The sequence below is a fragment of the Euphorbia lathyris genome, chromosome 2 (assembly GCF_963576675.1).
Source record: "Euphorbia lathyris chromosome 2, ddEupLath1.1, whole genome shotgun sequence".
Lineage (NCBI taxonomy): Eukaryota > Viridiplantae > Streptophyta > Magnoliopsida > Malpighiales > Euphorbiaceae > Euphorbia > Euphorbia lathyris.
Window position 1 is genome coordinate 142198074 of NC_088911.1, and position 72089 is coordinate 142270162.

Genomic DNA, 72089 nt, shown 5'->3' on the forward strand with positions numbered 1-72089 from the left:
TTTAACGAAGAAGTCATATGCTTTGATCACTCATCTCTCTTTCTTTCTCCAAAGCAGAATAGTATGTACGAAAGACATTGTTTCAGGTTTGAAAATGTCTGGTTGTATGAGGTTGATTGTCGGGATAGAGTTACTTGTGGTTGGCAGGGAGATAGAGACTTACCACTCCCGGAATGATTAAAGTAGTGTGGCTCCTCTCTGTTACAATGGGGCGATGAACTTAGGAACCAGTTCAAACAGAAAATTGAAGAGTGTAAAGTGCTGATTCGTATAACTAAGCGAATAAATGATGTCGATTCGGTGCAGGCTTACAAATCAGCAAAGAATGAACTAGAAATGTTGCTGATTCAAAAGGAAAGTTACTGGGGTCAGCGAGCAAAACAATTGTGGCTTAGGGGTGGTGACCAAAATCCTTTCATAAAGCTGCAACTGCGCGTAGAAAAAAGAATGTTCTTACTAAACTGAAGGGGTCAGATAGGGATTGGCATGATTGGGAGGGGGGCTAGATCAGATTCTACTAAACTATTATAATGATATCTTTGCAGCTAGCCCGTGTTTGACTGATCCTATTTTAGCTAATATCTCTTGTAAGTTAAATGCCGAAGATAATGATGAGTTATTAAGGCCGTTTGTCCCGGAGGAGGTTAAAGCTGTGATTTTTTCTATGCACCCGGACAAGAGTCTTGGGCTGGACGGTTTTAATCCAGGTTTCTACCAGAAATTCTGGGGTGTTGTTGGTCCAAAGGTAACTGATTTGTGTCTTCATTGGCTTAATACTAGTATATTCCCTACTGAAATTAATGAAACAACGCTGGTACTAATTCCAAAAAAAATCCAATCTTGAATATGCGCCTGATCTGCGTCCCATTGCTTTATGTAATGTGATTTACAAAGTTCTTTCGAAAGTTCTGGCAATTAGGCTCAAAATGGTACTTCCTAGAATCATTTCAGAACAACAAAGTGCCTTTATCCCAGGAAGGATGATATCTGACAATGTGTTGCTAGCTTTTGAGGTAAATCACTATCTTAACAGGAAAACACAAGGAAAAATAGGTTATGTCTCGTTAAAATTAGATATGGCTAAAGCTTATGACAGAGTGGAATGGAAATTTCTTAAGGAAATTATGCTCAAATTGGGTTTTGCCCCATAATGGATCCAGTTGTTGATGCAGTGTGTCTCCAAAGCAAAGTACAATATCATCAATGGGTCTCATGAAGTTGGTCCAATTATACCACAAAGAGGTCTAAGACAAGGAGATCCAATTTCACCATATTTGTTCTTAATCTGTGCTGAAGGGCTATCTGCTTCATTATCTGCTCTTGAAGCAAGGGGTAGCATTCATGGATGTGCGGTAGTAACACAGGCTCCGACAATAACTCACTTGTTTTTTGCTGACGATAGTTACTTACTTTTCATGGCAAACATGGAGGAATGTAATGCAATCAAACAGTGTCTTCAATATTATGAGCAAGCTTTGGGGTAGAAAATAAATCTTTCAAAATCTTCCTTCCATTTCAGTAGAAATGTATCGACAGAGACTTGCTCACTTATTGGTGCATGTCTGGGTGTGGGAGTTGTTTCTAACTCGGGCAAATATCTTGGTCTCCCGTCGCTTATAGGCAGAAACAAAAGAGAAGTGTTCGAGTACCTGGAGATTATGATCAGAAAACGAATTAACAGATGGAAAGTCAGGTTTTTATCAAAAGCCGGGAAGGAAGTTCTTATCAAGTCTGTGTTACAATCACTTCCTTCCTATGTTATGAGTTTGTTTCTTGTTCCAAGGACACTATGTGAGGATCTGGAAAAGTTGCTTAATTCGTTCTGGTGGGGGTCAGAAGAAGGTAATGGGAAAAAGATTCATTGGAAGTCTTGGGTGAAGCTTTGTGAGCCTAAAAATCAAGGTGACATGGGCTTTAAAAATTTCCATAGATTTAACAATGCACTCTTAGCAAAGCAGGCCCGACGTATGTTGGTAAGACCATCCTCTCTGGTAGCTAAAGTTTTTAAGGCTCATTACTTCCCACATTCTTCAATTCTTGAAGATGTGGTTAGTGCTAATCCAAGTTATATTTGGCGTAGTATCCTTGCTAGTCTCTCACTGTTGAAATCGCAAATTCGTATTCTTATCGGCTCAGGGGAGGAGGTGAATGTATGACTAATCCCTGGTTACCTGATGAAGTTAACCCTTATGTTGATAGTATTACGCCACCTGGTGATGAATCGATTACAGTGGCTATGTTATGATCTGATAGGAATGGCGAGTGGGATCAATCGATTTTGCAGAGTTTATTTTCGGTAAGGGATAGATTACTCATTTCTAAGATCACTCTTAGTCAGAGAGACACGGGACCTACTCGGTTAAAAGTGGCTATAGCTTCCTGCAAAATAATATTGTTAGTAATCAAGTGGTTGGGTTAGGTGGGGTTCTGAACATCATTTGGAGGATTAAAGTCCCTCCTAAATTTCGACATCTGATGTGGAGAGCAAACACTATGTGTCTGCCAACAAGATCCGAACTAGTAAAGAAACGAATCAATACCCCAACACTTTGTCCATGATGCAATATCCATGAAAAAACTATCCTACATGCGCTTGTCACTTGTCTGGAAGCAAGACAGGTTTGGATGTTGTCAAAGGTAGGAGATCTGAGCTCTCGGGTTAGCAGTTTCTGTGATTTCTGGGCTTTTATTATAAACAACCATGATAATGTATCTGTTGAGATTGCTGCTATGCTATCCTGAGCAATTTGGAATGATAGAAATAGACTGGTGTGGGAAGAGAATCGACAGCCTCATGCTATTTCTTATAACAATGCAACGGTGTTCCTGAACAATTGGCAGCAGACCCAGATGGTGCCTGGTGGAGAAGCAGTCAGTTCGAAGTGGTTGTGCCTGGCATAAGATAGCTTGAAGCTCAATGTTGACGACGCTGCACTATTCCAGGATACAGGTAATGCTGGTTTTGGTTTTGTGTTAAGGAATCATGAGGGGTGTTTCATAGCTGCTGGAAATGGTGTGATTAATAACTGTCAGGACCCGCTATTGGCAGAAGGAATGAGTTGTCGTGAAGCCCTTAGTTGGTTGAAGACGGAAGGTGTTCCGAATGTTCATCTGGAAATGGATTCTCAACTCTTAGTTCTTGCAATTTCTGGAACTACAGAACTAGTTTCCCCTTTTGGCATTATTATTGATGACTGTAAAGCTTTGATTACCGAGTTAAGCATTTTATCTGTTTCTTTCATTAGGAGGTCAGCGAATAAGGTTGCTCATATGCTTGCAAGAGCGTCTAATTCTGTGACTGATCATGGGTTATGGAAACATAATCCCCCAGTTCATTTATAGTGACTTAAGTGCTGATGTTAAATAATAAAGTTTCTTTTGATTTTAAGAAAAAAAAGTAGAAAAAGTTTTAGATCGGATTTAGATTCTCATAAGTTGTATTTAATATACTCAATCATTAATTACAATATCAAAATTTTAATTTTTCACTTTGTTTAGCAGAATCCTAAGCGATCCAATTTGTTCAAAGTGCTGTGGCTTTTCATCATAAAACGACGTCGGAAATCTTGAGTTGGTTTGATCTGGGCCCAGATGATGGCTACTTGGGCCTCAAAAGATTATAAACGAGGCTTTATTTCCTATATGGGGCCATAATCCCTTTAGCTTCTTCGTACCCAACATGGCCCAAAGTTGCTACTTTTCTTTTTGTGTAATTATTATATAGGCCCTGTTTGGTAAAGAGCGTTTTGGGATAAAAAGAGCGGTTTTGACCAACTTTAAAGGTTTGACCACTGAAACCGCTAATTGGAGTGTTTGGTGGAGAGAGGTTTCGAAGAGAGTTTTGGGATGAAAACGCTAATTTAGAAAAAGCTCTTAAAATGAGCTTTTTCAATTAGCGTTTTGCAATATTAAAATTAATGGACTTCTTTGACCCTAATAGATAAACTCCCTCTTCTCCTGCGCCAAAATTAATGCCCTTATTCTTCTTTTTGCACAAACCGCTATTATCAATCAGCTAATTTTTACCAAACAGGTCTACACAAATAGCTAATCAAATCAGCTAGTCAAATCAGCTAATAGAATCAGCTAACGGCTAATGTAATCAGCTAACAGCTAATTCCCAAACATGGTCTCTTTTTCATGGATTAATGCATAAGCATTTTTAATTTAACTCGAGCTTTCATATTCAAGACAAAATTATAATAACACGAGAAAAAGAAGTTTAAGACAGATTAAAAAATAAAAAAAATAAAAATAACCTCCTTAGAACCTATACACTATTTCATGCCATGATTTAACTTACATGTTATATTTTGAAAAATGCTATGTAAGATCCTCGAATTCACCCAGTGTTTGTTTTTTTGGGGTTAAGCGAGTCATTACTACCGAAAAAGGATCAAAGGAGGACGTGATTCGATATCCTCACTCAAATGTTTATGTTACCAGAGAGGTTATGAAGAAAAAGATAATGAAGTTACAAGATTGCGAGAATGAGATATCTTAGCTACACAATTTTATCCTTTATTTATAATGCTCCATAGGAATTTTTAGAACATATCGATTTTTGTGTCTCGTTGATGTTCGAGGCACGTGTAGGGATAAAGTTAGAAGTGTACCACCTAACAGGACTACACAAATTTAGCGTGTGCTAACTCTAAGCCATATAAATAGGGATGATTGCTTTTAGAGTTACTGTGTCTATCCAATTGGTCCATATATCTGGGACGGTAACCTTTTATCATTGCTTTTCATTAGAACATATCATTAGCACACACATTGTATCGAATTATTTCCCTATTATAAATATCTGAAATGGTTGAGATTATAATTAGACATATCCACGGGCTCGCATACTCACACGGTCTGTCGAGGCCCGTATCCCTTGGGCCGGGTTCAGACAATATAAATTAAGTTTAGGTCCAGACCCGCTAGAGCCCGTCTATTTTTTGGACGAGCTTGTGATTGATTAAAATAGCACGGACCAGCCCAGCTCGTCCCGTCTATTAATATTAACTAATAAATTATACATTTATATATTAAATATTTACTTTTAAATATAAATTTTATTTTTTATAATTAAAACTTATATATATACCAATCGTTGGTTGGTGCAGTGGTAGCATGGGGCTGCCCTTGGTAGGGAGGTCTCAGGATCGATCCCCCACAACAGCGATTGGGAGGGGTTTAAATACCGTAATCCTTGGACCAGCCCCGAATCCGGATTAGTCGGCCCAATGTGGTTCGGAGTACCGGATGGTTTAACAAAAAAAAAACTTATATATATATATATATAGGTGAGTTATAGACTGCGTTTAAAATTTGATTTTTAAACTCGAATTCAACCAACCCAACCCAACCCGGCCATAACCAGATCTAATTATAATATGACATCTAAGTCAAAATCAATTTGAGAGGATTCTATCAACCCAAGTTTCTTTTGGAATTACTACATGACTCATCCAATTGAGATTCACTACCACACTTTTGGATTATTAGACGGTCCCTGACTACGAAGGATAGGGATTGGGAGACTTGGTTTGTCCATATCTAACGAGAGAGTAATAGAACTATTGACTGAACGACAAGTTTTGCAGGAATTTATTTATAGGTTATCATGAGTGTGATATGATCATAATGACATACCGTACATTCTTCTTGAAGATTAAAAAGACTTAATGCTTGGTAGAATTGTTTCTGTTTAATCTCTTTTCTTTTGGTTTTTTTCTTTTTCTTGTTTTGCTTTGTGATGCTTCTCTTAATACCAAAAAAAGTTTAATTTGTGAATTTATTAAAAAAAAATGTTTTCCTTATTTTCTCTATAAAAATAAACGATGTCGTTTTGGATAATAAATCATGAAAACCGAACAGAATCCTAAGTGACCCGCTTTGTTCAAAATGCTGTGGCCTTTCTTCACCAAACGACGTCATCGATCTTGTGTTGATTTGATCTGGGCCCAGACGATGTTTACATGGGCCTCAAAAGATTAATACGGCCCAAAGTTTCTTAGTACCCAACATGGCCCAAAGTTGCTACTTCCTTTTATTTTATTTACTTTTGTAATTATTATATTTATTTCTTAGATTTTATAATAATTGAAAATTCATAATCATTTTGAATTTAACTTGAGTCTTGAGATTCAAAACAAAAAAATTGCAATAATAGAATAGTAGGAGAAAAAGAACTTTAAGATTGAGATTAAAAGAAAAGAAAACACAAACTTTATGATTAATATGGATATTAGCAACCCAACCATGAAAGAAAAAGGGCTTTAGTCAATTAGCATATGCTATGAAAAATGCATAGTTATGTCAAATTTTATTCCGAATTTTATTAAGTAAGTTATCAATAACTAATTATTTTGAAGAAATTTAATTCTAATTTGATACTTTTCGCTTTTTTATATTCCTAAAAGGATCATTTTGGACCTATTTGATCTTAAACTAAACATCAAAACCACAACCCTAAACATCTCAAATTAATGGTTCAAAATAGGATCTGAAAACCCCAAACCTTAGTTCACATTTTTTATTATTCCTAACTAGACGTTTTTTTTAAGGCTTAATACATATCCAGCCTCCTAAAGTTGTCCGTTTTATTCATTTAACCCCCTCAACTCAAGGGACATCCTTTTAACCCCTTTAACTTACCAAAAACACTACTATTGACCATCATAATCCTACGTGGCATTCACTTGGTCAATGATTGAGCTTCACGGATTGAAGGAGCGTGAAAGCCCTGAATTAATCAATTTCAACAGTAAAAAACAAAAGAAAACCCATATTTAATACTCAATTAATCAAAAAATCCGTAAACTCCATTCTCTTCTTCCTCGACTCTTCTTTTCCTCTGAATTCCATTCTTCAGCAGCTCTTCTTCGCGTGAAAGCAGTTCTTCTCATTTCACTTCAGCAGCTCTTCTTCACATCGCGTTCTGTAATCGAAATCGAGTTTCACGGATTTTCATCTTCGTCTTCAGCGTTTCTTTTCTTCTTCACAGATTCCATTTTTCTGGGTTTTTTTTGTGTGTTCTGTAATCGAAATCAAGTTCGATTTTCATCCGGTCAGCTGTTATTGAAAGCGAAATCTGTTCATTCGGTCATTGGGCTTAGTGAAATCAAAATCTTCTTTTCTTATGGAAATCGAAATCTGTTAAAATCTGTTAAGATCTTTGGAAAGGTAAAAACAAAAACTAAAAATAAAATTGAGATATAAAAATGAGAAGAAGTGAAGGAGAAGAGAAATTAAACCTGGAATTTGTGATTGAATCATTAGGAAACAGAAGTTCTTTGAATTCCTGGAAAATGAAAGCATAACACAAAGAGAAAGAGAAGAAAGGAGAAGGTAAGGGAGAGAAGAGGGTTCTTTTGTCTTTTCACTATAATTATTAGAGGGTATTTTAGACTTTTTCTTTACACTGCTGACATGTCAAAATTTGTTGCCACGTGTCGAGCGCGTGTTGTATACGAAAATGAGTGCAGCTCAACATTTGAAAAAAGGGGGCCAATAGTAGTGTTTTTGGTAAGTTAAGGGGGTTAAAAGGATGTCCCTTGAGTTGAGGGGGTTAAATGAATAAAATGGACAACTTTAGGGGGTTGGATATGCATTAAGCCTTTTTTTAAATGTTTTTTGGGTATCAATTGAATTTGAATCTCTCAAAGTGAGATTGTTATTATATTTTCAACCGTTAATTAGGTCAAGAAGTAAAATTAATGGTTGAAACCTGTTAATTAGGTCAAAAGAAAAAAAAACAACTCATAAAAAATTACGTTAGAAGGACATATAAATCACTAAATCATATTTTTAAGACCCTAGACGACAAAATTAGGTAAAAAGAGGGTGGGACCACATCAAAGCTCTGAGTTTTGATCGTTAGCCCGTTTACAATGAAAATAGGGTCCCAAGACCCCAAAACTCTAACCCTAATTTGATACATTTCGTTTTTTTTATATTCCTAAAAGGGTCATTTGGGACCTATTTGATCTCAAATTAAATATTCAAAACCCTAACCTTAAACATCTCAAATTAATGGTTCAAAATAGGGTCTGAAAACCCCAAGCCTTAATTCATTTTTTTTAGGTTTAATATCTTCCCAGTCCCCTCAAGTCGTCCCAATACTGCAAGTGACCTCCCGAACTTAGAGTTGTGACAACTAACCCCATCAACTTGCTTATTTGGAACAAATAACCGTTCAAATTGTTCAATAGGAACAAATAACTCCTCAAGTTGCTTATTTAGAATAAATAACTCCTCAACCCAAAAAACATTCAACATAATATTATATCAAAAATAAAAGATTTCAAAGTATCGGTAGCTATATCTAACTAATCTGCAGATATATTAACTAAAGGGCAAAAAAAACTCTCAAAATATATATTTAAGGGGTTATTTGTTTCAAATAAACAAGTTAGGGGGTTAATTGTTAGAAGTCTAAATTTGGGGGGATCAGTTGCAGTATAGGGACAACTTGAAGAGGCTGGAAAGATATTAAACCTTTTTTTTTATTATTCCTAGTCGGACGTCTTTTTTTTTTTTAAAAATTATCAGTATCAATTGAATTTGGATCTTCTAAAAGTGAGATTATTATTACATTGCAACCATTAATTAGGTGAACTAAAATTAATGGTTGAAATCTGATTCCCTTCTAGGTAACCATAAAAGCCACTCATTGATTCTTTCCATAATAGTATCAGACCACCCTCTTGATCCACACAGTCCACTATAAAAATGTTGTGGGAGCCAAGAATTTTACAAACTTTACAAACTTTTTCTGAAAAAAGTTGATCAATGGCTTGTGGACTTTGAGCAAGTCTAGTAGAACATCTAACTGTTCATGAATTGCACAGTTCACAATAATTTAAGCGGCAGAAATTTGACTCGAACTATGAAAAGAGATTTAGAAAAGAGAGTAATTGACATTAACGAAAAGAGAAAGTTAAGATTTAGAAATTTACTTCTTAATGGAGAAGACAAAGAACACTCCATATAAAGAGACGTTTAATTTATTATTTAAGCATTTCATTCCAAAATTCTTGAAGTCGCTGCGAAATTAATAATAGATTAGTAACTTTATAAAATTTTATTTCAACTCTAATAAATGTAAGATCAAAACTAATAGAAATCGTTATTAATTACAATTCTATAAAAATTAGTGCATTTTAGTTATAATATTCATCTTTAAAAAGAAAGACCAATAAAAAATCATCGTATTTTTTTTCATTGAAATTTGATAATAATTTAATCTATTCCAGAGTAGAAGAATTAAAACAATGATTTACTTTCCTATTTAGCCATTTTGATTAATTTTATTTCTTTCTAATTTTTTTAACTAATTATAATTATGATTATAGATATATATATTAGGGTTAATTACAACTAACTACTTTCTGGGTAGAACGATTTTTAGACTGATACATGTGGTATTTTTTTTTCAAACACAATTTTATGGGTAAAATTTTACATTTGCATTCACTTTATTAGAATTTGATCAATAACGACCTCAAAATGAAAATTTTCAAGAGTTAAATTATATTTCAAACAACTTTAACTTTTTAGATTTGATAATTTAGGTAATGATATAATGTTCATAAGTTTTAATTATAATGATATTTTAATTATAATTTTCATAAGTTTTTTATGAGAGAGAAAATATAACAGAACTCAGGAGAGAATCTCCACCACATGATTCCATCAAAAGTAAAAAGACTAGTGTGTCTGCCGCCCGATTTTCTTCTCTATAAATATGGAATACAATTATCTCCATTACCAAACATGCTAACCTAAACATGCTAACCAAGTCCGATGTAGCAACCAAGGGACCTTAGAGGAACGCATTAACCACATACGTTGAATCAGATTCAATCTATAATTTTGTCCAACTCTTTTCCCAATCCAAATCGACCGTATACCGTGAATATTATATCTTTTAATTCAACAATGTGAGCAGAAGTAGGAGAGATAGAAAATGCAAAAACCACAAGCAAAGCCCCGAGACATTCTAAAAAGTGAGCTTGTTACATTTCAACCATGAATTAAGTCAAAAACTAAAATTAATGGTTGAAATTTATTAATTAGGTCAAAAAAATGAATAATAATCCATAAGAAAAAACGTACTAAATCGTATTTTCGAGGTCCTAAACGACCGAATTTGGCCGAATTTGGCCAAAAGAGAGTGGGGGCACACATCAAAGCTGTGGGTTTTGAACATTAGCCTGTTTCTAATTGAAAGAGTCCCAAAAACCTAAAAATCTGAAACCGTGACATTTTTTTGATCTCAAATTACAAATTCAAGTGCTCAATCAAATTTCATTTTGGATTAAATTGATCCTATTATATATCTAAGGGATCAATAAAGAATAAATTGACCAGGGCCCAAATATATACAAAAATTAGTTTTTTTTTGTGTGTTTTTTTTTTTTGCATTATTAAGTGAATTTGGGTGCTCTAAAAGTGAGTTTATTACAGTTCAACCATGAATTAGGTCAAAACCCTAAAATTAATAGTTGAATAAGAAAAAACGTTAAAAGGGTGTTTTCGGGGCCCTACACGACCGAATTCGTCCAAAAGAGGGTGGAGCCACTTTAACCAAATTCAAGCGCCCAATAAATCAGTTTAAGCAAATTCATAGGGCTAAACAAACATTCTAGGCATAACACCCATTTTGGCCTCTAAACTAAAAGTTCAAAGTTAATTAGAACCCTAAACTACTAAAATCAGCAATTGAGTCCCTAAACTAGTCGAAAATCATCAATTCAACCCAAACCAACAGTGAACTTCTCGTTGCCAATACAAGATATTAGAATTGGTAAGAGATTTGCTATTTGCGACAGAATCTACATACCAAAAATCTTCAATCTATTAACTTAGCACCTACTTATGTAATGGAATGATGCAATCATACTGACCTTTTCACAGCAGCATTCAAATCAAATCAGGTTCTTCTTTATAATTGAATGTTTCATTAAATCTAAATTTGTTTTCAACAAATCTACCTGAACATAAATTAAAAGAAATTGAGATTCATTAAGAAGGATCAACATGACACTTCCAATCCAACAACATAGCAGCCATCAATTTAGCAAATTGGCCAACAAGTTGACCAACTGCACCTGATTAAGCATAACAACAACAACAACAAAGCCTTAGTCCCGAAATGATTCGGAGACCTGATTAAGCATAGTTTGAGCAAATTTAGCAAATTGGCCGACAAGTTGACCAACTGCACCTGATTAAGCATAGTTTGAGCAGTAAGAAATTAATAGATTGAAGATTAAGCATAGTTTGAGTAGTAAAAAGTTAATAGATCGAAGATTTTTGTAAGCAGATTTCGTCGCAAATAACAAAGCTTCTATCAAATCTAATATATTGTATTGCCAAAGAAAAGTTTACATTTAATTTGGATTGAATTGCTGATTTTTACTTAGTTTAGGGACTTTGCTGATCTTTGTAGTTTAGGGTTCTAATTTAATTTGGACTTGTAAAAGTTGATATTCCAAAATGGATGTTATGCCAACATTCTATAAGTACAATCAGTTTTTTGGATCACGTTTAGAAGGCCCTTGATATTTTTCTTATGCGGTTACGGACTAAATTACAGAATGTTGCATGATATGGATGAACAATTGGAAAGGAAATAAACAATTGGAACTCATAAATCTTATTCTGCATTGGAAGGAAATAAAGAATTGCAATGAAAATTCAACCAAAAATGAGGTTTAAAAACATTCTAGTAAGTAACCATACCATACCATGTCTATCTATCAATATAAAGATGTTAAAACATTAATATGCATAAAGGGCGGCCCGGTGCACTACACGTCCCCACCTCTCAGTCACACGACAACAACATTTACCGTTGCGCCAAGGCTCGCCCTCAAAACATTAATATGCATACTTTAATTTAAAAAAAAAAAAAAGATATTCTCCTACAAAATATATATAAAATCTGGAATCTGAAGTTAATATTCAGTCCACAACCTTAAGTATGTCTGATAAATAGATCAAAAAGTGGGGCAAAGGAGGGCATACCAGGAAAGAGGGGCTGAAATCCAAGTAGAACTCCAGTTGGTCTGTATTGCTGGATAAGATATATTCCCTGAACCCAATCTATAACAACCCCACTCTTCTATCTTTGAACCCTTCACTCGTTTATCAGTATGCGCTGTAAAATCACTCCACTCATGTCGCCCGTGAAGACAAATGTATTCGTTAGTGAAAAATATGCAATTCCCCATCTCAACTGATCCCATTTCTTTTGCAGAAGCAGACCTTGAGCACTTGTGACCTACAAACAATACCCTATCACCCAAATCATCCACACTAATCCATGCCAATTTGCACAAATCCAGCCTATATACCTTAAATTTATAAGTTGTGAAACTATTCTCCGCATATACATCTTCCACTCCATTGAAAAGCCGAGCAATAAATAATACCTCTCCACAAGACTCCACCAAGTAACTGATCCAATAACCCCCGCTTAATGAACCATCATCAGGCTTCCCAAGTTGGTAATGTTTGCTTCTCGTATCAGCAGCAGTACCATCCCTCCTAAGTGCACATAATGCAGACTTCACTTCAATCTGTCGTATATTACAACACCGACCCTCCAAAATGTAGAAATATCCGTTACAAAACACACCCTCGTCGATCCACGCATAAGCCCTCCTCCTTTCATATTGACACCAATCTTTGCATCCTTGAGTCCAAAAGGCAAGATCCGTTCCCATGCTGCCTATGAGCATATAGACAGTGGAGGGGTCATAAGGGGATCCTGAAGCCACCAATTGAGAGTAGAAGAATCTTCTAATAGTATTAGGTAAAGTAACCTCATTTCCTAAAAATGGGTTCAAGAGAGAGATTTGATGCTTCTTATTCCCAGTATTTGATGGCGTAACCATGACTAACCAATGCTCAAAGGATCCCCATATATATCTACCGCAAGAGTTGGGCATTTCCAAATAAATAACTTTTCTTTCTAATATGCTGAAGCAAGTTCTTATCTTGGTATGATTTTCTCCGGACATCACCAGCCATGGTAATGCAGATGAAGGTCGTTTGTTAGAGAATAGTTCCGCCGCAGCACATCTAAAAGACACACAAACATTGCTGAAAGACACAGAATCACTTAAACTCAGCCTCTCTACAATCTTCATAAGGAGAACATCAGGAAGTCCAGTCCAATCCACTTCATTTTCGTTACCATCAAAACTCTTAAGCCGCTTCTCCCTAAGCTTGATGCACATGTCCATCGCTGCTCTGTTATTTTACTTCAGAATCTGTTCAATCACATGAAGAACAGTATGAAAATGACAGTTGCTAGCAAATAAAACAAGAGATTCTGAAACCATTCGGGTTCAGCATATAAATTTACAAATCACACTATTAATATCAAAACAGAGGATTAAAATTTGAAGCTGAAGCTTGCCTATCAGAGGTAGTAAAATAACATAGTAGATCAATGGTCAAGGATCCACAAGAACAAAACTTGTCAAAATGCATAAGGAAGGTTGCAGCAATTTCGATACGAATGAAATTAACTAATTTGTGAATTTAAAAATTCCAATTCAATTAATTTTCGACACAACCAATTCAAAAATTCCCAATTTGCGAAAACCCTAATCCATTTATTGTAATGAAATTAACTAACCTCTCGACTAAGAATGAAGTATCAATAATGAGAATGGAAAAGAAGATCAGAGAAGGAAGAGGAGGATGCTCACCGAGGAGTCGCCGCCGCCGTTCGAAAAGCTTCCGCCATCAGCTGCCGTTAACCACCATTGAAGCAACCGCCATCCATTGAAGAAATCACCGCGTCGGAAGGAAGAAAATGTCAGAGTCGGTTGAAGTCGGTTGAAGTATAGGTTACTGCCGGTGTCCGAGCAAGGGGCTGCCGATCTCTAGGTTTTGGGTTTTGAGGAAGTTCTAGAAAGATAAAGCAAAAAGGTAGAAGAAGAGAAAGAGAATATCTGGCTTATTAAGTTAGGGTAAATTACAACCAGTGGCCACTGAACTTTACCCATTTAACAATATAGCCACTAAACTTCAATTATTAACAGTATGGTCACTGAACTTTACACGTGTTAACACCTTTGGCCACTCAACGCCTCAAAACGATGTTGACGGCCTAAAATTAAAAAATTCAAAGCGTTAATAATATTCTAAGGAACTTTAATTCTTGAAAATTTTTGTTTTGAGGTCATTTACGTGTTGTTTTGTTAGGAGAGAAATTGAATGTTTAGAAAGAGAAAGCTCCAAAAAATGTGATTTTAAAAAATAAAAAATGCAGTTTCACTGGAAATATCGTTCTGAACAACTTTAATTCCTGAATATTTTCATTTAGAAATTTTAGCGGTCATTTTGAGGAGTTAGTTAAAATTAAATGGCCACCGATGTTAAAAAAATGTAAAGTTCATTGACCATACCATTAAGAATTGAAGTTCAGTAGCCATCATATTAAAATTGGTAAAATTCAGTGGTCATGGATGTAAATTACCTTATTAAGTTATATACTGGGCTTTTTATATCACTACAAAATCATATCATCAAACTTAATTTTTAATATGTCATTTTTTTCTATATATACCAAATGAATTAAGTTATTAGTATTACACCTAATTTAAAAAGTTTAAACCCAATTCATAAATCTCGAACTCTTCGCGGTATATTCTACACCCCTAATTTATAAACTTTAATTTTTAAAAATAATAAGTTTATTTTTTTTGGTAGGAATAAGTTTATTAGTTTAACATAATTCAAAACTATGACTTGACATAGTTTATAAATAGTTTTTCAAAAATAAATTTTTGGGCTTAATACATCATTTGCCCTCTGAACTTATCTAGAAAGCTTGATTGACCCTCTGAATTTTAAAAATGTTCTAATTGCCCCTCAAGTTACATAAAATGTCCAGTTCGCCCATGAACTTGCGCAAAATGTAATCAATTGATCAATCGGTTGGAAAAAAAAGTAAGTTAAATGCGAAAAACATATTGCATGAGTCTTAAAAAAAGTAAAATGATCAAAATTGGGGTATACGGTTCTAATCATAGAGAAAACAAATTGTATAGTTGAGCAAACAATAACTTCAGTTTTAATCTATTTTTTAATTATGTAATAACATTCTAAAATGTGTGGAATACATCTTCCGTATTTAACTTACTTTTATGTGATCGAGTGATCAATTAATTAGATTTTACATAAATTCAAGGAGCTAATTGAATATTTTATACAAGTTAAGAGGACTATCAGGAATGCTTTGAAAATTCAAGGAACCAATCAAGCTTTTTGGATAAATTCAGGGAGCAAATGATGTATTAAGCCGAATTTCTGTGTAAAGTTCCCTTATGTTTTCTTGATCCCAACCTTCGAGTCCACAAGGCCCAATCCCCCAGTGTGAGGTAAAACTTCTCTACTATATTAGGTTCGTATTAAGCCAAATTCTCTCTACTTCCACTATTATATATAGTGCAGAACTATATGATTTGTATTCATTGGTTTTAATAGCTTGAAACAATCTCACAACACCTATTTTAGTTATAAGATATGGATATTATTAACAGATTTCACAAAATTTTGGGAGATTCAAACACAAAAAATCAACTGAATTACAGAGGAATCACACATATATGGCTCTGATTCAACGATTGGTAAATTTGGAACTAACATCAACAGATCGTCCTGTATTCACATCCTCAATGTATTGAGTTCCTATATTATAAGATTAGGTAGATGAAAGAAGCTAATAGTTCGTTTTTCTCTCTTTCAGACACAGCCTTCTTAGAAAAATGTCTACTGAAAGATGGAGACATATGTGACGATTTCAACAGGAGTTCACTTTCAATGGTTGTTAGTAAACCTAATGAAGCATTTGAAAACAAATGCTCTGAAGCAATTGTCTCACTGGCTTCGAAATTGGACTTATGAACTATAAACTTAGGAATGAGAGTGATGAGTTAATCTTTTTTAACTCATCACTCTCATTCCTGAGGTCATACTTCATGAGCCTCATTCCCAAGCCGGTGAGACAATTTTTTTAGAGCATTTGCTTTCAAATGTTTCATTAGATTTACTATCTACCACTGAAAGTGAACTCCTGTTGAAATGGTCGCATACGTCTCCATCTTTCAGTAAACACTTTTCTAAGAAGGTTGTGTCTGAAAGAAAGAAAACCGAACTATTAGCTCCTTTATTATCTACCGAATCTTATAATCTGGGAAATAAAGAGCCTGAAGATGTGAATACAGGACGATCTCTTAATGTTAGTTCCAAATTTGCCAATGAGATCAATCTTTGAATCAGATCCATATGTGTGAGATTCATCTGTAATTTAGTTGATTTTTTGTGTTTGAATCTCCCAGAATTTTGTGAAATCTGTCAATAATATTCATATCTTGTAACTAAAATAGGTGTTGTGAGATTGTTTCAAGCTGTCAAAACCAATGTATCATAAATTTTGACTGAATGTGACATTGGATTAAAAATGTTTTTAACGTCATAAAATTTCAATCTAGTAAATTTCTAAATGAATCATCATATATTTAGAAACCAGACGAATCAATGAGTGATTTACCAGAAATCTTCTATTCAATTCTGGATCAACTTCTGAGATAGAGCCAAGATACTAAAATTTCTTACGTTTTCACAACCATGATCAGACAACTTACGTATCATACCTGCAATGAATATGAAAATTATATTCTATACAATTACTACTACTTATTCAATAAATTCGATTGATTGATACGGGTGGATTTTCTGCTACGATAAATAGACGAAACAATAGCCGGTCCAATAGCTGCTTCAGCGGCTGCGATAGCTATAACAAAAATTGAAAAAATATTTCCTTTTAGTTGGCGACTATAAAAAAAATCAGAAAATGTTACGAAATTTATATTAACAGCATTCAGTATGAGTTCAAGACACATAAGGGCTCTAACCATATTTCGACTCGTGATCAATCCATAGATACCGATAGAAAATAAACAGGCACTCAAAATAAGTACATGTTCGAGCATCATTGACTAACTCCTTATCAATTTCGATTTATTTCAATATGAACAACAATTCCACCTCAGATTGACTAGAATTAAGAATATCATACATACAGAACCAAAAAATCGAAAATCTATGGATAATAGATGAAATAAAAGAATTTATACATAACATAAATAATCTTTAAATAGAATTGAAGGAAAATAGATGTAATAACATAGAAAACAGTTTTAATTTTGATTACTAATTCGAAAAATTTCTTACTGGCGAGCCACAACAATCGCACCTTTCAAAGCAACTAAAAGAATTATTGAAATGAACTCAAATGGAAGAAAAAAATCTGTTGCTAAATGAATTCCAATTTGTTGACCATTAGTTATCAAATCTTGTTCTATAATCTGATTTGTTGTTGTAGTCCAAATAATTCCGTACCATGACGTATCTGGAATAATAGTAATTAGTGAAACAAAAATACTTGTACAAACTAAGGAAGTAACCCCATTTCCAACAGTCCAAAGATTAAAATCTTTATAATATTCTGAACCATTCATGAACATTACGGCAAATATATATATCCAATTAGAAAAGCTAATGGATAAAAAATGTTGTTATTACTGTCTCCAATTTGTTCGGAATTGATTTTGAGAAACTTAACTGAGCAATCATACAGGGAAACTCAATATAATCTATATGGACTGTCATTCTATTTCATTTTGACTACTGAGCAATCCATACATTACTGAACTTCAAAACATATAATATAAAAGTCATTCGACTTTGCTTTTACTAACATTATTATGACACTTTGTAAAAGTAAAAGGCCTCAAAATAGAAAACTACAAGAATTAAAGTTAACCCTTTTACCCAATCATTTAATAGGTTAGAGTTTGACCCTCTTATGGATTGGGTTATAAATAGGTTGAGTCATCTAACCCATATAATAAAAAGATTGGGTAGGTTTTTTAGAGGGTCAATTCATTAACCCATGTAATAAAAAGAATGGGTAGGTTTTTTAGAGGGTCAATCCATTAACCCATGTAATAAAAAGATTGGGTAGGTTTTTTAGAGAGTCAACCCATTAACCCATTAATTTCATACTCAGTCTTGAGACAATCACGAAATACACAGCGCTCTGCTCCCAACTAAAACCATGGCCGATTCCATGTTCTCCCAAACGCCGATTCCGCAGATTCATTCTATCGTCAACCTCCTTCTGCTTTTTCTTCTCAGCAGTTTGATTGCTTTTTCTCCTGGCTCTTCCCTGCTTGATTCATTGATTCCGCCGCTCTTTCCCTTTTCTAGGTATTTGCTTCCTTCGCTCTTAAATAATTAGTTTCAATGTGCATTTTATACTTTTGTGTATGATTTTTCTGTTTTTTACTGTAATTCATGTTGGCTGTGGTTATTTGTTTATTAATTTTACTTTTAGTATTTTAATGCCTAATGGATCTTAACTTTCCCATTTGTGGCTTTTGTCTCCTGCTAGATAGTGTCAAAAATTAATGGTTTTAAGGTATTATTCCATGAAAATTAGTTTTTTTACCTGCAAAAACCCTTATCCAGCTTAGCTGTTTGGAACCAAATTTTTATTAGTTTCTAATAAATTTTTATTTTTTTCGTTATGGAAGAAAAAGATATGGGGATACTAGAACTTAATAAGGAGATTTTGGAATTTCAACTAGATTCCGATAAAGTGACGTCAACTGAAGAGGCTAGTTTTTTTTTTTTTTTTTTTTTTTGTACTTAATGAATTTAAATTGGTCAAGTTGAAGTTTAATTATACGAATTAACAATCAGATGTTATATTGTATTTTAGTTAATTGGGTTAAATGAGTCGATCCATATAACTCGTTTCATGTTTTTTCCTATTTTATTTACGCTTCTTACATTTTTACACGTTTTTTCCATTTTAATATTTTTATTTTTTTTCAATTTTTAATAAGATTTAGTTAATTGAGTCAACCCATATAACCTATTTAATAAATGGATTGGATCATTTCAACCCATATATAAAAGGGTTATCTCAACCCATTTATTAAATGGGTTGGGTAAACACAATTATTAAATAGGTTGGATCAATCTTTTTAGCCATTTTGACACCTCTAATCCTGGTGAGGGGGTTACAGATTATGGCCCTGTTTGGTAAAGAGCGTTTTGGGATAAAAAGAGCAGTTTTGACCAACTTTAGAGGTTTGACAACTGAAACCGCTAATTGGAGTGTTTGGTGGAGAGAGGTTTGGAAGAGAGTTTTGGGATGAAAACGCTAATTTAGAAAAAGCTCTTAAAAGGAGCATTTTCAATTAGCGTTTTGCAATATTAAAATTAATGGACTTCTTTAACCCTAATAGATAGACTTCCTCTTTTCCTGCGCCAAAATTAATGCCCTTATTCGTCTTTTTGCACAAACCGCTATTATCAATCAGCTAATTTTTACCAAACAGGTCTACACAAACAGCTAACAGCTAATGTAATCAGCTAATTCCCAAACAGGGCCTATAACGGGGAAGGGGAATCCCACCCCATTTACATCATCTTTCTACTTCAAGTCTGTATATGATACAATAATACGATACACTCCACTAGAGCAAGCTTCTTGCAAATCCAATCTGGCACAAGCTTTTGAAGTTTCTCCATTTATAATTATCTTGTACACAAGTTCCTTCTTTCTAATTGGATATGGTATTGCAAATCTATATTGATTTGTATTAATTGGTTTTGACAACTTGAAACAATCTCACAACACCTACATTAGTTATAAGATATGAATATTATTGACAGATCTCACAAAATTCTGAGAGATTAAAACACAAAAAATCAACTGAATTACAGAGGAATCACACACATATGGCTCTGATTCAACGATTGGTCTCATTGGCAAATTTGGAACTAACATCAACAGATTGTCCTGCATTCACATCCTCAATGTCTTGATTTCCCAGATTATAAGATTAGGTAGATGATAAAGAAGCTAATAGTTCGTTTTTCTCTCTTTCAGACACAACCTTCTTAGAAAAGTGTCTACTGAAAAATGGAGACATATATGACGATTTCAACAGGAGTTCACTTTCAATGGTTGTTAGTAAATCTAATGAAGCATTTGAAAACAAATGCTCTGAAGCAATTTCTCACTAGCTTGGAAATGGGGCTTATGAACTATAAACTCAGGAATGAGAGTGATGAGTTAATCTTTTTTAACTCATCACTCTCATTCCTGAGGTCATACTTCATGAGCCTCATTCCCAAGCAAGTGAGACAATTGTTTTAGAGCATTTGCTTTCAAATGTTTCATTAGATTTACTATCTACAACTGAAAGTGAACTTCTGAGACTGAAGATATGAATATAGAATGATCTCTTGATGTTAGTTCCAAATTTGCCAATGAGACCAATCTTTGAATCAGATCCATATGTGTGTGATTCCTCTATAATTTAGTTGATTTTTTGTGTTTGAATCTCCCAGAATTTTGTGAGATCTGTCAATAATATTCATATCTTGTAACTAAAATAGGTGTTGTGAGATTGTTTCAAACTGTCAAAACCAATGAATACAAATCATATAGTTCTGCAATACCATATCCAATTAGAAAAGCTAATGGATAAAAAAATGTTGTTATTACTGTCTCCAATTTGTTCGGAATTGATTTTGAGAAACTTAACTGAGTTTTTGTTTGCAATCACATAGGGAAACTCAATATAATCTATATGGACTGTCATTCTATTTCATTTTGACTATTGAGCAATCCATACATTACTGAACTTCAAAACATATAATATAAAAGTCATTCGACTTTGTTTTTACTAACATTATTATGGCACTTTGTAAAAGTAAAAGGCCTCAAAATAGAAAACTACAAGAATTAAAGTTGTTTAGAACTATATTTACCATTGAACCACATTTTTGATTTTCCGAAGTCACCATTTTTAGAGTTTTTTCTCTCTCATAACCAAACACCTGCCTAAATGACCTTAAAACAAAAATTTAAAGAATAAAAAAGGTCGACAAATCACACAGTAAAAAGATACAGTCCTCTAAATTGTTTGAGTCAATAAAATGTGATATGATATCTTTGGCATCATTTTTCCAATGATTAAGGTTTGCGATTTGTTTTGCAGTAATGGAATGAAACATTTCCCCCGATTCTACCTTGCTAAGAATTCGAAAGAGCTAATCAATTTGATCTTGTGTTAATTCTTCTATGTCTTTAACTACCTCCCACATTGTTTGCAGTAGTAATCTCTTATCGATCTTAGCATCATGATCTAGAGAGGTGGATTTAAATCTCTCTTGCAAAAATTTGGATAAGTCATCATCCTGTTATGAAGTTTGACAAATTTAATAGTAGAAAGATACAGGTCTTGATGTCGTCGAAATCAATAAATTAATATAAGATATCTCTAGCAGCATTTTTTTAGCAATAGAGGAGAACCAAAGCTTGATGTTGTTGGAAGAGGAGCATGCATAATCAATTCTTCTAATTAGCTTTATTTCTAATTCTTCTAAGCATGCATAAAATTACCAGTATTAACAAAAGTCATGTTCTCCGATGAATTAAGGTCTTATTGGTGTCCATCTTTACTTCAGGGGTGAAAGCAAATGATTTTACTTGGATGAAAATATAAAGACTGGATTGCTATCGATAATGACTATTAGAACACTGTCTATTCCCGAGGGTTGTTAGTCCTATGATTAACTTGTTAGGCAGAGATTGAAGGAAATCTTCTTCTACATAAATTATTGATTTTATTTGTATAAAATTGAAACTTTTACTAGTAAAATAAGAGAGCAACAAGGGACATGTGTAGCTTAAGAGTTTGGACTTCCTGATTTACTCCTCATAAAGATTATACCTGCGTTTGGGGTAGATGCCACGATCTCTACCCAAGTGACTCGTTGGTTTGAGAATGAGACTTGAGGAGAACCAAAGCTTGATGTGCAATTTCTCCCAGAAAGTTCTGAGTGCATGATAGTTGAACAGCTTGGATTTATCTATTATTATAGTGTGGGAAATTCTGTAACGGTTGAGTATGGAACAAAATCTATTACGTCGATGATTCGACTGGATGTGATTGTAGAAAATACTTACCTAAAGTGATCAACGACTACAATAAGGTACTTCCTCTGATATAATGTCTTGAGGAAAGGACCCACTATATCAATGCCCCCATGTTGCAAATGGCCAAACTAGATGAATGACCTTCCTAATTGCAACAGGAGTGTTGATGTTAGGTAAATACACCTTGCACGATTTGCATTTATTACTAGCACGTATTTCCTTTGATGGCCCCCACAACCTCCGTGGATTTTCTTCAATATATCACAACACTATAAATGGTCTTTTGCAATACTCAGCAAGTGTTGGTTAAAGGCATAATCTTTAACAACACTTTTTCATATTTGTCGCAACATTTACCATACGTATTTGGAGCAACACTTTTCATATCCTAAAGCTATTTAAATAAAAGTGTTGCCTAACAATAAATGAGATAACAATATTGTTGAAAAAAATTAAGCAACATTGTTTTATGCAATATATTTTTTCAAAGCAACCTTCCCTTACACAATGGCAACACAATAACATTTTTTTGTATGTGTGATGCAACTCTTTTATATACATTTGCAATACTTTTTTATGTAACATATTATGAACGAAGCAAGTATGGCCATAAGATAAAAAAAATGAGACCCAGATAAAACTCTGCCCAAAAATCCAACTACAACGAATCACCAGTATTGGCTTATTAATCTTTTTTTCCAATGAAAGTTGGGACGCGAAGGCAGGTCAAACATCCCAACGAGGTTGGCACCCCTGACACAGCCCTCAACCCGAATATTATTAAAAAAAAAAGAAAATAGATTACAAAGGGAGAAGAAAAAAAATAGAAACAATGAAAGAAAAAAGATGCAAAGCTAAAGAAAACGAATGTGAGCTACGTTACAAACATCATCAATAAAAAGACTCTGACAAGAGTCCGGAGCTAAGTTCTACCATAACCTCGACTCTGCATCCTGACCGATGCTAGCAAGACGATCTGCTGCTTGGTTTCCTTCCCTAAAAATATGAGTAGCATTCCAATTCATACAGGAAAGCTTCTGAAGACAGTGAATGTTATCCCGAGGAAGGACCGAACACTGAATGCTATCCGATTTATTCCGAGGAAGGACCGAACACTGAATGCTATCCCAGCTATCAATAAAAGCCTCATTAACGAGGGCTCTATCTAATTTACACTCAACATGGTCATCTCCCAGCCTACCATTCGACCAGGTGAAATAAAGTCCAGAACTCTCCACTTCCGTGTAACCACCCATATTAATGAATTCTCTAAAATCCCTGCAGCTTCTTTGAGATGGGGGTCTACCTGTTTTCTCATGCGCCCCTCTAACCGCGTTGAAATCACCAATCACAAGCCTCTTTTCGCTCCCTTCCATACCAATAATAGATTCCCAAAGTAGACGACGCCTTATAGCACAATTACTTCCATAAACAAACGAGATATGATACTCCTGAGAGCCCAAACTGTAGCAACAAGTGATGTGTTGCCCATGATTTACAACGGATTGCAAACAATTACTGAAGCCAATTTTACAGAAGATCCATAGTGAGTTACAATCATTACGTAAGATAAGTTATAGACCAAGAGACTGCCAGAAAAGATTCGGAGTTCTATCAAATTCAACCATAGGTTCCGACAAGCAAACCAAATCAGGATGATTTGTTCTGCATAAAAGCTTAAGAGTTCGTTGGGTACCCGAGTTTTGGATCCCCCTACAATTCCAGTGCAGACAAATCATGTGTAATTGACAGACGATCTAACCCGACCCTTCAATAGGGAGTCGATAGATTTAGCCTTGGATTTCTTTCTGGAAGTAATCCAGTCACTTCCCTCAGCCGCAAATTCATTATCAGCACAGTTATCACAGTTATCTCTGATTTTGGTTCTAAGAAGATGATGTTCCCATTCAAAAGATTCAGGAAGGAAGTTTACCTCTTCTTGCGTGCTCGGCCGGCTAATCTCGAATTCCCCAGGTTCTATGTCAGCTCTTTCATCTATCAATTCCTCATAACCAGGTTTCACACTCCGAGCTTCATTCCCCAGTTACTCGAACTTGTGCATAACCATTGATAGGGGTATTTTACCCCTATCTTTTAGCGTGATTTACGGGATGATTTCGGGTAAAATAAATAAGTTTAATTGCAAAAATAAAGTGTTTTGATAAAATAAAGAAATAAAAATACATTTTGAATTATCAGTTAATTTTCCGTGTTTTTGTTTAGTTTGGGTAATAAAAACGTCAAGCTAACTCGGCTTGCAAGATTTGTATTTCAGGTACAATAAAGGAGCAGAAAATCTACCCCACACGCAGGGCGTGCTCTCCACGACGCAGGGCGTGAAACATGGTGTCAGAAATGATTGCCTTATCCGAAGACACCATGTGGAACTGAGCAGACGCGGGGCGCATGACACTTCACGCGGGGCGTATGACACATGTCAGAAATGATTGGCCTAATCCTGAAAGTCAGACTGCATGGTCTCCTGGAGTCAACTCTTGATACGCGGGACGTCTCACCTAACACGCGGGGCGTGTATGGTAGTTCTTCAACGTCCAAAATCCAGAGGCTCAGACACGCGGGACGCCTTCCAGGATACGCAGGGCGTAAAGGGTGTGATTTAATCAACTCAAAAGTAGGAGTTCAAACACGCAGGACGTATGGTACCATACGCGGGGCGTGTTCGAGTCAGCAAGATTGGGAACTGGTCCACCTGCAAGATAATCATGTCAAAAAGGTTGTGTTGGGTGAGTTTTCTCCGTAAATTGTGTTCTCGTGTGAGAAATTGATAGCGCTGCATTTTCCTTTTAGATTTTTGAAGAATTTTCCCTAGACACCAAGTGTACAGTACAAGTTGTTCCTTGATCCTGTTGATAGGTCTGTGTTTATGTTTAGTGAAGCCTCAAACACAATATGTGCTTATGAGCGGAATTTATTTGGTTAACTATGTGCTTATTAGCTCAGCTGTGTTGATAGGTCTGTGTTTATGTTTAGTGAAGCCTCAAACACAATAACATGTTCAATAGTACTGGCCTCATGTGGATGGGATGCCATTAGAGCCTGATAGAACTTGTTATAATATTCAAATAAGGACAACTTCTACTCAGTTGTGGTTAACTTTTGGTTTAAATTTGAAGGTGGCCTCTATTTTGGTAAATACAGGAATGAAAAGATAGTGCCATTTAGACATATGGCTTTGCTGAAACATAAATTGTATAGCTTCTTAATCTGTATCTTAAGGTGTGGCTTCCTATAGTTAGTTGTTCATGATGCGTATATACAATTTGAATGCATAAATTGTAGTTTTTGTATCCCTAGTTCTCATATCAACTATACTGAAAAATTGGTCACATTTAAGATTTATCCTTGTCGGAGATTAATATAAGATATATGATTGGACCTTAACTATAAGTTCGAGCTTTTAGTTCAATCGGTTTCATGACATGGTATCAGAGCCGCTAGGATCAAACGGTCGAGGGTTCGAGTCCCGGCAACCTCATTAATTTGTGGAATTAAAAATACATGGCGGGATGAGCCTGTGTTGTGCACGCTGCAAGCCCAAGGGGCATTTGCGTGTAATATATGATTGGACCTTAACTATAAGTTCGAGCTTTTAGTTCAATCGGTTTCATGACAATCCTGACAATAGATATAATTTCAACAATAGCAAACAATAGATAGTTCATAGATTAAGCCTGAACTTCATAGATTCAACTGAGATTTTTCAGAGTGAGCTTGTTCTGTCTTAAAGCTGTCGTTCCTTTTCGATGAATGATTGCCTTCTTTTTTCTTGTAATGTGGTGGTATAGAATATTTGTGTTTTAAAGGCTTATAATAGTGGCAAGATGGTTAGGAAGAGCGACATAATATTATGAAGCATGAATTGGGTTGGTAAAAACATTTTAGTTTCTTACATATTTCCATATGTCATAATGTATTTAATGATATCTGTTATATGAAATTGGATGAAGTTCTAAGACATTAGGATTCAAATATTTTTGGCTATATGATATTTGGTGCTTATCTATGTGTTATGGGTTTGAATGAGAATTAGGCTTCCTTAGGGATCCTTAAATTAGGCACTACCTTTCATGTTGGCTTCCGGATTCCTATCCTTAGCTTTTGGTCAAGTTGCTTGGAGATCGCTTCTCTCTTTCTTGATATCTTGTCGATACAACTGATTGCCTTAAATTCAAGTGCAAATTAAGCTCGAACTTCAGAAATTTGGACAACATAATATCTAAAGTGATGTTCCCAGGTTAGAAATGAAGATTCTATAGAGTGAGTGAGCTTCTCCTCGTTTTTTTTTTTTTGTCTCCTGGAAAATTGAGTATCTCCTCCTTGTTTTTTTGTGTGTAAGGGTTGATAGATTATAAAGAAGAGCAAGTTAAAAAAGGAAGAAAATAGAGAATGTTTGGCAAAGCAATCATGTGATGTGATGAATGGAGTGCAAAAGACATTTATGAGAGTATATGTTATTCCTCATATTCTCAACTTGTTAGTTGCTTAATTTCTTCTCTCTTTGTTAATATCTGGTTGTTGTTAAAACTAATTTACTTATTTTATAGAGTCAATCAAGCCAATATATATTTATGGCCTCTAAGAATTAATTGTTTAGGATAACATGGTAAAATGAAATGATATTTTCTCTCCTGTTTTCCTATCTCTTTACTTTTCTTATCCCTCTCCCACTCCCTGTCAGATCACTAAACCGACTGTTTTTCTCACCCGAGATTAAAATCTCATTTATCCTCATCTTCCTGGGACAAGGTTTTCTTTAATGTTGATTGAAAAACGAGCTAAAAAAGGCCTGCCCTTTTTAGAGAGAGAGAGAGAGAGAGAGAGAGAAATGGTAGTTATAGCCTCAATAGATTGAATAATCTAAAGACATAAGGCTGCAGATCCTTATGCATGCAAGGAGAGAAATGGTAATTTCTTTAAGTGTTTTCAGCTTTTGCTTAGTGAAGTTTGAGACTGAATTATAGGGAATATGGATACGTATACTTTGTTGGTATTGTTAATATGTGTAGGCTATATTTTATATGAACAATGTAAGTTTGGAGCTGAAATTAGGGAGAGATGGGGATGAGAAGTTGTTGGTTGTGGAGGGAATGGTGGCGGAGAGGGTTGCTCCCGAGTTTGCAGAACCAGTCGACATTAGGGCAGGGAGTTTTGTTGAGAGAGAAAAAAATAGATGAAGGGAAGACACCAGCCGAAACTAGGAGGGAGAAGTCGGCTAGGGCAAGAATAGGAGAATTGAAATCTTGGTTCTTTAAAACGCTTATAGCTCTAATTCCGTGTTAGTTTGGTAAAACTGACTTGAATATAATTGATCTAATAGCATTATCATATTTGCCGCTTTTGCGTAATTATCTATCTTCTTCTCCTTGTATTTTAGTTTGTTTTTTTTTTTTTTTGTTGTTGGATTTTCACAACACTTGGTGCTATTTAACTGTCAGTTTCATCAATGGGCATTCCCTTTGTGATCTTTGACATAGTGATACTATCTTATATAAATCATGCATTACACCCATTCACTTGCGTGCCAGCCTTTTGCACAGTTATATAATATAACTATAGTTTCAATTGATGCCTATATCATATTGAGTGAGAACTGTCTGATGTCTAATTATAACTGGGATACATTGACTTTATTACATTAGAGTTGGAGATCAAATATTGTACACCTGTTTTTAGGAATCAATTACCAAATTTGAAGAGTTTCTACTTTGTAGATGGATGGTGAAAAAGGGAATCCCTATAGTGATTGGTATGGTATCCGAAAGAAATAGTATTGAGCTAGATTACCTGAGTGTCTAGTGCAGTTATCTTGAATTTCATTCTTCCTTTTATTAATACGATATCAACCATTATATTTAATTCTTCCTTAGAGATCTAATAATCATGCTTTCTCTGTTATTGGGCGTTATATTAATAATTATGTTTTCTGCTCAGATTCTTAGGTACGCAAGACAGCTTGGAGACTTTTTGCTTGTTGGGATCCATACTGACCAGATAGTGAGGTATATGTCCATTTGGCTTGGGGGTTGCTTTACCTGTATCTGTGCTTCATTACTGATTTTAAACATAATATGGTATTGACCTCATTATAGAGTAAATGGAATGATATGATGTTTTCTATATGTAGTGAACACAGAGGGAAGCACTACCCACTTATGCATCTGCATGAGCGTAGTCTTAGTGTCCTGGCTTGCCCTTATGTTGATGAAGTCATCATTGGGAAGTTTCTAAAGACATGGTGCGTACTCTCTTTTTTATCCCTAATTGTAATTACTTTTTTAGGCATTATTATAAAAGCAACTTCCTTTGCTTGGTTACTGTAATTTGAATGTTGTTTTCATGAAACCAATTGAACTAAAAGGTTAAAAGCTGATAGTTAAGGCACAAGAATAGCTTTTATATTAATCTCTTGTGTTTGTTGATAGTGACAGGATGCTATTTCTTCATTCTTCTTCGAACTATGTAATTTACAAATTTTCATGAATTTGCTCATCCTGGATTCACCTTATATGATGTTATTAATCATTTTAGGTGTAAATTGGCATCTTTACAAGGGCATCTCTTCAATGTTTGATTAAGTCGCTGGTCATCACTGTTTTGTTCACAAGCTTTTCTTTTTCCTCTTATGCTCTTCTGCAAAAAAAATTCTTGTTCTGCTCTTCTTTTATTTTTGTACTTGAATGGTTTTGATAAAAAGCTGGTAGTGATCTATTAGGTGCACATGCAGTGTTACTAAAGTACTGGTATTTATACTTATATACTCTTAGAAAAATAAGGAATCAGAAAATTGATAGCCTATTCAGGAAAAAATCAAGATTAGATCTTAAGGTACAAGTTTTCTCATGCATTGGGTGATCAAATTTATCAGTTTTATTCCTGAAGTACACTCCTCGGGCTGGAATAATGATCTGAGAACATCTTAAATGATCCAAGTTTGTCTGCATTTCGATTGAAATTATTTTGCCTATTTGAAACTCTCATTCCAACGCTTGGGAGCACATTGGAGCTATATCCTATATGTATGGCATTTAACTTTAAGTTTACTCGGATGTATTGGTCATGTAATTTATGCTTGTTTCATGTCAGATATTAATATGAATTGGACCTCTAACTACGAGCTTACGCTTTTAGTTCAATTGGTTCCATGACATTGTATAGGTGCCTCTTTGGCCAAATGATCAAGGGTTCGATTCGTGAACTGGAGCTTATCCATCTTGGTATTGAAACCATGCTCATGGACAAAAGTTATACACACTTATCACTAGTTTATAACAATTAATTTTATGTTAGATTCTGCCTAAGATGCGGGCTTAACTACGGTGATTGAATACAGGTGGACAACATAATTTTTGGCTTCATTGTGTGATTCATTGGTTATAGTTGGACTAGATTGCAATTAGTGGCTTCCATGTTCGAATTGAATTAGTCCGTGTACTTTGATTTGGTCTCCTTTAGTCCTTGTACTTCTATTCAGCCACCCCTAATATAGTTGCTTAGAGGTATATGAAGGTTGATAATTGTACAATAGCAATCTTGTATTACATGCTTCAATTCTCATTGTGTTACACATTTTAAGTTGAAATTGAGAGTTAATGGATTAAAACTAATTAAAGTTTTACGAGTAAGGAACCAAAAAACGGGAGGGTACCGCATTGGGCCCGCAACAGAAATGATCACGGTTTATGCCGCAACATGTCCGATTGCTGATGTTAATGTCGGATAAATTTCAGTTAATTTCCTTGTCCGATTTTGAGCAAATATTTGGTGAAAAATAGAAGTGCATGGGCTAAAACAGCCTATCAAAATACGGGGGCCAAACTTAGGCAAGTACAAGGGCTAAATTTTTCCTTTTGCCTTGGTTGTTTATTTAAAGTAAAATGAGCTTCTAATTAATTGACAATCTTTGTTATGGATTTTCTTTGGCAAAGTAATTTTAGCACGTCATCTTTGTATAAATTACATTAACACTCTTGAAATGTAAAACGTCAACTTTGTAAGGTGTTTTGCTACATTTTGAACTTGTGTTAACTTATAGGTGTAAGACTCACAGAGATGCTATTGCACGACGAGTTCTGCAGCCAGTCAATGTTGTGTAGCTGTTAGTGATCCGAATATCATCAAGATTGTCATAACTCGAGCTTGCAATAGGTATTTTAGTTTCTAATTGTACTATAATACTTGTTTTCTATTATATATAAGAGGTGTTAAATATTATTTTATGATTTCTATAAATTACTTAGAAGCATGATCTGCTTTGAAATTGTAATACACCTAATAACATTTCAGATGGGCATGTTTCTTCTGTTGTGAACTTGAATTTTGTGTTTTATATTTAAAGTTGTAGTACACCTAATATCATATCAGTTTGAACTTGTATTTTGTATGTTTATGTTTAAAGTTTTAATATGAACTTGACATTAATAAAAATAATATAAAGAGACGAGTTATTTATCTATTTGGGGGTAAAATTAGCTATATTGTTATTTCATCAATATGGTGTACATGCACGTATGGTATAACTTCAAATTGCCTAAGGAGATGAGAAAAGTTCGTGAAAGTGGTACATGTTCTTAGTATTTGTTTGGAACACAATAATAATATCTATAAAGGTGGGTGGGTGGAATTATCTTTTCCATGTGTACGACTTTGCTCGGAACTGCTCTTTGGTTAATATTTTTCAACTAAAAAACTCCAATTAAATAAATAAATTCACCAAAAATGATACATTAACTTTATTACATTAGAGTTGGAGATCAAATATTGTACACCTGTTTTTAGGAATCAATTACCAAATTTGAAGAGTTTCTACTTTGTAGATGGATGGTGAAAAAGGGAATCCCTATAGTGATTGGTATGGTATCCGAAAGAAATAGTATTGAGCTAGATTACCTGAGTGTCTAGTGCAGTTATCTTGAATTTCATTCTTCCTTTTATTAATACGATATCAACCATTATATTTAATTCTTCCTTAGAGATCTAATAATCATGCTTTCTCTGTTATTGGGCGTTATATTAATAATTATGTTTTCTGCTCAGATTCTTAGGTATGCAAGACAGCTTGGAGACTTTTTGCTTGTTGGGATCCATACTGACCAGATAGTGAGGTATATGTCCATTTGGCTTGGGGGTTGCTTTACCTGTATCTGTGCTTCATTACTGATTTTAAACATAATATGGTATTGACCTCATTATAGAGTAAATGGAATGATATGATGTTTTCTATATGTAGTGAACACAGAGGGAAGCACTACCCACTTATGCATCTGCATGAGCGTAGTCTTAGTGTCCTGGCTTGCCCTTATGTTGATGAAGTCATCATTGGGAAGTTTCTAAAGACATGGTGCGTACTCTCTTTTTTATCCCTAATTGTAATTACTTTTTTAGGCATTATTATGAAAGCAACTTCCTTTGCTTGGGCACTGTAATTTGAATGTTGTTGTCATGAAACCAATTGAACTAAAAGGTTAAAAGCTGATAGTTAAGGCACAAGAATAGCTTTTATATTAATCTCTTGTGATTGTTGATAGTGACAGGATGCTATTTCTTCATTCTTCTTCGAACTATGTAATTTACAAATTTTCATGAATTTGCTCATCCTGGATTCACCTTATATGATGTTATTAATCATTTTAGGTGTAAATTGGCATCTTTACAAGGACATCTCTTCAATGTTTGATTAAGTCGCTGGTCATCACTGTTTTGTTCACAAGCTTTTCTTTTTCCTCTTATGCTCTTCTGAAAAAAAAATTCTTGTTCTGCTCTTCTTTTATTTTTGTACTTGAATGGTTTTGATAAAAAGCTGGTAGTGATCTATTAGGTGCACATGCAGTGTTACTAAAGTACTGGTATTTATACTTATATACTCTTAGAAAAATAAGGAATCAGAAAATTGATAGCCTATTCAGGAAAAAATCAAGATTAGATCTTAAGGTACAAGTTTTCTCATGCATTGGGTGATCAAATTATTCCTGAAGTACACTCCTGAGGCTGGAATAATGATCTGAGAACATCTTAAATGATCCAAGTTTGTTTGCATTTCGATTGACAATTTACAAATATGATAATTGAATAATAATTGTTAAGTACAATACTGGAATGTATAATTTTTGTTTTCTGTCATTTAATAGAAATCTGCAAATTACAACCTTATAATTATAATATGTATGCTCCCAATAGTTTTATTATTTACACATTTCTCCCTTGTTTCCATTTGCTGTATTATTTAGAAATATAATTTCTTGGTCTGTTTCAGTGTTTGTTTGCATGCTAGACAACACATAAAAGAAATAAATTACAATCTAACAAAACATAAATTTAATAAGCCATTCGTATACATTTAACAATATTCTAATTTGCCATCCGCTCCTAAGGCTTGAAACCGTGACCTCTCGGCCACATGGCAACAACGTTTACCGTTGTGCCCAAGTATTCAGCTATTTTATTTAGCTACATACAGGTCCTGTTTTTCATTGGATAGTCAGATTGGTTATAATTATAAGGCTTCAAACAATCCCATGTAATTGAACACTTAAGAAATGCACTTAGTATTTTAGCAGGTAAGCAAAATATCCAAATTTGATATTATTTTGTTCGTGAACACCATAAACGAACTCGTTCGGGAGCAAAACAAACGAGTTGCTTGAGATCAAAACTCACAAGCACAAAAAATGAGCTTTTCATAGAAAAATAAACGAGCTGCTCACGAACAAATAAAACGAGTTGTTCGTGACCAAGCTCGGCTCGTGAGCAGCTGCTGAACAATCGAGCTGCTAAACGAACCGAGTTCGAACAACAAATTGAGCTCCAACCGAGTTCGATAAGAAACTGTTGAGTCAAGCTTGGCTCAGCTCGGCTCATTTACATCCCTAATGATGAGGTACGGGCAGTTTTGTCTGTTTTGCAGAATGTACTATTAAACACCTATTTTGGAGGTCGAAAGTCATAATGTCTTAGATTTTAGAACTTAATTCAAAGTATTTTCTTTAAGTATTTTTCATGGCAACATCTTGTTCTTTATATATATTTGCGTTTTTATTGTTGAATATGAGTGAATAAATCACTTACAGGTTGAAGCCAATCTTGAGTTGGTGGTTATGAGTCGTAATTCTCGATTTTTAGATGAAAATATAGGTTGATGGTTGTTTAGTGGTTTATTAATATAAATATGAGTAATTAGAAGGAGACTCTGATTACGAGATAAATCACCATTATACACATGTAATTGGGATTGGAGACATGAATAATTGTATGTTATGGTTTTTTAGTTATAAAATTTTAGTTACAATCAACTGTTATCTTCACTAAAGAAGCATAATTATGCGTATTGTGCATAGGTGTGCAAACGAGACTGTTGGAGTTCGGATCAATTGGGCATATTTCTTCTGTTATGAACTTGAATTTTGTGTTTTTATATTTAAAGTTGTAGTACACCTAATATCATATCAGTTTGAACTTATATTTTGTATGTTTAGGTTTAAAGTTTCAATATGGTAAGCAGATGCCACAGATAAACTAAATAAGAATATTTTTATGAATTTGAAACAGAGTGGACATCTGTTCAAAGGAGGGGAGGTCTCATCTAGACTGAAAGATGATCAAGACAGCCTATCCTGTGTGGTGAACCGGAAGCTAGAAATCTTAGAGGTAGACAACCGTCCACTAGTTTGTGCTCAATCCGGTCATTTAGTCGACCAAGAAAACTTGACCTGGTTGATCTGTTCAAGTTACTAAGAAAATTGAGCACTTGTTATTCTGTTGGTTTTTTTCTCTTTTGCTCCTACGTACCTTAGTTTCTTAAACTTTCAATTTTGTGCATCTTTTCTTTAGAATGCTATTCAGTTGGCTGCTGTGGAGCAAGAAAGGGTGGATGTAGATGTTATGAAATTGGCTTTGTTGATTTTATGTAATGCTTGTTGTAAGCTTTTGCCATAAAATTATGCTCATTATTGCTGTAAGTTTTGTGTTTGTGGTCCTTTCGTAAACCATTCCAGTTTCAGTTCTGTTTTTTCAATTTTTAGTTACTCGCATGTCAACTATATATAATATGTGTTACCTTACCACTCAATCAAATGGCTTTAATGAATTTTGTTATGTTTGTATTTGTTTGTTATAAATATATTAATGAGTTTCCTTCAATCCAAATAAATTGACAAACACATATACAATTGTGGCGGAATTTTATATTCCCCATATAAACTTTTATATTTGTGGCGATCAGGAATTGATTTTAGGTATCCTAGTCTGAAACACGCAATTATACAGTATAGAAACCAATACTTGATTAATTGATTTTGAAATTGCAAATTCCAAATTAAGAAAGCTAAGATTTCATATTTATAACATTTAAATTAAAAATATAAAATTTTTGGTTATTTGGTTGGTAACGGACCCGAACTGAAACTTTTCGGTTTGATCAATTTTGGTTATTTTAGTTATTTGGTACGGTTCAATTTTTAAAATGGTATAAACATCGGTTCGGTCCGTCCAGATCCGTGTTCTTTGGACCGGATAGAAGAATGAAAATTGATGTTTGGCCTAGCCCAGTCCAGGCCCGTTAAAGCCGTCTATTTTTTTTAACGGACTTCAAATATTTAATATATATTATTTTCAAAAATATATAAAAAATAGAAAAATGAGAAACACGAAAGACGAAAATAACACAAAAAATACATTAAAAACGAAAAAACAATAAGAACATGAAAACGGAAAAATTGTAAAAACACGAAAAAAGAGGTAAAAAAACAAAATGTAAAAGCGCAAAAAAAACATTAAAAACACAAAAACAAAAGAAAAAAATGAGATAAAAGTGGAAAAGGGTGAAAACGCGAAAAGATATAAACGTGTTAACACAAAAAAAAAAACACACGCAAAATATGAAAAAACACAAAAAGTGTGCAAACCGTAAAAAACACAAAAACATGAAAAAAGTGGAAAACACGAAAATGTGAAAAAAAAATGAAAAACGTGAAAAAATCGAAAAACACGAAAAATGCGTTTATAACGTTTTTTTATGTTTCCCAAGTTTTCTTGTTTTTTCCGTTTGTTCACGTTTTCGTATTTTTCACGTTTTGTCATGTTATTGTGTTTTATTTTGCATTTTTTTGATTTTTCACGTTTTAGTTTTTCGGTTTTTCCCCTTTTTGTTTTTTTTCGCGTTTTTGTATTTTTTGTATTTTGTTACTTTTTCGTGTTTTAAGGGGTAAGTTGTTACAATTGAAAGTTGAGGGGGGCAGTTGCAACATTTGGACAAGTTTAGGGGGTTATTTGTGTATTAGGCCTTTATTTTATAATAGGATAAGGTGCAAAAGTACCACTAACATTTATAGCTAGGAGCAATTTTACCCTTAACGTCTAAAATGGTGCAATTTTACCTCTAATGAGCATTTTTTTCACATTTTTCCTTTGGCGTAAAGCACTATTTAGCATCTATCCAAAATTTTATCATTTGGCTACTGATCTATTATTTGGTCACATTTGACCACTGATCTATTCCAAATTGGTGAACTTTCACCCAATTTGGATTCAAACTTAACCGAATCGTTATCTTATTGATAAGTAACGATATTTTGACACTTGAACTTAATAGATTTTAGTTTTTTTTTTTGTTTTAGTAATCTAATTAATTATTTCCACATAATGTGGAAAAAAAACTTTAAGAAATATCACGTTTCAAATTTAAGTGTCAAAATATAGTTACTTATCAATGAGATAACGAGTCCGTTAAGTATTCATACAAATTTGGTGAAATTTCACCAAATGGGATAGGGTAAGGGCCAAATGTGACCAATTAATAGATCAAAGACCAAACGACATAATTTTGAATAGGCCAGGGACCAACTAATGCTTTAAGCCTTTTCCTTTTATAATTTTATCGTTGATTAATTTAAAACATGTCTATTTAGATATTTTAAATCTAAACAACAACAACAGTTCAATATAATTTTACCAAACATTAGTAATTAAGTAGCTAATAACAAACAGCTTACTGCAACTCCAAACAGTTAACAGACAATTGAACCAAACAGACCCTTAATCCTAAATATTTATAATAACATACACGATAAGAGAAAAAATAGGGTCTCGACATATATAAATCATTGATTTACTTTATATTTATTATCATTATCTCCATAAATTACTCTATATTACCATATTTGAGTTATTTGATTTTACTCAAAATGTTAATTTTAAATTTATTTTTATTATATTTATCACTATCCCTTTAATTGCTCTTATTTTATATTTATTGCCACTTTTATTTTATTTAATTTTATCTTTTAACACCATCCAAATTTTCACGTATACGTTAAATTTATATCTAATTTACTATATACTCTATTTTTTAGAAATGTTAAATATTTCCTTTTTATATTTGTTAGTAGACATAATACTATACTTTCTTAGTATTTTTCTCTGAAATTTTTATTTTTATGCAAAAATTCACTTTCTTAATTTTTAATTTTTAATTAGGATTATTTGTAATTAGTACTAAAAAGTCTCTCTTACCATAAATAAAAACGATCGTTTTAATTTGCGAATTAGATAAAATATTGTAAAAAATGCATTGATATACAAAACAACATATAAAATTGAACAAATTAAAAAATCTAAGATTAAGGTGCAAAAATACCCCTAACGTTTTGGATCAGGAGCAATTTTACCCCTAACGTCCAAAATGGTGCAATATATAATAAATGGACACAGACACGGATACAAAACGTGGAAACACGACTAAGAAGTGTCAATGCAACATAGTTCACCAATACATGCTCCGTTAATTGGCGAGATGATTAGAGGTGTCATGACACATTTAGAGCTAAATCATCACCATGCCATTTAAATGTGTCCAAAATTATTTTATATCCCGTGTAATCCCGGATTTAAAGCTAGTTTCCTAAATAGTTATAACTCATTATTGATGTAATCTCAATTTTGATATTCACGAATCCCATTTCAGATGTTCGGGTATTCAATCCATAATCCATAACGGGTAGAGAAATTTTCAAAGAACAAATTGTTGAATTCATAAACTAAAAAATTTCAAAGAAAGTTTGAAATGAGTCTACTGGCTCATGAGCGGCTCCATAAATAATTTCAAAAAAAAAAAAATTTCAAAGAACAAGTACTTAACATAAACTAAAAATAAGTAATAAACTAGAGATAAATTGTGCAGCTTTGGGAGGCTAATTGCTGTTGAATCCATTGGAGAAGCTATCAATGAACAGTCTCTTCTTCCTCACCATTGCTCATTTCAATTGCGAGATATTTCGTTGGCTCCTTCTTCCACAACTTATGCAGTAAAATCATATCGCGACGATGGTTTTCAGCAACTCTACGGCGATGTGAACTCATAAAAGTAGGGCTATCAATGATTGCGCATATAGATTTAGAAACACATCTTAAATGAAGATGTGATTTAGTCGGCAAACGTTCAAAAATTTCAACGATTAAATCTTCAGGAAGCTGTGTCATCGCCATCTCCAAGAAGTATGTTTCTCTTTTACTTGAGATTTTCTGTAATGGTATTTGGAGAGACAGATTATAAATAAAACATTAGAAATAAGAGACAGGTTTTATAAGCTAAGTCTTGTAAATTATTTTGGAAAGAATGGTATAATTATGGAAAGGTAAAAATTGACAAAATTTTTAGGATTTTTATTCCTAAAATGGTTAGGATTTTAGGATATTTCCTAAATATGATTGTTTCCTCTTAAGGTATATACAGGATAAAAATTATAAAGTCTATATATTTTGGATTTAGGTGTACAATTTTACCCCTAACGTTGATAGCCAAGAATAATTTTACCCTAACGTTGATAATTTGGGTCAATTTCAGACATTATTATAAAACACGAATATTTTTGTATCTTATTCTGCACCAAATGCATATTAATTCGTTCTAAAAAAAAATTTCATGTTTTTTGTAATTTAATAATAGAATTGGAGATTAATATTTACAAATTTGGTAAATTTTTTTAATTTTTTTTAGCTTAAAGCACTATTTGATCCCTGATCTATCCAAAACTTTGTCATTTGACCGCTGATTATCCAAATTGGTGAAGTTTCACCCAATGTGTATTAAAATTTAACCGAATTGTTATCTCATTGATAAGTAATGGTATTTTGACAGTTGAACTTAATAGATTTTAGTTTACGATTTGTTTTTTTTCTTCATAAAAGTAGGGCTATCAATGATTGCGCATATAGATTTAGAAACGCATATGAAAGAACTGATTTAATCAGCAAACGTTCAAAAATTTCAGTAATTAAATCTTCGGGAAGCTGGGACATTACCATCTCCAGGAAGTAGAGAGCCGCCCAGAACGTTTTTTTTTACTTGAGATTTTCTGTATTGGTATTTAGTAGAGACAGATTATAAATAAACATAAGAAAAAATGACAGGTTTTATAAGGTAAGTTTTGTACATTATTTTAGAAACAATAGTATAATTATGCAAAGGTAACCATTGATAGGATTTTTAGTCCTAAAATGGTTAGGGTTTTAGGATATTTCCTAAATATGATTGTTTCCTATTAAGGTGTATACAGGATAAAAATTATAAAGTCTATCCAAGTGTAAAAATACCCTTAACTTTCTGGACCAAGAGTTATTTTCCCCCACTACAAAAAACAATGTCTTTTCCGACGGATTTTATTTGCTGTAGCGACGGTGATAACTGTCTCTAAAGTTTTTCCCGACGGTTTTTAAAAAGCGTCAGAAAAGCGTCAATACAACAGGCGTTGCTACAGTAGCGACGGTTTTTATAAGGCGTCGGGGTAAGTGTCTTAGGAATGGCTACTTTGGACGATTTTGCGACGGTTTTTCGACACTTTGGCAACGGTTTCTAGCTGACGTTTTGAACGATTTTGCGACTGTTTTTGCGACAGTTTTGCGAGATTTTACGATTTTGGGACGGTTTTGCATGATTTTCTGCAGCAATAGGATTTATATATTTTTAAATAATTTTTTTTATTTTATATATAATATTCGAATAGTTTGTATAATAAAATATATAATTACAAAATTGCTTCAATAAATCCATCAAATTAACTAAATTTTTAATCCAATAAAAATATATAATTACAAAAATATCTTTAACAAATCTCATCAACTAAATTTTCATTATAAAATTACATGTCATTCAAACAAAATTACAAATACTATCAGCCAGATTTTGGCACCAAATTATAACTAAATTTAACAAAATCCGAAAACATAACCAAAAATAAATTATCCTAAATCATTCAACACGAGAACTCAAATCTCTGCATTCTTCAATTCAGCCAAGTTCTAAGATCTCATTCACAGTCTAGTAAGAATTTACCATTTATGTGTTGGTTTGCCGCTACCAACTTGACACTTAGGAGGACGAAACGTGCCTGCACAGTTGCACCCCTTGCAATCACCGCTAGCGTATGCAGTCCAGTATCTCCCTATACTCGTTGATCCATATTTGACCCTTACCCATCTCTCCATGTCCAATGCCAAGGGTTCATTTCCTTTCGGAGCATTGAAATAGGCCTACAAAGTTAAGCAGAATACATTAGAATTATGATTAATTTCAGTGAGGAAACAGAGTTGAAACTCTCAAAATTTCCCACCTTATGCCATGTCAATGGTTGTGGTCTCTGTCGATGAAACGCTAGTCCGAGAAACTACATCCATAGCTTCCCCTTTCAGTCCAACCTGGTATGTCCACTTTTGCCAGAATAGATCCCATTTTCCATGACTTGAAGTGTCCCCCATGTTCTTCATATACACAAAATATACAAGTCAGAAATTGAAAATTTAATGGCATTTGAATTATCAAAATAAGAGATCAGTACTTGTTGGTTATGCAAACTGACCTGCAATCCCATTGTAACAGTCAGCAATGCAATATTATTTCTTCCAGCATGTAAATTGACGTTTCTGGTATCTTTAATCCTCCTATTCTCTCTTGTTCCAAAGGCAGAACCTAGAAAGATGTACTCTGATCAGCTGAGATAACAAATATATACATTCATATAGCTGAAAGTTGTCCATTAATAAAGATATGTACAGCATGCCCTGCTCATTGAAGAATGAGAGTAGGCATTTCGCCTCCACACAGAAACAATTCAGATGAATCAATATCAACACTACATGGATATTAATAGGGCATGGTTTTAAAATGTGTTGCAAGAAAAGTGTTGTTAAAGCCCAATTTTGTTGTAGTGTAATATCCCTAAAACATTGAAGAACTGCAGAGTAGGAAAATGGACAAGTAAGAGGCTCAAGCCACACAAAGTGCAAGAGCATGATTAAATGCACCAAGTATCATCAACTCCTTCCACTTCAAGTTGTAATAGTTGTAAGATATAAAGAATAGTGTTAGCAGGGGAATAAGGTTACCTTGATGAGCTCAAAGGGGCGGAAACCAGAATCCAGGATTAACATGAATCATTCATATCAAAGAATGGTGGATAGCTTTGCTTCATCTGCTACTGCACACTCCACCTGTCATAACATGTACAAATTAATATGCTATTATCTTATATAACCGAAAAAATTTAACTAGGAAATAGAAATGGGATCAGAGTTTCCTAGATTTCAGAGAACCCTATTCATTTTCCAAATGATTAAGTAGGAAGTAAACATGATAAAATGCAAAGAAACCTTAATGATATCCCAACAAACAAGCTTCAAATGATGGTTTATCAGAACTGTAAAAAGGAGTACAGTCAACTGAAGCATGAGTGCTCTTAGCATCAATGATCATTAGATCATTCATATTGCTATCAAGGTAGATATGGACTTAAAATGCTTCTGCTTAGTAAAGGCAGATACAAGAGCTGTGTATGTGATAAGAGTTGGCTTGTGTCTGTCTTCCATTAAACTGTTGAAATGAGACGGGCTTCATGAGGTTTACCTTTTTCAATCAAAACATTCATCAGTTTTGTTCTCGAACGAACTGTTCGACAACTGTTGTTTACTGAACCGACAGGGCAGCGATATTGAACTCGTGAATCCATGGATGATGAAACTAGTGGAATCCGGTCCTTTTTGGGCAAACGTGTTTCCTATCAAGCTCAAAACAATCTGATTAGCTGATGAAAATACTTGAACGTAATTCAATAGAACAAACTACCAGTTATAACTATAGAGGAAGTTAGGATATGTAGAAATCATAAATAATAAATGCAATAACTAGCTAGTAGTGCTTGTAGCTCTGCTCAAGAGAAGAGCCTAATAAATATACAACATTTCAAATTATTGGGTTATTGTTGTCACTCACTTCAAAATATTCATTAGCTAAAATAGCAACAAGTAAGGAAGCGTATTAATGTGTAATAAATCTTAATTATATAGGAACATGTGTATAATGGAGGCACAGAATTTCTACGAATCCCTTTGATTTCAAAGGCTCTACTTTCTCAATGAACCCTCAAACATGCTTCAAGCTAACATACAAGCCAATTACATCAATTAAAATCCCTCAATTTGATAAATCTCAAACTAAAGATTGTAATGCCTGACAGAGAATACGAAGAATTTTCATACCTGCAATTTACAGTGAAGGCATCAGGAAACGATGATGATCTTCTTACCGGCGGCGAGTGAGTGGATGGAAACCTGTTGGAGCTGATCTTGCTCGTCGAAGTGGGAAAGAGTTTCGTCAGGCAAAGCATCACCGGCCGTGCAGAGAGAAACCCGAGCAGTGGTGACCGAGAAGTCTGAGAAGCGCAAAGAGAGAAGATCGGAGGAGAGGAGTGGTGAGGGAGAAGCTGAGGAAACGTTTTGCGATTTTACTATGCCGCCTAACAACAGAGGAATCGTTTTGCTCTAGGTTTTGAGCTGTGATGGGCCAAAAAAGAAAAGGGTGAAATGTAGTATAGGTAGAATAGGCCTTATTCATTGTTCTAATTAATTGATAAAAGTAAATAGTTGCAAAAGTGTAAAATAAAAGTAAATAAAGTGATATTTTGTAGTGACACTTTTTATAAGTGCATTTGTAAAAGTGTTGGTATTGGGTTAATTTTTTGTAGTGCCCCTAACGTTTAAAATAGTGTAATTTTACTTCTAATGTTGGTAGCCAAGAGCAATTTTATCTCTAATGTTGATAATTTGGATGAATTTTACTCCTATTATAAAACATAAATATTTTTGTTCGTTGTTCTGCACCAATTGTATATCAATTCGTTCTAAAAAATGATTTCATGTTTTTTATAATTTAATAATAGAATTAGAGATTAATATTTATCAAGTTGACCCAATTTATCAATGTTAGGGGTAAAATTGCACCATTTTAAATATTAGGGATAAAATTGCTCATGACCCAAAACGTTAGGGGTATTTTTGCATCTTAACCCATATATTTTACTTAACACATTAGTAGGTTAATTGAAGTGTAAAACAATAATTATCTAAGAATGGATTTATGTGTTAAAAAATAAATGATAAAGGGTTTAATATCTCCATTTAAAAGATTACATGTATAATGTGTTAAAAAATAATGGGTTAAGGTACAAAAATACCCCTAACGTTTTGGACCAGGAGCAATTTTACCTCTAAGGTCTAAAATGGTGCAATTTTACCCCTAACGTTGGAAGCCAAGAGCAATTTTACCCCTAACGTTAATAAATTGGGTCAATTTGAGAAATAATTCATCAAATTGTCTTCTCGGTCATGGATCTTGCTATCTACACTTCATATGTGTGTCATTTTATCAGTAACAAATCACAAACATTCGTTGGGATGTGAAAAAAAAATAAAAAAATATATTGTCTTTTTGTACGGATTAGATAAAAAAATAAAAAAATCCACCGAATTTATAAATATTAATCTCAAATTCTATTATTAAATTATAAAAAATATGAAATCCTTTTTTTAGAACGAATTACTATGCAATTGGTGCAGAATAATGAACAAAAATATCTGTGTTTTATAATAGTGTCCGAAATTGATCCAATTTATCAACGTTATGGGTAAAATTGCTCTTGGCTTCCAATGTTAGGGGTAAAATTGCTCTTGGCTTCCAATGTTAGGGGTAAAATTGCACCATTTTAGACGTTAAGGGTAAAATTGCTCCTGATCCAAAACGTTAGGGGTACTTTTACACCTTTACCCAAAAATAATTAACTAGAGATTTAATGTATTCATTTAAAAGATTAAGGACTTTATTAATAAAACATAAATTTTACCATAAATTTAAATATGCTTTTTTTTCAAGGGATAAGGTACCAAAATAGGTCTATTGTTTTTGAGAAAATATCAATTTAGGTTCCACGTACAGAATAGCATCAATATGAGCTTAACGTTTAAAAAATGGTACCAATTTAGGCCTAGATAACGAAACGTGATACGTCATTCATATTACGCTATTAAGTTTTGTCAATTGTACGTGAAGAGAGAAATCAGAACTTAACGGAGTATTAGGAATGACGTATCCAATCCGTTATCAAGGTCTAAATTGATACCATTTTTTAAACGTTAAACCTATATTGGTATTATTTTGTATGTGGTGCCTAAATTGATACTTTTTCAAAAACTTTAACCCTAATTTAGTACCTTATCCCTATATTTTACCTTTAACATTGGCAATTAAGAGCAATAACGTTGGTAAGTTGGGTCAATTTAAAAATAATTCATCGAACTGTGTTCTATGTCATTAATCTTGTCATCTACCTTTTATACGTGTGTTATTTTATCACTTATTGTAACAGATCAGAAACATATGAATAGACGTTGAAATATATACAAAAAAAATTATATTTTTTTTTGTACGAATTGGAAAAGAAAAATCCAAATATTTCGTTGAATTTAAAATACTAATCTCCAAAACATAAAACAAAATGTGAATCTTTTTAGAACCAACTAATATATGTAACTCGTGCAGAATAAGGAACAAAACATGTGTGCTTTATAATGCTTTTGGAAATTCACCAAACTTAGGTGTTGTTTGATAAAACTGAAAATTAAGTGCTGAAAAAATAAGTACTGAATTTTAAGTGCCGAAAATATTGAATGATGTAACTTTTATAAAAATATTAGTTGTTAATGTTTAATTTAAAATGTTAAGTTAAATGTTTTGACTTGTCAAAATAAGTGTTTTTTTAACTTAATTAACTAATTTAAATGGTGGAGAAACAACTCTTATTAAACGCACTTAAATTAAATAAGTGCTTAATATTTTAATTTAAATAATTAAATGAGTTATCAAACAAAGTCTTACTAATGTTAAGGGTAAAATTGCCCTCGACTATAGAAGTTATAGGGTGAAATTATTTTAAACGTTAAGGTTAAAATCGCTCCTACCTATTAATGTTGGAGACATTTTTACACCTTATCACATTATGTTATTATAAGATTTTCGAATTTTAAGCTAAAAAATTAACGTGCTTGACCCAGAAATTCAATTGTCTCTTGAACATTTCCAAATTCCAATGACCTCATATTTAATGGCATTAAATAACTCCATATTCTTGTACAATTTAATTAAATAGATAATGTGCAAAAAATATTTCTAATATAGTCGGTCAAAAGCAATAATACCTTTAACATAAAAAAAAATGGTATAATTAAGGACCTAACGTTGACAACTTGATCTAATATTGCCCCTATTAACAAATTTTCTTTGCCACAGGTAAAATTTCCGTTGGTTTGTACTAATTTTCCAACTTAATAAATTTAATGTAATTAAAAAAAAAACTAAGGTTATTATTTTAGGATATTTCCTAAATATTATTGTTTCCTTTTAAGGTGCATACGGGATAAAAATTATAAAGTCTATATATTTTGACTTAAAATACAAAAATACCATTAATGTTTTAGATCATGAGCAATTTTATCCATAACATTTAAAATAGTGCAATTTTATCCATAACGTTGATAATTTGGATCAATTCTACCCCTATTATAAAACACAAATATTTTTGTTTTTTATTCTGCACCAATTGCATATCATTTTTTTACGAATTAGACAAAAAAAAATCAAAAAATTCACCAAATTTATAAATTGTATATTTTTTTATTTTTTCACATCCTAACATATGTTTGTGATTTTGTTTATGACAAAATGACGCACATGTTAAGTGTAGATGACAAGATTCATGACCGAGAAAACAGTTTGATGAATTATTTCTCAAATGATCCAATTTATCAACGTTAGTATTTCTCAAATTGCTCTTGGCTTTAAATGTCAGGTGCAAAATTGCATCACTTTAAACGTTAAGGATAAAATTGATCCTGAATATTTTTACACCTTAATCCATATACATGTAAATACTTTGAACAAATTCATTCATTGATGATCCATAATGAGCAGACAAATTACAATCTTGCAATAACATCCATATATAACGGAAGCAAACCAAATTACAAGCTTGGTTTTAGAGAACAATCTCTTCATCCTCATTATCACTCATTTCAATTACAAGATATCTCGTTGGCTCCTTCTTCCGCAACGTAATTAGTAAAATCATATCGCGACGATGGTTTTCAGCAGCTCTACGGCTATGCGAATTCATAAAAATAGGGCTATCAATGATTGTGCATATAGATTTAGAAACCCATCTGAAACGAAGAACTGATTTAATCGGCAAATGTTCAAAAATTTCAATGATTAAATCTTCAGGAAGTTGTGCCATCGCCATCTCCAGGAAGTAGAGAGCCGTTGAGAAAGTTTTTTTTTACTTGAGATTTTTTGTACTAGTATTTGGTAGACACAGATTATAAATAAAACATAAGAAAAAAAAGGACAGGTTTTATAAGGTAAATCTTGTATTATTGAAAGGTAAAAATTGATAGAATTTTTAGTCCTAAAATGGTTAGGATTTTATGATATTTCCTAAATATTAATGTTTCCTCTATTAGTTAGTATTTTTCTCTTAGGGTATGTTTGGTATGCCGTAATGCAATGTAATGTAATCAAAGTTGTAATGTAATGATGATTCTATTATTTACTTATATTTTTCTAACTAAATATAATAATAAAATTTTATTTACATAATTAAAATTAACGAAAAACGTGAAAAGCACGAAAAATATTAAAGTCGAACGAAATCAAATACAAAATTAGATTAACCGAAATCAATAAATTAATGTATTGTTTTTCGCTTTTTCATATTTTTTTAAAAAAATTTCTCCTTTCTTTTAATTTCCATTTTCAACATTTTTCACCGTTTTTCTATTTTCTCCTTTTTTTGGTTTCTCGTTTTTTTTCATTTTTCGCATTTTTTCGTTTCTTCGTTTTTTTTCTTTTTTCTCATTTTCAATTTTCCTGTTTTTCTACTTTTTACGTTTTTGACAAGAATGAGATGTTAGATTTGACAATGTAATGAGAATTCAAGTCATTTTTCTATGGAATGAGGATCGCAATATTTGTTCAACAAAATTTAACTCAATGTCTTCTCATTCCATTACAATAAAATTATAACATGCAACCAAACACGGTAATGAGTCTTCAATGTAATGGTCGTTCTATTACGAAGGTCATTATATTTTACCAAATAGGACCTTAAGGTGTATATAGGATAAACAATTACAAATCCTGTATATTTTACTTAATACACTACTAGGTTAATTGAAGTGTTAAAAAATAATAGGTTAAGGTGCAAAAATACCCCTAACGTTTTGAATCAGGAGCAATTTTACCTCTAACGTCTAAAATTGTGCAATTTTACCCCTAACATTGGAAGACAAGAGCAATTTTATCCCTAACGTTGTTAAATTGGCTAATTTGAGAAATAATTAATGAAACTGTCTTTTCGGTCATTAATCTTGTCATCTACACTTCATATGTGAGTCATTTTATCACTCGTTAGTAATATATTATAAACATATGGTTAGACATGGAAAATTTTTTTTAAAAAATATACTGTCTATTCTATGAGTTTGACAAAAAAAATTCAAAATATTTCACCGAATTTATAGATATTTATCTTCAACAACAGTTTCTTCCTCTACCCAGAGCTGCATAATTTATCTCTAGTTTATTAGTTATTATTAGTTTATGGATTCAACAACTTGTTCTTTGAAAATTTCTCTTCCCGTTATGGATTATGGATTGGATTAAATTTTATTTGTTGTTAATTAAACATAGTGAATGTGAATGTGATATGGATTGAAAGCGAGAAATGAAGGTTTTAGTCGTAAACCAACAAAGATGTTCTTCTCAAGCTTAACTTGAAGGAGTGAATCCCGATAACAAGGTATAAACCTTAATTCTCAAAGAGAAATGATATTTGATTGATAAAAGTTGCCATATCCTTACAAAATGAGGGTTTAAATACAACCTCTAAAAGATAAGCAAAGGACAGGGACTACCCCTACTAGGGTTACAATACAGTTAATAATAAGAGGGTAAGATAGGTAATGCGCCCAGACAACAGGTACAGAGGTGCAGGTACGGAATGTCAGACTGTCTGTTGGTCGACTTCCTGAGGAAGTAATCTTGGCGATCCGTCCATGCTCATATGTGGATACGCCTTCTGGCGTACTCCTAGATCCGCCTTGCTCGCATGTCTTGGGGATCCGCCCTTCCAGGTGCATCCTCTGTGAGCTTGATTCTTGAAGACCCGCTAGAGTCCGCGCAATCAGTGTGGCCAGTTCGGATGTCCGCATCATTCTCTCCTTCTTTAAAAGAGTCCGGCACTGATTCGTTTTTTTTGAGCTCTAAAGGACCATCCGATTTCCATGGGCTAAGGTCACGGATGTTGAACGCTGGTGAGACTTTGCCAAGCCAGTTTGGCAATGCTATATGATAGGCATTGGCGTTGATCTTTTTGGTGATTTTATATGGCCCATACCTCCTAGGCCGAAGTTTGCTGCTTGCGGTGTTGGCGAGCCTCTCATTGCCCAAATATACCATGACCTCATCTCCAACTTCAAACTGTAGGTCCCTGCGGTGCTCATCCGCCTTAGCCTTTAACTTCTGATTTCTATCCTCAAGAGTCTCCCTTACCTCTTGGTGCATCTGCATATAGTCCTGGGCCAGCTGGTTGGCAGCCACATTTCCCTTTGGAAGGTATGCTATATCAAGGGCATGGTTTGGGGTCTTTGTGTATACTACCTCAAATGGTGATCTCCTGGTTTCCGAATGTACAGAGCCGTTGTAGGCGAACTCAGCTTGGGCTAGAACCACATCCCACATCCGGGGCTTATCCTTGCACTTGCTACGCAGTAAGTTTCCCAGAGTTCTATTGACCGCTTCTGTCTGTCCGTCTGTCTGAGGGTGGGCAGTGGTACTAAACTTCAGAGAAGTATCAAAAAGAGCCCATAAGGTCCGCCAGAAGTGACTCAGAAACTTCGTGTCATGATCTGAGATAATACTCTTTGGTACGCCATGTAGTCTGACGACCTCCTTGAAGAACAGTTTAGCAGTTGCCGATGCATCATTGGTTTTTCGGCATGGTATGAAGTGTGCCATTTTTGAGAATCGGTCAACAACCACAAAGATGGAATCCATGCCCCTCTGAGTTCTGGGTAACCCTAGGACAAAATCCATGGACAGATCCTCCCATATAGTTTCTGGTACAGGTAGTGGTAGTTGCAAACCAGCATTAGTGGGGTGTCCCTTAGCGGTCTGGCAGATATAGCATCGTTCTACTAGGTACGCCACATCTCTCCTCATCTTGGGCCAGAAATAACGGGAACTTACTGCTTCATAGGTCTTGTTTCGCCCAAAATGTCCCCCCAGGGATCCGCCATGCAGATCGCGGATAACTTTTTCGCGGATGGAAGTGCAAGGTAAACAAAGTTGGTTACCCCTCATTAGATACTCATCCGTGATGTGATACGCTCCATCTCCATGCTGGGTTTTACATTTCTCCCAAATGCTACCGAAGTTGGGATCCGCCAGGTACTCTCCTCTGATATGTTCGAAGCAGTCGGTCTCCAGATTGACGGTTTTTATTAGTGCAACCCTCCGACTCAAGGCGTCCGCCACTACGTTTTGTTTTCCCGCCTTATGGATAAGCTTATAGGGGAACTTATCTATGAAGGCGGACCATCGGGCATGCATGGAGCTTCGAAGTTGCTTCTGACTTCCTAGATACTTGAGGGCCTGATGGTCAGTGTAGAGAATGAATTCTTTCCCCACTAAGTAATGCTCCCATACTTTCAATGCCCTCACTATGGCATAAAATTCTTGATCATACGTTGCCCACTTTTGCCGTGCGTCACATAGCTTCTCACTGAAGTACGCAATGGGCCTTTTCTCTTGCATCAAAACACCACCAATCCCAATTCCACTGGCATCACACTCAACTTCAAACAGTTTATCAAAATCAGGATACGCCAGCACTGGCGCTGTACTCAGTTTTTCCTTGATCAAGGCGAAGCTCTCTTCTTGGGCGTCCGCCCACTCGAACCCCTTTCCTTTCTTCAAACATTCTGTCAATGGGGCCACTATGGAACTGAAGTTCTTAATGAATCTTCGATAAAATGTTGCTAGCCCATGAAAACTCCTGATGTCCCCCACATTCCTCGGAGTCGGCCATTCTCGGATGGCTCTCACCTTCTCTCCATCCACTTGGACACCGTCGCCACTAACCACGAATCCAAGGAAAACCAAACTTTCCATGACAAAGTCACACTTCTTGGTGTTGGCGAATAGCTGGTGTTTCCTTAACAGATCAAATACTGTCTGCAAGTGCTTCTCATGATCCGCCAAGGTCTGGCTATGAATCAAAATATCATCAAAATACACAACTACGAACTTCCCAATCACCGGGCGAAGCACCTGATTCATTAGCCTCATAAAAGTACTAGGGGCATTGGTCATCCCAAATGGCATCACTAACCACTCATACAATCCATCCCTAGTCTTGAAAGCAGTCTTCCATTCATCCCCAGCTCGAATACGTATCTGGTGATAACCGCTCCTGAGATCAATCTTGGAGAAGACTTTAGATCCGCCAAGCTGGTCCAGCATATCATCCAACCTTGGAATGGGAAACTTGTACTTGATGGTGATCTTGTTGATGGCCCTACTATCAACACACATCCGCCAAGACCCATCCTTCTTCGGCGTAAGTAAAGCTGGAACGGCGCAAGGACTCATACTCTCCCTAACGTATCCCATCTCGATGAGTTCCTCCACTTTCTGTCTCATGATATCGTTCTCCTTCGGACTCATTCGATAGTGTGGGAGGCTTGGTAAGCTAGCCCCAGGCACAAGATCGATATGATGTTGGATGTCCCTCAAAGGTGGTAACCCACTGGGTAGCTCTTTCGGGAACAGATCTTGATACTCGCCAAGTAGGCGGGTCACTTCACTCGACATTTTCCTTTCGTCCCTTTGGGCGGATTCGTGATTCGCCTTAACCATTACCGCGTATACCATTTGGCTTTCTTCACATTCGCTGACAAACGATTTGTGTGTAGGACAGACTACCAAGCTAGACTTCTCGTCGGCCTTTGGCTCTCTCACCATTGGTGTAAGGACAAACTTCACCCCATTCTTCACAAATCTGTAAGTGTTCTATCTTCCGGCGTGGGTGGCGTTGTTATCAAATTGCCAGGGTCGGCCCAACAATAGGTGGCATGCGTCCATATCGACCACATCATAACAGACTTTATCATGATAGTTACCAATCTCAATCGGTACCTTGCATCTCTGGGTCACCCTCAACTCGCCAACGTTCTTGATCCATCCCACCCTGTAGGGATCAGGATGTGCCCCCGCCAGCAATCCAAACTTCCGAACGGCGCTGCTACTCACAATGTTCTCCTGACTACCACTATCAATGATTACGTTGCATCGCCCTTTGTTCACAAGGCAACGAGTCCAGAATAGTTGATGCCTCTGATCGCCCTCTAGTCGGCTGGAGACTAATAAGCGTCTAACCACATGAATGGCGTATCTCCCTTCATCCGCCTCATCATCATCCTCTCCCAAGGGTTCACAATATACTTCATCCCCTTCTTCATAGTCTTCTTCACATCTTTCCACCATGTTAGCACTCTTCCTCCTAGGACACTCGTTGGACCTATGGCCTGGTTCATTGCACCTGAAACATTTAAAAGGCGCGGGCCTCGCATATGGATTGTTGCTCTTAGGTGGTGTAGGTACCTCCTTGTATGGCCTAGTATCTCCAACAGATCCTCTTCCCACACTGTTAACCCTGACTCCACTGGCACTCGCCACTTGCTTGCCTTTGTCATAAGACTTCACGTTATCTCTTCCTCCAGGCGTATACTCAGTAGCGGCGGATCTCCGGGTTCGCCCGCTTAGTTGAGATTCAGCCTTCAGGGCCAAATTCCTGGCATCTTGCACTCGAACCACCATCTGTGTGCCAATACGATCCTGGATGTTGTATCTCAACCCTTCTAGGTACCTAGAGGTCTTTTGGCTTTCAGTTTCAGACAAGTTGGCCCTAGCCGATAGCCTTAAGAATTCTGAGGTATACTCATGGACACTTCGGGCACCTTGAGAGCATCCTCTGTAGGAGCTGTAGATATACTTCTAGGACCCATTTGTGGACGTGGTTGTTCAAGGGCTCCTTCCTTTCTCTGAGTTGATCCTCCTGCTGCGGATTGGATTAAGGACCGAACCTCCAGTTTGAAGTTTTCCAGGGAGGTGGTTAACTCCAGGAACTTTTGATCGGTCTGTCTCTGCCGCTCATGGCTGGCCTGAATCTGTTCCGCGAGGTGCTCCCTTAGCTCCTCATACCTCCGGTCACTGGTTTCCATGGAATCTTGCAGTTGTCGGGGTTGAACCATTGCCAAAAGAAGTTTCGGGTCAGGAAACGATTGGCTCTGATACCAACTGATACGGATTGAAAGCGAGAAATGAAGGTTTTAGTCGTAAACCAACAAAGATGTTCTTCTCAAGCTTAACTTGAAGGAGTGAATCCCGATAACAAGGTATAAACCTTAATTCTCAAAGAGAAATGATATTTGATTGATAAAAGTTGCCATATCCTTACAAAATGAGGGTTTAAATACAACCTCTAAAAGATAAGCAAAGGACAGGGACTACCCCTACTAGGGTTACAATACAGTTAATAATAAGAGGGTAAGATAGGTAATGCGCCCAGACAACAGGTACAGAGGTGCAGGTACGGAATGTCAGACTGTCTGTTGGTCGACTTCCTGAGGAAGTAATCTTGGCGATCCGCCCATGCTCATATGTGGATACGCCTTCTGGCGTACTCCTAGATCCGCCTTGCTCGCATGTCTTGGGGATCCGCCCTTCCAGGTGCATCCTCTGTGAGCTTGATTCTTGAAGACCCGCTAGAGTCCGCACGATCAGTGTGGCCAGTTCGGATGTCCGCATCAGAATGAATATTGCATAAAAAAGGCTATTGATGAGGATGATTCGAGTTAGTTACTATTATGAGTACCCGGACATCTTAAACGGGATTTGTGAATATCAAAAGTGAGATTACATCAATAGGAGTTATAACTATTTAGGAAACTAGCTTTAAATCCGGAATTTACACGGGATATAAAATAATTTAGGAATATTTAAATGGCATGCCGATGACTTGCTAAATGTGCCATGAAACCCCTAACCATCGTGCCAATTAACGGAGTATGTTTTCACATTTTGTATCCGTGTCCATTTGTTATATGTCGTTTTAGATTTTTTTTTTTTTTTTTGAATTTTTATATATGTTGTTTTGTATTTTCAATGTTTTCTCTAATTTTTCTTTATTTATGGTAAGAGAGACTTTTTAGTACTCATTACAAATAATCCTAATTAACATATTTTGAATAAAATCAAATAACTCAGATATGGTAATATAGAGTAATTTATGGAGATAATGATATAAATATAAAGTAAATCAATAATTTATATATGTTCAAATCCTATTTTTTTCTCTTACCATGCATGTTATAATAAATATTTAAGAGTAGATAAATTCGAATATATTATTTTCTTAAATTGGATTTTCACTACTTTTTACTTTCTTTTATTTCATTAATTTTTTTATATGTCGTCCTCATTCAATTTCTTTTTTTAATAATATTAGTTATTATATTTTAAGCATAATAAGGGAAAATCACTAAATTATTTTTGGATTAAGGTGTAAAAATATCTCTAATATTTTGAGTCAGGAGCAATTTTACCCCTAATGTTTAAAATGATGCAATTTACCCCTAACGTTGGTAGCAAGAGATTTTACTCCTAATGTTGATAATTTGGGTCAATTTTACCCATATTATAAAACTCAAATATTTTTGTTCCTTATTCTGCACCAATTGCATACTTCATTCTAAAAAAAGGATTTTATGTTTTTTACAATTTAATAATAAAATTAAAAATTAATATTTATAAATTTGGTGAATTTTTTGATTTTTTTATCCAATTTCAAGGAAAGATAGTATATTTTTATTTATTTTTCACACTCAAACATATGATGCATGTGTGGAGTGTAGATGACAAGATTCAGGACCGAGAAGACAGTTTGATAAATTATTTCTCAAATTGACTCAATTTATCAACGTTATGTATAAAATTGCTCTTGGCTTCGTTGGGGGTAAAATTGCTATTAACTTCCAACGTTAGGGGTAAAATGCACAATTTTAAACGTTAGGGGTAAAATTGCACCATTTTCAACGTTAGAGGTAAAATTCTAATATTTTAAACGTTAAAGGTAAAATTACTCCTAACCCAAAATATTAAGAGTATTTTTACCTCTTAACCCAAATTTATATGAGTTTATTTTACAAAGGAAAAATCACTAAATTATTTTTTATGAATTTCAACAGTGGTCATTTTCGAAATTATTTTTTTTATGTTTATATACTTTATTTTTAAATGACATATTGGCAAACTATTGTCACTAATACATTGCAAATTGAAATCTTTAAATTCCAGGCATATAAACAAATATTTTTTCTTTTCAAACTTATTATTTTAAATTGATGATATCATACATAATTCTGCTAATCACTTTGTATATTATTAAGTAACAGTTACGATATATTTTTAAAAAAAAAACAGTTACGATATATAATATATTCGTGATTTTTATTTGATGAATTAATTAGCGCTTTTTTAGTTATTTGAATTACCAGGTAACTCACTAGTATAAACATAACTATTTGTGTTGGCTCAATTGTATTACTTTTATAACAAACGATGTCTATGATAAAAAAAATGTCATTTATGATGATTGTTTGTTGAAGCGTGACACAAATGACGTTGATAAGCATCATGTATTGGGTGTTCAATAGAGGTCCCATGAAAATGACTTAGATAAAAGTTATTTGTATCGGTCCTTTATGTGCATTCATGCAAAGAGGCTATTTGTAGCGCCTAATTAAAATTCAGCTCTTTCTTTTTCTATTTTTCTATACCCATTTTCAGTGGCGAATACAGGATTACTCGGTTGGAGGACCGATTTTATACGTGCATTCGCAAAAAAAAAAAAAAATTTTTTTTTTTTGCTAACATGTATTAATGTACTCGGTTGAATGGCCAAGAACCAATTTTTAAGTATTAATGTACAATTTCTCAAAATTAAGCTATATTGTGTTTAATAGTCCTAACACTTAAAAAAAATCGATTTACGAAGGGCTGAATATGTAAAAAAAAAATTAAAAAAATTAATTTCAGAGGGCATACCAGGCCAAAAAAAATAATAATTTGGATTTAAGAAGGTCTAACGGGCAAAAAAAAAACTAGAAATTTGGATTTAGAAAACTTATTTACTTAAACCCATTACATTATTTAATACCATATCACCAGTGATATAAGAATAACAAGAACACGTTTCATAGCTAATAGTTGATTCAATGTACGAATACTCTACTAGAAACCTTCAGAATTCGTAAGAACTTTGGTAATATGAAAAATCACAATTTCATTAATCAAAGTAAGCTCAATCCTTACAATGATAATAATCTTTTAAATAGACAAAATACTAAATTAGAATTATAAAACGAATAGGAAAGTAGAATCCTAATTAGAAAAGAAAAACTAAAAAAGAAAATACAAATTATATAAAAAATAACACGAATTCACAATTTTGAGACCCTAAATGCTTGAATTTGGCCCAAAGATATGGGACCATAGAAAATCTATGGATTTTTACCATTGGCCATTTCTAATCAGAATAGGATTATAAAACACAAAAAGCTGAAATTTTACTACTTGATCTTTGATCGCATCACAAAAGCTGAAATTTGGCCTACAATAGTCAAAAATATTATGTTGGAGGATCCATCTATGTACGAGATCTATCTTCTCTCTCTCAGATCTGTCTGTCTTCTCTTTTTCAGATCTATCTTCTCACAAGTCACAAAGTACCACCGCAATATCAGGTTTGTTGATCATCAAGTTGTCGGATATGCAATTTCATATTCCAGGAAGAAATACAATTTGACATTTGCAACTGTTAAGGAAAATTAGAAGAAAAACTAAAACCTTCCTAAAAACTCCAAAACCTTCCTTACTTAATTATAAATCAATTATAGCAAAAAAAAAAGGAAGCATCCTATAAAGTTATGGAGATTCAAATCTGCCTAAAAAGACTCCAAAACTTTCCTTACTAAATTCCAAATCATTTAGGAATCACTCTTTATCCACCATGGATTATCTAGATAACTACCTCGGTATAGAGGTTCTCTTTAATCCAAAGGCCCCTTTTCATAATTCGCAATCGCGTCAACCACAGATTGCTTCGATTGCACAGGATCCTTTGAGAAAGCCTAATTTGGAGGTGCAGGGCAGGTCATTTGCGAAGGTCCTTGCTGGGAATCTGGATCCGACTCCTTGCTCGTCTGCTGTGATTTCTGATATTGGCGGTCTTCGGTCGGTTAGAATTTCTCAATCTGCCTATGATAGGCGTGCGGCCCTTTGCTCCTCATCTCTGATTGGCTGGTTAATCTTAAATAAAGGAGATGCCCCATGGAAGGTTCTTTCTCTTAAGGAAACTTTAACAAAGGTTTGGGGTTTGAAGGATTTTTGGCGACTGATATCAATCGGGAAAGGCTTTTTTCATGTGGTTTTGGGATCCCAGGAGATCAAGAATCAGTTGCTAGCACGGGGCATTATCAATACTAAGCCAGGTACTTTTCGTTTGCAACTATGGGTTCCGGACTTTGACCCCTATGCTGAGAAGTCTACAAATGCTCAAGTTTGGGTTAGATTATATTCTCTTCCATGGGAGTATTGAGATCCTCAAATTCTTTCGGATATTTCAAAGGGTATTGGAGGGCTTATACGATTTGATAATACCACTCTTGAAGGTGAGTTTGGTCATTATGCTAGAATGTTAATTGATGTGGATTTGATGAATGAGCTTCTTGTTAAAATGGGTATTGAGAGAGAAGGAAAACAAATTTGGATAGATGTGGTGTATGAAAGATTACCAAGCTTCTGTAAAGTTTGTTCAAACATTGGCCACATGGCTTATGACTGCAGGAAAAATAAAAAACCATTGGAAAAGGTTCTAGAGGCTTCGTTTATTGAAAGAAAACGTACAATGGTTTCACAGGAAAGGAAGTTTGTGAAAAAGCCTAATGCAATTCAGACCGAGGTGCCTGTTCAACATGCCACTTCACGGATTGTTTCTAAGCTTAGGCCTCCTACTGATACTGGTTGTGTGGTGGAGGTTGTTCTACCTGGAAGCCCGCAACCTAGGATGGAGGATGAATACAGTTGTGATAAAACTGATAGGCCGGATTCACCTGGAATGGACAATATTTTCACTAGATATGAGGGAGCTGATTCAGCATCTGAATCATCATCCCATACTAAATCCTGGGCTGATATGGCAGAGGTGGATGACAATAGTTGGAACACAGTTAGCACTAAGAAAGTAAGGCAGAGGGAAAAAATTATGACAACAACGGAGAATTTGCCAGCTCGAAACAAACGAACCAGTAAACCTCCGATCCATTTTAAATGATCTTTCTTTACTGGAATTTAGGGGTATTCTTAATAGGGATACTCAGGGTTAATTGCATCGTTTGTGTTCTCTTCATAAACCGGATTTTCTTTGTTTAGCTGAGCCTATGGTGGAGTTCAGTTCTGTTAATGAGGCCTTCTGGAGAAGGCTTGGTTTGTCTTTAATTGCTATGAACAATAAGGAGCTTCCAACTCTATGGGTTTTTGCAAAGATTAATTCTTCCATGGTTACCAATATTTGTTTCAGACATAAACAGTTTGTTATTCTGAGTTTGTCTAATTTAAATACTTTTGTCTGCTTTGTTTACGGGAGCGTTTGGGCAAATAGATGTGTCACTATGTTTGATGATATTTTGGCTCATCAAAATAGGTTGAATGGGCATTGGGTGCTTCTTGAAGATTTTAATTCTGTCCTTGGATCTCATGGGAAATCGGGAAGGGCTCCTGCTTTGCGTCCTTGTAGGGAGTTTCGTGATTTTATTGATTCTGGTTCTTTTGTTGATGGTCCTACTCATGGGGCCTTCTTTACTTGGTCTAATGGCAGGTCTGGCTCTGCGCGGGTTGAATGTCGGTTGGATAGAGTTTTATTATCTGCTTTATTCTCGGACTTCTGTGAATCGATTTGCAGTTTGGCTTTGCCGCGGCATCACTCTGACCATTGCCCTTTGATGTTTAGCTGCTCCAAGGGGAATCGCCCTATCTCTCGATTCAGATTTCAGTCTATGTGGATTCTGCATCTGGGGATTAGGGAGGTGATTGCTGATTTTTGGAATGGAATGCATCCTAGCTTACCTCCTATGCAAGATTTATGCGATAAAATCAGGAGACTTCGGTCGGTGCTCCGTCACTGGAATAAAGTAGTTTTTTGTAACATTGATATGTGTCTCGCTGATGCTGAGACGGATCTGGCCCGTGTGCAGGCAGAAATCTCTGAGAATGGGTTTACTCCTGAACTACATCATGAGGAGATGAATGTTCATGCACATTTGGATAATATTTTCCATAAAAATGAGGTCTTTTTGCGTGACAAGAGCAGAGTTAGATGGCTTAAGGAGGGAGATCGAAATACCAGCTTCTTCCATCATATGTCATCTATTCGAGCTGCTGCCTCTGGGATTTCGGTGCTTCAAATTGAGGATGAGCTGGTCTTTAATCCGAATCAAATTGGGACACATATTGCTGAATTTTATTCGTCTTTTTAAAAATGATGAGGTCTTACCGCAGAATTATGATCTAGTTTATGAGGTTGTTCCACATCTTGTCTCTGACTTGGATAATGATTTGCTTACTCGTTGCCCGGATATGAATGAAGTTCGTATGGCAGTCTTTGCAATGGATAGCAGTAGTTCTCCTGGACCTGATGGGTTTTCTGGGGTCTTTTTTCAGTCTTTGTGGGATATTGTTGGTGCTTATATGTTTGCTATTGTCAAAAGCTTCTTTATGAGTGGCATGATACATCATGGCTTGTGCTCTAGTATTATGGTCCTTATCCCGAAGGTGGAGGGTGCGATATCTCTTGATCAGTATAGGCCTATTGCAATGAGCAACTTTAGTTATAAAATAATTGCAAAAATTTTGGCTGATAGACTCGCTTCTATTGCATCTCGCATTGTTTCTCAGAATCAATTTGGATTTATTCCTGGACAAAGTATTCACCAATGCATTTCGCTTGCTTCTGAAGGCACTAATATGCTTCGTAAAAAGTGTTTTGGAGGGAACTTAGCCTTGAAGGTTGACATCAAGAAAGCTTTTGACACTTTAAATTGGAATTTTTTACTTGCCGTGATGGACACTTTTGGTTTCTCTATTCAATTCAGAGACTGGATTCTGAATGTTTTATCTGCATCTCGGATTTCAATTTTCAACAATGGAGCCATTAGTGGATATTTCAGATGTTCAAGAGGAGTTCGACAAGGCGATCCATTGTCTCCTATTTTGTTTGGTATTGTTGAGGACTTTCTTAGCCATTGGTTGCTTCACCTCGTGGATACTGGGCGACTTGCTCCAATGCAATATACTTCTGCAAAGGTGTTTCCGACTCATTTATTTTATGCTAATGACATTCTTCTCTTCTGCAGGGCCTCTTCAGGTAATCTAGCTGTTATTAAGGGTGTATTTGAGTTGTATGGATCTATCTCGGGTCAGTGTGTTAGTTGGAACAAATCTGAATTATTTCTGGGCACCTTTGTTTCTTCTGGACGTGGCAATCGTCTTGCTGATATTATTGGTATTCGTCAAAGGTCTGTTCCATTTCGCTATCTTGGAGTCCCTTTGTTTTTTGGTTTACCAAAGACACGACATCTGACTAGTTTGATGGATAGGGTGCTTGCTTACTTTGCTAAATGGAAAAGGCATTGCTTGTCTATGGCTGGGAGAGTGGCTCTGGTAAATTCTGTAATTACTGGTAGCTTCATTCACTCTTTTAGCATTTATAAGTGGCCCTCTGTGCTACTTACACGTATGACTAGGCATATGAGGAATTTTATTTGGTCTGGGTCTATTAATTGCAAGAAGCTTGTCACTGTCCCTTGGAAAATTTGCTGTCAAAACTTCAAGGATGGAGGTCTTGGAATCAAGAATCTGTCTATTCTAAACAAGGCATTGAATGGAAAGATGGCTTGGGGTCTTCTTCAAGAAAAGTCTCTCTGCTTTAACTTACTTAGAACTCGTTTTCTCAATAAAGCGGGACATCCACAACATTATATCATGAATTCTTCTATTTGGGGCTCGATAAAATCCATTTATTCTGAAGTTGAGCATCACTGTTTTTGGTGGATTGGTCAGCACTCTAAACTTAATTTTTGGAATGGGGCCTGGATGTGTCCTTCACTGCCTGCACAGGTTGGCCTATCTGCTAGTCAACAGCGTCGTTCTTTTGATTTGGTGGAGGATTATTTGGATGGTAATAATTGGCATAATCTTCCCGTGTTACCTGCGGATGTGGAGAATAGATTGCGGAATATTAGGCGGGGTAGGGACGATGTTGATATTTGTGTTTGGAAGCCTGCTACGAGTGGGGTTTTAACTGTTAAGCTCATGTACGCTTGGCTTATATCTCCTCCTACTCAACAGCATTGGAGTCGTTTTTTAAAGTGTCAGAGTGTTCCTCCTGCACACTCGCTTATTGGATGGCGGGCTTATCTTAGGTATTTTCCAACACATGATCAGCTTCAGTTGCGGGGCTATCAAGTTGTTTCTCGTTGCAGTTTATGCTCGTTAGATTCTGAAACGTTGGACCACCTTTTTGCCTCCTGTCGGTTTTCCAAATTTATTTGGCATGGTGTTAGCTTATTGTTTGGAAGACGAATTAACACAGACTCGACTCTTAAGAATCTGGTTGATCATGCTGTTATTCAACATTTCAGTACTCAAATCGCTGATTTATGGGCGGCAGCAATTGTTAATACAATTTGGGCTATATGGCTTGCTCGTAATAGGTCCATTTTTGAGGATAAGAGGGTTGATACTTCTGTCACACTGAGACGGATTTGGGGAGCTGTTCGTGAATTTGCTCACACTAGACGAGGCTCCGTTTGGAATTCGCTAGTTGAACTTCAAATCTTAGGTGAGCTCGGGATTGAAAAGCGTCTTGCTAAGGCTCCGCACATTACTCAAATTTTTTGGCATCCACCTCCGAGGGATTGGATTAAGATTAATACTGATGCGTCTGTCACGGGTGCTCCTGGTCCTGCGGGTTGCGGAGGTATTTATCGCTCGCATACTGGCATGTGCCTTGGTGCGTTTGCCTTTCTGATTGAAAGTTTCTTTGCTTATCTTGCTGAACTATTTGCTGCTATTTACGCCATTGACATGGCTATCAGCAAAGGTTGGCGAAAAATTTGGCTTGAAAGCGACTCAATGTATGTTGTGCAGATGTTCAAATCTAAATCTTGTTCGGTTCCTTGGTTGCTTAGACAAAAATGGTTCAATTGTTCAAATCATATTGATTCTGTGGCTTTTGTGGTGTCTCATATTTTTCGTGAAGGAAATCATGTTGCGGATTCGCTTGCAAATTATGGACGGACGGCAACAGCTTCGACTTGGTGGGATGTTGTCCCAGATTTTTATGGATCGGTCTTTTTTCACGATCGTGTAGGACGTTGCGTTTATCGCTTTTCCTAATTTTTTAGCTTCATTTTATTCTTTATTCTTTTTGTATTATGACATTTATTTTCTCTTTTAATAAATTTGGTTCGGGGCTTTTTTTGGGTCTGTGGTGGGGGTGCCAGCATAGCTGGGATGTCCGCCGCTTACCCTTCCTCGCTAACCAATCTTTAATAAAAATAAAAAAAAAGGATCCATCTATGTACTACTTACTGATCCTATCCTATAATTTAATTTTTTTTTGGTAAATTATACAATACTCAGAATAGACAAATTATTTATAAATATCTCAAACTTTTAAATAAATTTATTTAAATGTCAAATTTTGTGGTTATTTATAACTACTTTTTTCCTGTAACTGATTAACTGAAAATTTGATAAAAATAAAAATAAAGTTATGATATTTTGATATTTTAAAATTTAAAATCATATAATAATGAAATACATAAAAACGATTTTCATAATTATAAATATAAATTAAAATCTGATTTTTTTTTGATGAATTTCCTTATTTTTTTATCTCTTTTAACGCTACAATTACATATATTAATGATAAAGATCGGCAACAATATTTTTTGAGCCAAATATTAGAGAGAGAGAAATAGAAGAGAGAGGAACAGATTCAAAGAGAGAGATAAATAGAAGAGAGAATATGCATGGGCCGGCTCTGGGGTTGATTTCTGAGGCAAGGAAAAATTACATAAAAATTCATCTTTTAAAAACTATTTACAATTATGTCAAGTTATAATTTTAGATAATATCAAGCTAGTAAAACCAGTATCTTTAATATATTTTAAATGTTAAAATTTATAAATTATAAGTCTAAAATATATTTTCTATGGCTTATGATTTATGAATTGGAGTCTAAATTTTTTAATTGTGATGTAAAATCATAATATATAGAAAATAGTGACATATTAAGAATTAAATTTGGTGATATGATTTAGTTGTAATTTTGTACTTAATTATGATATTCATGTATTTGACCCTAAAAAAAATCAGATTTTTTTTTGTTAATTTCAACCAATATTAATATAAATCACCGTATAAATATGGGAAATTTATATAGAAATTCACTTTTTAAAAACTATTTATAACCATGTCAAATCATAATTTTGAATTATGTGAAACTAATAAAATCATTATTCAGCTTGTAGCTCAAAGGTTGTAAGAATAACTCACGCATGGTTGAAATTCTGGCAATCCAGAAAGCTGTGTTATGGGTAGCAACTAAAGGTTGGGAGCGAGTTATTTTTGAGTTAGATGCGCAAAGAGTTGTTTCTAGTATTCTCAACAACAGTGAAAACTTTTCTGCTTTTGGATGCATAGTTCAGAATTGTAGGGATGTTCTGTTATCAAAGCCGGGTTTTTCCATCTTATTTACTCCTCGGTTAGTATTACTGATTATTTTTCTTTTACTGAACCGAGTTGGACCGGTGACGCTATTGTAAGAGACATGGTATCAACAATTTAATAAAGTTTCTCTCTTGTTAAAAAAAATCATTATTTTTAAAGATTAAAGTTTATAAATTAGGGGTCTAGAATATATTGTCAAGAGTTTGAGATTTATGAATTGGGGTTTAAATTTTTTAAATTAGGTGTAAAAGCATATTTTATTTGGTATATATACAAAAAAAAATGACATATTGAGAATTAAGTTTGATATATGATTTAGTTGTAATTTTGTAGTCAATTATGATATTCACATAAATATTGCTAAAAACTCAAATTTCGGCCCATGTTCGGAGCAAATGTTTCAATTTTGACATTGTGCTTTAATTTCGACCCATCACTGGACCATTTATTTTGAGGGCTTTTTACATATAGAAATTCATTTTTAACAACTATTTACAAATATATCAAGTCATAATTTTAGATTATGTCAAACTAATAAAATCAGTACTTTTAATATATTTTAAGGATTAGAATTTATAAATTAGAAGTTTAGAATATATTTTCTAGAGTTTATGATTTATGGATTGGAGGCTAGAATTTTTAAACTATGGTGTAAAATCATAATATATAGAGAATAATAACATATTAAGAATTAAGTTTGGTGATATGACTTAGTTGTAATTTTATACTTAATTATAATATTTATTTTGACCCTAAAAAATCATAATTACCTATAAAAATTATAACTAAATTATACTATTAAAATTATTTCTCGATTTGTCAATATTTATTTAATTATAATAAATAAAAAATGATTTGCTATCCTAATTTAAAAATCATAGATATGTGTTGTTTTACAACTAATTTTCTACAAAGTTTGTTAATCAATCTTTCTCAAATCTGATAGTATTAATTTTCTACGTTTCCTTCTTATATTTGTTAATAAATAGAAGGGTTAATTACAAATAACTAATCTGCGGTTTGGCCGATTTGCGATGTGGTATCTGTGGTATTTTTTTTTGCAAACGTAACCCTATGGTTGCAAAATTTTACATGTTTTTTTTACTTTGCCAAATTTGGCCGATAACGACTTCAAAATAAAACATTTCAAGAGCTAAATGATATTTTAAGCAACTTTAATTCTCCAACTTTTTAGGTTTAAGGCCATTTAGGTGTTGTTTTTTTTATGAGAGAGAAAGATAATGTTTAGAGAGAGAAAACTCCAAAAATGATGATTTTGAAAAATTAAAAATATGGTTCCATAGTAAATATGATACCAAACAAGTTTAATTCTTGAAAATTTTCATTTCGAAGTCGTTATCGGTTAAATTTGGTAAATTAAAAAAAACATGTAAAATCTTGCAACCATAGGGTTGTGTTTGTAAAAAAAAAATACCACAGGTACCACATCGTAAATCGGACAAACTATAGGGTAGTTATTTGTAATTAACCTTAAATAAAATACAATATTTTCCAATTTTAATCAACTAATTTTCTTCAAAGTTTTTTTTAATTATTATTAAAGGCCGGTTAACGAGAAAGTGCAAAAAACAGACATCCAAGCTATGCTGACACCTCTAAAAAACACACCAAACTCGAACCAATATTATTAAAGAAAAAGAGAAAAGTTACAAATATCCAAATACAAAAGCTCAAAACAAAACCAAGTCAAAAGAAACGATAAGAACCACGCATCTCAATATCATGCAAAAAAACCGAGCAACAAAAATTTGGCATAATATCCCACCAGTGTAAAAACTATTCACCATACGACTAAAGGAGGCAAGAGAATCAGCAACCGCATTTCCTTCACAATTATAATTTTAATAAACACTCAATCTTTTTCAAATCATTTTATCACTCATTAGTAACTGATCATAAACGTATGATTAGATGTGATTTTTTTTTTTAAAGTAAAAAATAATACTGTCTATTTTCCGAGTTGGACAAAAAAAATTCAAAATATTTCGACGAATTTATAAATTGTAATCTTCAATTCTATTATTAACTCAGAGAAAATATGAAATCTTTTTTTTAAACGACCTAATATGTAATGGGTGCGAACTAAGGAATAAAATATTTGTATTTTACAATAATGTCTGAAATTGATCAAACTTGTCAATGTTAAGAGTAAAATTGTTCTTGGCTGCCAATGTTAGGAGTAAAATTGCATTATTTTAGACGTTAGAGATAAAATTGCTCATCGCTGTAAACATTAGAAGTATTTTTATACTTTATTAGTATAATTATTTTTATGAGAATTTAAATAAAAGAAAGCAAAAATCATAAAATCATTTGTAGTCAAAGGAATTTCTTTGTGAAACTATTTTCAGGCATTTAATAAAGTAATGAAATAGAAAAGTAGGGTGGTCATGTTTATTCCTTATGACTACTCTTTATGGGCTTCAAGCCCATTCCCGTCGCTTTAATGGGCTTTTAAAAAAAATTGCAACAATAATTATTGAGACTTTTACCTAAAGATCAGAAATGATAAAAATATTTATAATTTAATCAAATTAATAATTCTATTAGTATTATATCAGATATATCATTTTTTATTTTAAAACTGTCAAATATTTTTGAATTTCTATCATCTTTTAACATTCTCTAACCATTTCTAATCAATCATTTATTGATAACTTCCTAATTGACAAAATGCAAAATATAATTTGCTATAACTGTAAATTACTTTTTATAAAGGTTTTTCTATGTAATTTCCCCATAATTATTCAAAGAGGAAATTATATAAAAGGACGGTCCGGTCGCACTACGCGTTCCCGCTGTGCGAGGGTCCGGAGAGAGGTTCCACCACAAGGGTGTACTCAGGGCAAGCCTTCCCCTGCCAATTTATTTGGCAAGAGGCCGCTCCTAAGACTTGAACCCGTGACCTCTTGGTCACACGACAATAACGTTTACCGTTGCGCCAAGGCTCGCCCAAAAAGGGCGGCCCGGTCGCATTACGCGTCCCCGCTGAGCGAGGGTCCGGGGAGGGGTCCCACCACAAGGATGTATTGGGGGCAAGCCTTCCCTTGTCAATTTAATTGGCAAGAGGCCGCTCCTAAGACTCGAACTCGTAACCTCTGGTTACACGACAACAACGTTTTACCGTTGCGCCAAGGCTCGCCCTCAAAGAGGAAATTATATATATAAAAAAAAATCAAATTTTAATTTTTATTTACAATTATAAAAATTATTTTTATGTATTTTATCATTATATGATTTTAAATCTTAAAATATAAAATATTATATTTTGTTTTTGTTTTTGTCAAATTTTCAAATAATCAGTTGTAGGAAAAAAACAATTTTGCAAAAACCACTAAATTTAACATTTAAATAAATTTATTTAAAAATTTAAAACATTTATAAATAATTTATCAATCCTGACTATTGTGTAATTTATCCATTAGGTACTATTAAAACTGGGTATAGTTGAATTGAATTGGTACATCTTTATATGGATGAGAATTCATGGATTCGATACTCACTCTTTTTCTATAATTGTATAAAAACATAATATTATTAAAATTACTTGATATAAAAAAGTAAGACTTATAATAAAAAATAGCTATTCCGCCGATTGCGAACCTTCCGTTTTGGTAAAAAAAAAGTAATTAATTTATTAGTCCCTATATTTTGACAAAACACACTGTTTAGTCTTTGTATTTTCAAAAACACATGATAAAGTCCCTAACTTTTTTCTCAATGAACTGTTTAGTCCCTAACATTTTTCTCGGTGAACTGTTTAGTCCCTGCCGTTAGACTCTCATGAAGATTTTGTTAGTCAATTTGGATTTGCGTTCTTCTTTTCATTTCCTTTAAACTCTAATGCATCTGAAATCAACTTTGAATGTTCTTCTTCTTGATTTTCTTCTTAATCGTTCAAATTCGTATGCATTGGGTCTTTTCTTTTTCTTGTTCTCCATACAAATAGCTTCTTTTAAATTAGACTTTCTCTTCTAAAGTTTGAAGGTAAATAGTAAAGGGTAATTTAGTCATTTCTGAAGTCATAAACGGTAAAAAAAATATAACAAACAGACGGAATGACTAAACAGTTCATTGATAAAAAGGTTAGGGACCTTACCATGTGTTTTTGAAAATACAGGGACTAAACAGTGTGTTTTGTCAAAATATAGGGACTAATAAATTAATTACCCAAAAAAAAACATAATTAAGCTTTACCTTGTTTAAAGATCAAATCCCTAATCAATTATTTTTTTCATATATTTAGTCCCTAATCATTGATTTTATTATAGATTTGATCCTTATTTAATTTTTTCGTCTAGTTTAGGAGATGAGAAGATCGATTTGGCGATTCTAATATTGAAAATCACAAAATGGGAGAGGAAAAAATCGAGTTTTGAAAAATATACTGGAAATTAATTTTTATAGTTTCGTTTTAGTTTTAAATTTTTATCTCTCCTAGTCAATAAATTCTTATTTTTATTTGTCAATATCAACAAGTCGAATCGCCCTAATGATATATGCAGTCCAAACTCGATGAAAAAGTTAAATAAGGGCATAATCCATAATAGAATCAATGATCAAGAACTTAATGTGGAAAAATAAATGATTAGAGGCTTAATCTTTAAAACAGTCAAAATTCAGGAGCTTAATTATGCTTTTTACCTTCAATTTTTGTTCAATTACTCTTTCACCTGTAATTGCAATATTGGCGTTAGGTTCACCAATAATAATATCCCCTGAGGCAAAGGTTTTAATTCATAAGGTTCGTTTAGTATATTGTGATGTAATCAAATGTGTAATCTAATGGAATGGAATCATAATTACATTACCATGTTTGGTTGATAAATTTTAATAAAATTCATAAAATGCAATTATCATTACAATACGTATGTTTATATTAGTTAAATACAATTTTCATGTTTTTTTTTTCATTTTTCGGATTTTCATGTTTACTTCAATTTCTTTTTTCATTTTTTTGTTGTTTTTCTCTTTTTTTTTTTCATTTCACAGTTTCGTGTTTTTTCTCGTTTTACCATTTTCGTGTTTTTCATATTTTCTCGTTTTTTTGCATTTTTTTTTCGTTTTTCACATTTTTTCGTGTTTTTTCTCATTTTACCATTTTCGTGTTTTTCATATTTTTTTCTCATTTTTATTTTTTTTCGTTTTTTGCATTTTTTCTCGTTTTTGATTTTTTCACATTTTTCGCATTTTTTGGTTTTTATGTTTTCATGTGTTTTCGTATTTCGCCGTTAGTAATAAAAAAAATACAAGGGCTCATCGTAATGGGGATTTATATCTATTTTATTTGTAATGTCTTCCATAAATTTGTGAAGAAAAATGGAATGATGTATAAAACAAGTGGTTGAATTCAAAAAAAAAAAAAAACTAATAACAGCAAAGTAGATAAACTTTGCAGAGATATAATTACTCATTGATGTAAAGACTTTGAACAAATTAATTTATTGATGAACCATAATAATAAGCAGACAAATTACAATCTTAAAATCCTACAACAAATTAAAATCTCCATAAAAACGAAACGACACAACAAAATTACAATACGACACAGTACATATGGATGAAGCAACCCGCTGCCTTAAGCTTGGTTTTTAGAGAACAGACTCGTCTTCCTCACTATCACTCATTTTAATTGCAAGATATTTCGTTGGCTCCTTCTTCCACAAAGTATACAGTAAAATCATATCGCGACGATGGTTTTCAGTAACTCTACGGCGATGTGAACTCATTAAAGTAGGGCTATCAATGATTGCGCATATAGATTTAGAAACACATCTTAAACGAAGATGTAATTTAGTCGGCAAACGTTCAAAAATTTCAGCGATTAAATCTTCAGGAAGCTGTGCCATCGCCATCTCCAGGAAGTAGAGGACGCATCCCTAATCTTAATAGAATGTGGTCGTGCTGTCTTCACTCTTTCTATAGGGTTTGAGGACGCATCCCTTTTCTTACTTTCGCTTGTGCTTTCCCCCCTTCTTCCCCTGCTCCGCCTCGGGTAGCCCTCTTCCTTGAGTTGGCATTCGTTTACTATTATGCACTTGAACCCCTCGAATCCCCGAAGTGGATTTCCTGGTGATATCGCGTAGGAGAACTTCCTATGTGATGCGTGCGGCTGCAGAGTAGCCTGAAAGAATTGATAAGTGCCGCATACTTGTTTTCCATTTACTTATCCTATCTTTCGGTACTTGAGGTACAGTCCTAGGTCGCTCCTTCCTTGACGTAACCCAGCCAGATTGGGAGCTGGGGTATGGTTACTCAACAATGGTGCAATCCCCTTCCGTCTCCTTTCCCTTTCCATCCTTCACCCGGAATGAATCGGAAGTATGCGTTATTGGTCGAAGGTAGGTAATCAAAGGATACCTTATTGTTTCCCGAGCTTCAACTGCTTTAAGAGTTCCGAGCTTCCTGTGCTACCCGCTCATACTCCTGGGTTTTGGTATCGAGACAAGGATCTAATCCATTTAGACAAATCAAGCGAACTCCCATCCTCCCTATCATATTTAGGGAGGCCCAGGTTCCGGATTCTAGTAGGAGAATGATAGGGGTATTTTACCCCTATCTTTTAGCGTAATTTACGGGTTGATTTTGGATAAAATAAACAAGTTTAATTACAAAAATAAAGTGTTTTTATAAAATAAAGAAATAAAAATAAATCTCGTACTTTCAGTTAATTTTCCATGCTTTTGATTAGTTTAGGAAATAAAAACGTCAAGCTAACACGGCTCGCAAGATTTGTATTTCAGGTACGAACAAGGAGCAAAAATCCACTCATTTACGCGGGGCGTGAAACATATGTCAGCAATAATTGCCTTATCCGCAGGAGCCATGTGGAATTGACTCAACATACGCGGGGCGTATGCCACTCTACGCGGGGCGTATGACACATGTCGGCAATAATTGGCCTAATCCTGAAAGTCAGACTGCACTGTCTCCCTGAGTCAACTCTTAGTACGCGGGGCGTATAACCATACACGCGAGGCGTACCAGGCATATCCTCAATAATAAAAACTCAGAGACACTTTTACGCGGGCGTACTTCAGCTACGCACGGCGTAAAAGCACCAATTCAAGCAATAAAACTTCAGAGACTCAAACACGCGGGGCGTACAATCCTCTATGCAGGGCGTGCTTGAGACAACAAAACAACGAATTGGTCCACATGCAGGAGATTTCTGACGGAATGGGCATTTAAGCGGGGCGTATCATGGGATTTCTGCACCAAATAATATTGCTCCATACTTGTACTTTGTGAAATTATAAACTTGCCCTAGCTTGATGTCTATAAATAGGAAGCTTTTGAACTTCATTTGATATCAAGAAATAATTACACACTAGAGAGCAAACTATACTTGTTTTGTTACTTGTTGTAGTATAGATTTAGTTTTTGTAGCTAAACTCTCCACCTCGAGAGCTTGTTCGGTTGTTCCGGAATTCCATCGAAGTTTCGCTCCACCATTCGTCACCAAGCTCGAGAGTTCCACCTCCACGACCTAGGAGACGGCTTTGAGTCCGGTTAGCTAGTTTCAAGGGCAGATTCTCCCCTTTTACGTGCTAATTAGCTTGTACTCTTCCTATGTACTAGGCTTGGTTGTATCCCATTTATATACATTTCATATTTATAATTTCATGATTTATAATCTCTATTTCCCTTTACGTGTTAGTATTTGCTACTTGTTTTGATATTGATAATTGACTATTGTGTAGGAGAACGCGATTCCCGACGCCATTCGGGCTATCTTTAGGGAGTTATATAGGTGTTGCCCTACCGGAAGTGACAAACCGGAAACCGTAAGAATTGACAAGCCACAGAACTTACGGGCCCTAGTTTCTAATTCCCCCGCATTAGACACGCCTTGACTAGGAATTACGTAGTCTAAGTGCTTCACGGGTCGGTCCTACTATACTTAGTCGTCTTTACAAGAGTAAATTATTATCCGTATACATTTAGAGTCATTATTTATCGTGGTTATAACTTATCAATATTCATCCCACTTCATATGGTTTTAGCTACACAAATCTGAGTCGCCAATAATTAGGATAGTGTGTAGTTGTATCTTACTTCACCCCCAAAGTAATCGCTGCTTAAATAACATACGAAACCGAGTCGTCTAATACTTGTAATTATAAATCCCGTGGATTCGATACCCGGTCTTAACCGGATTATTACTTGATACGACGGGATACACTTGCCCCTAAGTAGTCGTAGCGTCTAGCAGAGTTAAGAGCAATTTATAAAGACCACATCCATAGATATAGAGTCCGCACTCATAATATATACATTTCGTCGTAAGAAACTCCACACCTAGGCGCCGCGCTATCAAGTTTTTGGCGCCGTTGCCGGGGATTTATAGTCTCCTACAATATTAGACAAAAACGTTTCATTGTTAGTTTAAGCATTCTTTTTGTATAAATTATTTATATATACTTTGACTAACATTATTCTTTCTTGTGGATAACCATTTATACTTCCTTTTACTTTATGCACACCCAATCAAAAAGTGATTCTCTTATTCCTATTGATCTTGAAATTGAACGTACTCTTTGTAGGATTCAAAAAGAGAAGATAGCAAACCCCAACGCCGAGGTCAACCAACCCAATGGAAACCCAAGGCCGCAAATGAACAACATCCGCGGGGGCAACGATACGCGTTCGATGATGGAGATCCTTGCTCCGCATCGTCCCCAAAATCGTAATGGCATTGTCGCCCCCACGATCCCAGCCAATACATACGAGATCAAGACTAGAATGATCCAATTGATACAACAATGCGGTCAATTCGGAGGGGAACTCCATGAGAACCCCAACGAACATTTGGATAAATTTCTTATGTGTGCCGATACCTCTCGGCAAAATGGTGTTCCCGTTGAGGCTATGAGACTGAAATTGTTTCCTTTTTCATTGACAAGACAGGTGTTGGAATGGCTACACTCATTGGAGGCGGGATCCATCACGTCATGGGAAGAGCTCGAAAAGGAGTTCCTTTCCTACTATTTTCCGCCGTCTAAAATAGTCAAGTTACGGACCGATATCACATCCTTCAGGCAATTGGAATGCGAGGCCCTTCATGCAGCTTGGGCTAGGTTTTGAAAGTTGCTCCAAACTGTCCCCACCATGACATCCCAAAGCACGACTTGGTAAGCACTTTTTACCACGGGTTAACCCCCACTAATCGTGCGACTGTTGATTCCACTGCCGGTGGGGATCTATTTCGGAAGTCAGCTAGTGAGGCCTACGAGCTCATTCATAAGCTCGCAAGGAAAAGTGTGCAATGGCAAGAGGATCGGCTTGCCGGCCCGTCGCGACACCAGACATTCGCTGTGGAGAAAGAGGCTCCGAAAACCTCCATAGCAGAAATGAACAAGAAACTTGACTCGTTGATCGCCCAATTGAGCCTCAATAAAAGTGTGCAGGTCCTGATGTGCACTCACTGTGGTGGAGACCATGATGCGTTTAATTGCCAAACCGGTAGCCCCTTCGCCGGCGATGCCGAAAACTGTAATACCTCAAATTAATATATATGTATATATAGAGTAAAAGATTTAAATGTTAAATATTAATTTAGTATATGAAATTGTTTTAAAGGAAATTATAAATCACCAACAAATTAAAGGGAAGATTAGAATGAAATTGAGGAATACAAGGGGTAAATTGGACTTTTACACATTTACATATGTGTAGAGGGATGAGTGCAGGTGACTACTTCCCTTCTTTTTCGTTTTTCCAGCA

At 34.5% G+C, this 72089-nt stretch overlaps 2 protein-coding genes and 1 long non-coding RNA gene across 4 annotated transcripts; 1 reads left to right on the top strand and 2 right to left on the bottom strand.

The window, feature by feature from the left end:
- Positions 1-11720: 11720 nt before the first annotated feature.
- Positions 11721-13935, bottom strand: LOC136220193 (F-box protein At2g17036-like). The gene is made up of 2 exons (XM_066007957.1): positions 13719-13935; positions 11721-13274 (listed from the first exon to the last, which is right to left on the bottom strand). The coding sequence occupies exon 2, from the start codon at positions 13245-13247 to the stop codon at positions 11997-11999; it is 1251 nt and encodes a 416-aa protein (XP_065864029.1). The 5' UTR covers positions 13248-13274; positions 13719-13935; the 3' UTR covers positions 11721-11996.
- Positions 13936-18080: 4145 nt separating this feature from the next.
- Positions 18081-34128, top strand: LOC136220194 (ethanolamine-phosphate cytidylyltransferase-like). Of its 2 annotated transcripts, XM_066007958.1 has the most exons (9): positions 18081-18291; positions 24318-24786; positions 27995-28062; positions 28188-28298; positions 30096-30208; positions 31097-31164; positions 31290-31400; positions 33605-33703; positions 33887-34128. In XM_066007958.1, exons 2-5 carry the CDS (start codon positions 24700-24702, stop codon positions 30154-30156), a joined length of 327 nt encoding a protein of 108 aa, XP_065864030.1. In that variant the 5' UTR covers positions 18081-18291; positions 24318-24699; the 3' UTR covers positions 30157-30208; positions 31097-31164; positions 31290-31400; positions 33605-33703; positions 33887-34128. The 2 variants fall into 2 exon arrangements, 1 of the variants encoding a protein (XP_065864030.1); XR_010684416.1 differs by lacking the exon at positions 24318-24786.
- A 4984-nt stretch (positions 34129-39112) lies between these two features.
- LOC136217134 (uncharacterized) lies at positions 39113-41885 on the bottom strand. Its single transcript, XR_010683444.1, has 6 exons — positions 41582-41885; positions 40950-41100; positions 40433-40537; positions 39907-40016; positions 39661-39808; positions 39113-39580 (listed from the first exon to the last, which is right to left on the bottom strand). It is a non-coding gene; the product is annotated as an uncharacterized lncRNA (long non-coding RNA).
- Between the last annotated feature and the right edge of the window lie 30204 nt (positions 41886-72089).

Coding starts and splice junctions, on each gene's coding strand:
- LOC136220193 (XM_066007957.1), bottom strand. CDS start 13,247: ATGGACATGTGCATCAAGCTTAGGGAGAAGCGGCTTAAGAGTTTTGAT.
- LOC136220194 (XM_066007958.1), top strand. CDS start 24,700: ATGGTACCATACGCGGGGCGTGTTCGAGTCAGCAAGATTGGGAACTGG. Junction 24,787..27,994: donor TGTCAAAAAGGTTGTGTTGG/GTGAGTTTTCTC, acceptor TTTTCTGCTCAG/ATTCTTAGGTACGCAAGACA. Junction 28,063..28,187: donor CATACTGACCAGATAGTGAG/GTATATGTCCAT, acceptor TTCTATATGTAG/TGAACACAGAGGGAAGCACT.